The sequence below is a fragment of the Chroicocephalus ridibundus genome, chromosome 9 (genome assembly GCF_963924245.1).
Source record: "Chroicocephalus ridibundus chromosome 9, bChrRid1.1, whole genome shotgun sequence".
Classification (NCBI taxonomy): domain Eukaryota; kingdom Metazoa; phylum Chordata; class Aves; order Charadriiformes; family Laridae; genus Chroicocephalus; species Chroicocephalus ridibundus.
The window spans coordinates 38,507,454-38,579,542 of NC_086292.1; the positions used below are offsets into that span (position 1 = coordinate 38,507,454).

The 72,089-nt window shown below is 37.2% G+C and overlaps 1 protein-coding gene, 1 long non-coding RNA gene and 1 pseudogene across 4 annotated transcripts; 1 reads left to right on the plus strand and 2 right to left on the minus strand.

Moving 5' to 3' along the window:
• The first annotated feature begins 14,871 nt into the window (after positions 1-14,871).
• On the plus strand, positions 14,872-31,999 carry DTWD1 (DTW domain containing 1). 3 transcript variants are annotated; one of them, XM_063346327.1, is made up of 6 exons: positions 14,872-15,008; positions 17,139-17,420; positions 18,544-18,687; positions 19,952-20,228; positions 23,953-24,197; positions 31,784-31,999. In XM_063346327.1, the coding sequence occupies exons 2-5, from the start codon at positions 17,145-17,147 to the stop codon at positions 24,180-24,182; spliced, it is 927 nt and encodes a 308-aa protein (XP_063202397.1). In that variant the 5' UTR covers positions 14,872-15,008; positions 17,139-17,144; the 3' UTR covers positions 24,183-24,197; positions 31,784-31,999. The 3 variants fall into 3 exon arrangements, with proteins under 3 accessions (XP_063202397.1, XP_063202396.1, XP_063202394.1); XM_063346326.1 differs by lacking the exon at positions 31,784-31,999 and adding an exon at positions 25,656-31,773; XM_063346324.1 differs by lacking the exon at positions 31,784-31,999 and having other exon boundaries at positions 23,953-31,773.
• Positions 31,750-43,159, minus strand: LOC134520275 (NAD(P) transhydrogenase, mitochondrial-like; annotated as a pseudogene).
• Positions 43,160-52,507: 9,348 nt separating this feature from the next.
• LOC134520646 (uncharacterized) lies at positions 52,508-59,947 on the minus strand. The gene is made up of 3 exons (XR_010072489.1): positions 59,835-59,947; positions 53,715-53,802; positions 52,508-52,670 (listed from the first exon to the last, which is right to left on the minus strand). It is a non-coding gene; the product is annotated as an uncharacterized LOC134520646 (long non-coding RNA).
• Between the last annotated feature and the right edge of the window lie 12,142 nt (positions 59,948-72,089).

Genomic DNA, 72,089 nt, shown 5'->3' on the forward strand with positions numbered 1-72,089 from the left:
AACAGAGTCTGGGAAATTGGGAAGCATTTGTGTCACTTGGATGTTCAGAATTTTATAAGACTAAAACACAAAAAAAATATTTTTCTACATTTGCAAGCTAAACACTGAAAACAGCTCATTCTCCAGACCAGTCTTCATTGGTTTGCACCTCTGTTTTCTGACCATGTACCAACAATGTACTGATATATCTATAGCGTGATGTTAATTGAACAACTCATGCAAATCCTTATGTTGTGTCTTATTTATATATTTCTGGGTTTTATACAGCAGCAAAAGTAGTACTTCTAGCCTATATGCCTCTTCCTGAAGGGAAGAACCCCAACCAAAGATGTTTCATTGTCCCACATTTATTTATAAGAATCTCTGTCTCACTTTATTCACTGAATCACAGAATGGTTGAGGTTGGAAGGGACCTCTGGAGGTCATCTGCTCCAAACACCCTGCTCAAGGAGGGCCACCTGGGGCCAGTTGCCCAAAACCATGTCCAGATGTTTTTTAATATATCCAAGGACAGAGACTCTACCTCTCTGCGTAACCTGTGCCAGTGCTCAGTTACCCTCACAGTAAAAAAGTGCTTCCTGATGTTCAGATGCAACCTCCTGTCTTTCAGTTGGTGCCCATTGCCTCTTGTCCTATCACTGGGCACCACTGGAAAGAGCCTCAGTCCTCTTTGCACCCTCCCTTCAGGTACATTGATAAGTTCCCCCCTCAGCCTTCTCTTCTCGCTCCAGTATGACCATGTGTCTCTTGTACTAAGGAGCCCAGAACTGAACACAGTACTCCAGGTGTGGCGTCACCAGTTCTTCCAATTAATTCAGTAATACCTTTATTACTGCTAGAAATGTTGTTATAATGATAATGTTATGTGGTATAATTTTAGTCAGAATTCAGGACCAACTCCCTTTACAATTACAACTGGCTGTTTAAGCATAAATGCAATTTACTATTACCTTGGACAGCACCGGTTTTGATGGACAAGAATCAAGTTACCAGCTGGCGACCGCTGTTTTCATGGTTCATCTACTGGCCTTTGAAACCTGGTTCTGCTACAGATTTCTTATATAACCTTAAGCAAGCCACTTTCAATGTCCTATTCGATAAGTAAGAAAAAGACGTTCAAGTCTAGTACGTGCTGCTAAACATCAAACATACACCCACACTGGCTTTAAATTACCAGACTAATCACAACAGGGCACAGGTCAGCAGAGGAGATGTAGCTGTTACTACCCTCACTCATAGCTACTTCTGTTGCTACACAGGACACCACACCGGCACAGTTAGATTGTTATCTGTGTTCAAGCTAGCTAACAAGTTTAGCTTGTTTATGTCTACATGAGTTGCTGTGGTATTAGTGCACAGCACAGGAACACTGCATGAGCCCTTTAGAGGAATGGGAACATTTGGAAGTCATGGACATTCAGTTCTTCTGTAAGACATGACACATTAATATGACAGCTAACTTGCCTATACACCTTATTCCTATTGTTTCCAGTGAAAACTAGGCACCAAAGTGGATCTGGACAAGCAATTAACTTCTCAGTGATCATAAAAGAAAACAAGTGATTATTAAACAAAACTGTGAGCGTCCTGCCAGCCTAAAGCAATAAGGTAGATCACAGAACAGGATATTAACAGGAAGAGCTAAAATAGTAAGACTTCTCCCTTTTATTTTATTGCCATAGGAAAAACCAAGTCATTATATGTTGGAGAGAAACATCAAGATAACAATAACTTCAGTGACTTCAGAAATTACTGTCATTGAAACAGACTCACTTGGGTCAAAAGTGTTATTATAATCACATCTGAGGTGATTTACTGAACTTGCTTCACAAATAATCACTTTCTACTTGGTTTCATATTCTTGTTTTTATATACAAGTAAAGCACTACAATAACCAAGATCCAAAAGGAAATATGATTATACCAGAACAAAAACATTGGAATTTATAAAAATCACGAGAATGTTTCCACTGGGTTTAGGTTTTGTAAAAGCATATTATTTTTTAAACCCAAATGTTCCTCTGTTCAAAAACATGGATACATTTCTGTTTCTAAAAACTGAGCAACACACAAAAACCCCTCTGTATTCTGTAAACAAGAACTTCCTTTCACGACCGTAACTTGATGAGAGTAACACTGACTTTCAACTTTAAAGAAACCACATTTCATTTTTTTAATTGTAGTTGAAAAGAAATACTAGAGTATAAAAAGGAAAATTATTCAGGAAAGCTAACAGGCAATACATAATGACAGTAAGATAGTTCATTTTATTAAGCCACAGATGTGCATAGCCAATCCATACAAAGATTCTACAAAGCTGTATTCATTTGTAGAGACCAAATCCTTCAGATAGGTCTCAAGAGCAACTGTCCTCTTTGCTTAGATAGCCTGTTCCACTGGGAAAAACCCACGCAGTTCTCTGACATCTACGTTACAAGAGAAAGCTTTGTGGGAATCATGGCACATGCCAGAACACTTCCCTTCCTCCGACATGTCTGCAGTACTTCACTAATTCAGGATTTCCTGAGTACAGCACGTTCCAAACCTTCTCCCTTTAACATTAACAGATACAAGAGACAACTCTCTATCTTTTCCTAAGCATTTAACACAACCGCAGAGAAAAGTTGTCAGAGTGATATCATTAAAAATGGTGGCGGTTGGGGAGTGGGAGGGCCGTTATCAACAGAGCAGGGTCAGTAGCATTGAAAATTTGCACAGAGATATGTTTTCCTATTCAGGTAGATTCCATCACTAAAGGAGTTCTAAAAGAATTCTTCAGCTTATCTTTAAGACTGGCAATGAAAATCCTTATTTTCCATAGCCATTTATACTCTAGAAAATGGAAAATCAAAGAATCACAGACTTCACTGCCTTAAATGACACCTGTGATGCAAATTCATGAGTTTTCTCCCAAATATTTTCCTCTGAATTACTTTGCAACAAAAATAAGGTTTTCCCACCTTGGTGATTGGAAAATTGTCTAAATCCAGAAAAAGCATATGAGCCCATACAAAAAATGATGGGGGAAAAAAAGGCAAGGATAGGAAAACTTGTTTGGTTATGATTGGGGCAGAAAGAAGATTAAAAACCAGCAAGAGAAGATTGGTAGCATAAAATGATGGCTGTAGTTGTTAGGAAGAGAACAGTGATTTCAGGAAGACAGAAGCAGCTGGCTAGCTTGAAGAAACAAACATCGGATAACATTCTAGCAAGCCAGAAGCAACATCAGCACAAAAAGCTTGAGAAAAGATGTTAAAATAGCAGCAATGAGAAAGAACAGCAGGCTGGTATGGAAGAATAAACATCAAAGATCTGGTCCATCAGGACAGGGAAGACAAGAGGGGTAGAAGTTAGAGGCTAGAATGCAAGACATACCGAAAATGGCAGCCAGGTGCCAGAGACAGGAGTAGAAAAAAGTGTAGCTGGTATTAGAGGAATTGACAAACCAAAACCATCAGATTTTGCTAGATGGAGTATCAGCAGCATTTTAATTACCTTGTAATAACATTTACAGCTTAATCAAATGTAATTATCAGTGTATTGGGAGGATATATGTTTGGAGTCAATCAAAATCTACAATTCATTTTTAATTGCTATAACATTTTGATTTTGTGCAATACAAAATGAAACCCTTACTAATAATTTATGTTGACATTTAGATTTTGCAATGTACTATAAGTTTCATTCCAAAATGCATAAAGTAATGTGCATCATGTGTTTAAAAAATATTTGCAAGACTTACTGACTGCTGCAGGACTGGCAGATGTACTAGCTTGTATGTCAGCAGTACCATCTTTACCAGTATGATTTACTGTGGCAGCCTTAAAGATTTCAAGATTCCATTTTTTCCACACAAATTTAGATCTGAAAATAAAAAATTAATTTAGAAAAATATTTATTTCCATTTTGAAAATCACCCTGTTAATCTTTCCAAATTAAATTAAAATTGCTTTCTTTCCTGTCTCTAATGTGCAAAATTTTATGACCATGGGCCTTGGGATCCAAGCCTGTTAAATGAAATAATTACTTTCATACACTTAAAGTCAAGCAGGACAGTTTTTGCTATCTCTCTTCTGCTTTTGCTTGATTTTGCACATGGGCGAATATCCTTACTTTGTGGTTCTTCCAATTCTGGTAATTTAAGACATTTGCATATGTTTTGTTGAGGTTGTGAATTATTCTGGCAGCAATACGTAATTTACTTTATTCAGTGGTTTTCAATATTCATTCCACTAGAATTTTATGCAGCTCCCACACCGTAAGTTTCATGCAGATACAGAATCTATGCCATAGCAGTGGTCTCCTAGTTTCTTGGGATTTTTTTCCGGTCTGACTAAATTTCAGTTAATTTGATCCATTATCTATTTATAGTGGTTACACATTACAGAGTACGCTGTGGGTTTACCCAGCTCCTCCAAGTTAAAGGCCCATTTGGAGTTTGGTGCATATATAACTTTGAAGTATGTAAACCTTCTCTAAATTAAATTTTTCAGGGTTATCTTTTTCTACATACAATGTTCTCTGTAACTAAAAAGAAAATTCTGCCCAACAAACAGTGACTGACACAGAGAAAGGTTTTGAGAAAATATTTCTGTATTTTGTATCTACTTCAAAAACATATTTCTGTTGCTTTTGTCAAACAGCTTCAACATACAAGATAATGAAATCCACATTGTCATGAAATCTAAATAAATGAGCACTAAAGATAGAAATCTGCTCCAAATATAAGCTTTTGAATGGATATTAAATGACATATACAATCTAAAAATCATAAATTCTTACTGTTAATACATGCAGATATCTAATGGTATAACACTACTTCCAATAGAAGCTTCTAGGACACTTACAGTCTGAATCCTGTAAGAATATTTATACAAAGTGACCGTTTTTTATAGAGAGATACCTTCAAGGCCACCTACAAATAGTTACTGGGGAAGTCTACTAGTCTTCTCTTTTAACCAAAAAAAAAATAAATGCTCACTATGTTCAGCAGCTTTTCCAGGAATTAGTACGGCTTTGCTTAGGACTTGAATTTTAAGGCTTCCTTCCTGATTACATTTATGTGCTTATCATAGATTCTTCCAGAGTACCTCTCCTATACGGTATCGCAAAGAAAGCAGTGAAATGAAATCTGCATTCATCAGTTCAATTATAACTTATGTCTCTGGATATGATTATATCCTTGCTGGCTAATTCTGCAACAGTTAAGTACTTTTACAGCTAAAAGAGCTACTCCAGAACAGAGTCACTGCAGTAAGATAGTGATTGGACTGCATTAGAGCCTAGATATAACCTTAAAAAGACAATACTTTTTTTTCAGTATCATCCTGATGCCAACTCTAAAGAGTTTATCAGTTCGCATCTGCTCAAACTCTGAGGCACATATGCTTTTAAACACCAAGTACCACCAGAGTTTAATTAAGTGGGGGAAAATATTTAATTAAATACGACTGAAAAATGCCAATTTAGCTTCATCCTCAGTCATCTTACACAAGAACAGTTCCAAAACTGGATCTAACACGTATCATGACAGAAAGATAGAAATGCAAGCAGGTTGTCAGAAATGTCTAATATTTGCAATAAGACTTTAATACTATTGAACACTGGGAGGTACAGTCCAGCTAATGTTGCTACATTAATAATAATTAGAATGCAGTAGGTTTCCACTATGTCGGCTGTGGGATACTAAGCAGGTTTGTCAGGACAGATTTATACAGCATAGTTTAACAATTAAAGCAGGTTACATGCTTTTGCCTAAAACATTTTGAAATGTCAGATCCAGTTTTATTTTCCTTAAAGAGAAATAATGCGATGGATAGTCAGCTCAGATTCTTTGTCTCCTTTCCAGGCTAGTGTTTTAAACTATTTATCCATATCTATAAACCAATAATCAGAATTAAGATATCATCATCATTATTATTATTATTATACTTGAGCAGAGAAAGCCAGTTTTGACAAGAGTATTCCTAGTACTGAACTTTCTACGTATGTATGTGCATTATACATATATATATATATGTATAAAATTACTAGGGAAAAAAGCAATGGATTCTCACCGAAATGCAGAGCTTGTGATCTAGATAAAATTTGCCTCAAGGAGAAGGAAAAAAAATAACCTACCAGTACCTGATGTCCAGTGAAAAATTAAGCGTACTAATCCATCCTTAAAATCATCATCAAAATACTTAATGGATTCAGGAAAGGCTTCATAGAAAGCGACATAAATGACTTGAGACAAACAAGCAGGATATACCTGCCAAAAATAAGAACAACGCTGTATCTAAAAAGGCTACAAAAAAGATTTCATATTACAATTTTATTAGTTAATGTAAAAATATTCAAGCGAACTGTAGTAATTGCAAAGCCATTCTGCTAAAAACAACCCCAACAGTACAACCTTTTATTATTTTTGTGAAACATTAGGCAACTGTATCAACAACAGGGGAATTCACTTCTCAAAAATTTGCTAAATCAATGTATAAGTCAAAGCTCGCATTTAAGCCTGAACTGGAGGCTACTAATTTCAACAAAGTACATATTTTGAACAAGTTACTTAGGGTTAAAATTAGGATATAGAATAAAGTATTAATTTTTAATATTTAACTAATAATTATATTAAATGAAGAACAAGACTTTTTTTAAAAAAAAAAAATCCTGTAATATTATCACTCAACTTTACTACTCACATATTATATGAGCCAAAAAAACCCACTTTAGATCGCCCACGAAAATTTCTACCTTTTCCCCACCATTTCTGATTGTTCTCTCTCTGGTACTTATATGCACAGGCTTCCATCTCTCTTTTGGAGCCAAACGCTCTAAATTGGTTTATGTGACATGTTAATACTTTTATAAGCTGAAATGCAGCATCTATCAATGTATCACTGAAAATGCTAAGCAGTTGTACTATTACCTGAAAAAAGCATCTTTAGCATCCCTGGGAACAAGCAGAAAGTGACCTAAAATCTGCAGTTCTGTCAAAGAAGTGGTCTTGATCTTCTTGGTTAGGCTTCAAAGGGGAATAAAATCAGGAAAAAGCACAAATCAGGTATCAGCATCAATTCAGATATAGCAGTGTGCTAATATACTGATGCGTGACATTATTAAAGCTCACGTTTATCTATCTTATGATGTGAAGCACTGACAAAACAAAGGAATACCACTGAAACACACATTCTTAAATTAGTTACACCTCTTACTCCAGCATGATGTTGTTCTAAATGAATTAACAGATTATTTTTTTTAGTATATTGCAGTAGTTCCTGATTCAGAATAGCACTTTAAAACGTGCATTATTTGAAGCATATGTTCAGTCTATCAGCCAACAATTAAGATGGAATCTAAGTGCTGCACTGAATCAAAGCCAGTGTGCATAATCACAGCCTCCTGCCACATCAATATTTTCCTTCTCTTCCTAATAAAGAACATAGTGATCACCTGAGGTAAGAGAATCCATACAGTTTTGATTTATGTTCTTAACCTAAATATTCCAAGCTTCCTTTTATAAATCCTAGCACCATTACACAAAGTAAGCAAAGTAAAATAAAGTCAATTTGATCGAAAGGTTTATTTTAAGCTTCATAGTATAAATCTGCTAACTAAATTAGTTCTTCATATGTTCAACTACTGCTCTTTAAAGTTACATAAAAAGTCAGTCTCGGACCTACACTTGATGCAGTTGAGGCTTAATCAGTAAAACACTTGCATTTTCATACTTGCAGAATATACAGCTTATTTGTTTTATAATAACAGATCTAAGAATGCTTGAAATTAATTTATACCTTAAACTGATGGAGAAACCACCACCAAAAAGAATTCTGAAACACTGCAATAGATGATTTTCAGAGAAACAAACTTGCCCAAACTTTGAGAACATTTTTCTGTCAGAACAACAATAAAATATTCATTTTACTGAACACGAAGTTTTAAAAAATCCTAAAACCACAAAACAAACCAAAACTAGGAAAAGGTAAAAAGTATAAGGATTTTCGTTTGGAACACAATCCACAGCCAAACAGGAACTGGCAGGGGAAGTGCTTTGCTTTTACTGAGAAGAACAAAAGCAGCTTCTTTGGGTACTTCAACATTACATTGTCAAAATATAGGGACTGATCTGCATTTGCCAGATAACTGCAACTCTCTCAACTTTTTCCTGTGTTTGGTTTTGGTTGGTTGTTTGGTTTTGTTAATTTTTGGTAAACCTAAGACTAAAAGTCTATATATCTAAAGTTTAAAACACAAAAATGAAGGTATAATAAACTAGTAAGACAGCAAGTCACACTTGTTGCATTAAATTCATTAAATTTAAAGTTTTTTACATTAAAGAATATGTAAAAACTGAAATATTGTAAATAACCACCACAACAAAGCAGATTAAGACACTGCATTAACTTATTTCCTTTTACATTAGGAGGCAAGGATTGATTCTAAACTGTGACAAAACTGTCTGCAGAAGTGCTAATAGGATTTCCATATTCCTTGCATCTTGCTTATCCGGGTACAGTTCCACATATTTAAGCACTAATAAACAAAATTTTAAAATCAGTCCTCCAAATGTTTTTTTTTTTTTAAACACATATGTGCCATTTCAGAAAGATACATCAGGTTCTGGCAGTGTATTACAAACATGTCTAACAGCAATAGCTGTAGATTATAAATTCACATAAGTTTTTTATCCAGTGCAAGTAGTAAGGTCTACAGCCATTCTCTAAGTGCCAAGACACTAAGTTGTATGTTGAAAAAAAAAAAAAGACATTTTATAATTTGTAGGACTAGTGATTACTTCTGTATATTGATATTGCACCGTCAGTTTCAACACGCATGCTTCTGTTTGTATTTAAACACTTTTTTCAAAAAGTTTACATTCGTGCATGTGTATGTTTTGCAGCAAGTACTATTAACAGGTCACTATTTAGACAGAGTTTATCAAGGCTTCTCAACAATCTGAATTTTAAATCTATCCTCCTCTCTGCACAACTTGTTTTCATCACCTTGACAGTATTTGGACTTGGACAAATGACAGGAATTAACAGTTTCTTTCATTTATAAATCTGCAGCTGTCAAAATTCATTCAGAAAAACGCAGTATGTAAGTGACATAATATTTACAATACTCTTCAGTCTTACCAGTTAGAAAATATTATAACATAGATTGTGAAATTCAGTCTGTGTAATACTATTTCATGATAGGTTAATTTGCAAAACTGTCATAAAAATTATTTTAATTTTGATTAATAATAACAACTTCATATGCAAAATGGATCAAAAGTCAGGATTTCAGAGTATCTGATGCCAATAACAAATTAGTGATTGTTTTGTGTTGGTGATAACTATGTTCACATAGCCATCAGGAATCTGTTCCTCTTGTTTATATATATTTCTGTACCAATGCAATCCTAATGATCCTACAGCATAAAGGAAGTAATTTTGGATAGCTACTTAGCAATTTTTTAAAATGCTTCTATAGTGAGAATTCAAACTTCTTAGTAATATAAATTACTTCCTTCTTTATAGTCTAATTTATACTCTAAGTATGTATACTTATCTAATCTGTATCTTATTACATCAACCATTTACATTTTAAAGATAAGTATTAATGAAAGTTCACACACTTCCACTTTAAGTGGAAGTTATAAAAATATCTAACATACTGTATCTCGGAATTTCACCATGCCATGAATTCTGACTCTGCCCCAAACAGACTTTCCCGAGGAGAAACCTACCTTGACCTACCAGCCAACTAACTGGCCACAGGAAGAGACATCAATGCCCGAAGCAGATCACAAAGACAGGAGAGACATAGCTCTAAATCACCCCTGTTTAAATACTGAATTCACAAGGAAAGACTACGACTTCTAATTTGTCTGCTAGTGAAGTACCTAAGTATTTCAAGCCATAGCTAATTCCCCCTGAAGTGAGTGAAAAATCAAACCAGAAATGTTAGGGTTGCAATAACACTCTAAACTGTCATTTCAAATGGTTGGGGCTAATTCAGTCGAGGGGCAGGTGCAAAATCTTTATCTTTACGTATAATTAGCAATCCAACATTAGTCATGTAAAAGATGGGTGCATGCACACTGGGGAAATATGATCAAATAAATCTTGCCTGAGCTGAGAAAAAAAAAGCTGTTAACTAGCATTAATTAACAGTGCACATAGAAGCAGCTGGACACTGTAAGAGCTTCGTTTTGTTGCTGCTGGTCATATGAAAGAAATAAGGAACGTCTTCACTTTTCATGCCCTCAGGTGGGAGGCACGAGTATGTACTTGAGTACGTACATATTGCTGGTGACACTGCTGCTACAAGATCAGTTTCACAACCTTGAGGTTCATGACCACCAGCCGTGGACTAAAAGTGAGTGATCACCCACAGAAGAAGTTAATTTGAAATTAATCTGCGTAATAGCATTCAAGCGTTTTACATACTTGCTGCAAGCTCCTACTTTACTGATTCTATGATTCCTGCAGTGAATCAGATGTAGGTGTTACAGACCATCTTCTCACCGCATAATCTTAAATCACTCCCTGAGCATTGTCAGATTTGTGTACTCAATGATACATTAAAAAAAAAAATTGATCATGTAATTTAAGATGATGTGTAACATATACAGTCCCCCATATAGTCCGCCAAAGGGGACTGCGATAAAACTACATATTCTACATTCTAATTCTGGGTTTACCTTCCTTTTGAGATTATTTTCAAGTTTAATACTAGTTTAACATTATTTATCTCAGTACTTTAATTATTGGTCAACTCTGCGGCATAAGGTCAGGGTAGCAAGAAGAATCTTTCAACAATAATGACTCCTAACAATAAATGACTAATAGATTTCTGAATTTTGTAGCTTCATGAAATGATAAAAGTGATACTAAAAGGAGTGTGAAAATGGAATGCAAAGACAAATGTGTCAAAATATTTGTGATACCCCGTATCAGCAGATACTGAATACAGTATCCAGGATACTGGAAGAAAGAGTACTTACTTGGAAATGCTGAGCTTGAAGGAATAATCTTTTTGTAACTTATCCACCAAAGAATAAGGTGCATCGAGAGAGATACAACTTAACCACTCCTTCTGCAATCAGTACATAGAGAAAACAGTTATATCTGAAAATGATACAAATGCAAAGATTAAATCAGGTCATCTGTGAATTTTATTTCGCATAAAGAATTTTAATACCAGTATAAATGTATTTTACATATACCTTCTAAGAATCTCTAATTTTGGCAACATTGTTGTTAACGTAGACTGTGATTTCCTCCTCTCCCATGTACTGCATTCAGAGATGATTACATCATCTCAAAAAGACAGAAAAGCAGGCCAGGAAGGTCCATTAGAGCGTACACGGAGTAATTAAAAAGACTATAACTTTTTAGTTAGAAAGGAGATAACTCAAGAAAAAAAAAGGGTTATTATGTTTCTAAAGAGACAAATAAAATCATGTGCAATTTAAGTTCTCGGAAAGGACAGTAATGCCTTCCATCTGTTGAGGACAGCCTTGGAAGCATAGGAAGAAACTCTGTTCCTTGGTCTAGCAAAGAATTTAAACTAGCAGCTTAAACATTTGAGCAAATTGTTGAAACCAAGTGTAGTCATTTGAAGTTAATTATCAAATTGGTCACTTTCCTGAAATAATTAAGTAGGTGTTAATACAGAGTAATCAATGTGTTTTTAAATCCTCTAGTATAGCTGAAAGAAAATTACATGGTCTGTCTTAATAGTAGGACAGCAAGACAAATTTATTTGAAAAAACAATCAGATTAAATGTAAACTATTAATACACATATGTTCACTTTAGGGTAAAAAGGGAAAAGGTGAGTAGTACCAATTGGAAAATGAAGCCATATTAATATTTTGTTTTATTTTATGTCAGATTGCTCTCATTAAAGAAAAATTTATATTTTATAACTAAATGTTCCACCCATCAAAATACTTCTAAACATTTTTTGTTTCTTTGTTCCTGTGAGAGAAAAAGTTCTGGTTCAAAGCAAAAGAGCAATTTTTCTCATAGCTCTGTAGTTAAAGGCTTTGAGTGAATCAATACTTGCAAATAATGTAGGCAGGTCAGAAGGAATGTTCTGTTTCCTCCAAAAAGAATGCAATTTCAGCGAATCACTGGTAACCACATGATATTAAATTCTTTAACAAAATACAAAGGCATATTCAAAGATTTCCCTAGTTGTCTTATCAGTACAAGAAAAAGCAAAACTAGCTATTCCCCTTTTCATGCTCATCAGAACTTTTCGCCTCAGGGTTCAGGACTTTCTGTTATGTTAGTAAAGCTGTGGACTGACCAAATATTTTAAACAATGCTTGATTCAGTGTCATCACTCAAGCATGCTTCCAACAACAGAAAATTGCTGTACAGCAGGCAAAAAATTTCCTCCATGGTTTACCTTTGAGAAAAAGGGAAGTTAACAACAGAGAGGCTGCTCTCTTAAAGGTTCCCCATTTCTACGAACCTCTTAGTTTCCAGTGCCTGAGGGTCTTGGAAATACAATCTATGCTCAAACTCAGTTCTCAATATTTACATTCACATAGCTTTGCTCAGGACCTGACTCCTGCCTGTTCACTTCACCATACACATGAGTGGTTAAAATAATAAGCAGTCGGACTCACCAAATCTTGAGAACATCAAGAATTCTTCAAAAGAAAAAGGAGGTTTTTGCATTTTCTTCTGACATACAGTAAGGATTGTTCTCACCAGAATGCCTTAAATGACAACATATATCAGTAAATATTTAAACTTCAGATAACTAAAACTGACAAAGGTATTACTATAGCATACATAAAGCATGTTCACTGTAATTTCTTCCAATAAACAGAAGTATACTATACATTCTTAGATGTCGAGAAATATTCTAAAAATGTGAGACATACGTAAGGACACGTGATCGTAAAGGCAGAAGTTCTGTTTTCTTCTCAGTACCTCCGTAAAAAAAATGTATACTATTATTTTTTATGGACTCCTCAAATACATGCCGAAGAAAAAGTGAATGTCCAATCACTTGCAAATCTGCTCTGTTCTTACATACTCAGTTTTTGTTTAGAAGTTGAAAGAAATGTGAGGAGTGCAGATCAGCAGAAGTCTTACTGAAATCAATCAACTGGTATCTTCTGAGCTCAGTGTAATTAGAAACTCAGACTTTACACTGTTACATTCAAGCAGAAACCAAGTGTGAGAAATACTGGCTTGAAAAAAATTATATTTTTAGTAAATTGCGAAATCAAGAACTCCAAACAAAAATTATATAGCAACCATTCCTAAAAATGGTTTTGTTAATATCAGAGCTTTTGTGCAAATAACTGTAGAGAATAAAAGTACACAAAGGAGTAACTCAGATTTCAGAGCTTGCTTTTAAATGATGACCAGGCTCTGTTTGTTCCCAAACAAAAAGTTCTGGATTCAGTACCCAAAGAAATCATTCAAACAAAGTAAGAGATGGTACTTTTAGTAAAACCTACAATAATTAAGTTTGGCAAGAAAGAATTTTAGAAACTATTTTAAAAGTCTTCTTGGTGTCCAATAAACACTTTGTTATTCCGACAAAATTAACTACCTCAAGACGTATTGTCACAGTGTAAGGAAATAAAAAAATATGGATGGTAAAACATAGTAATTTTTATTAATACCGCAATGTATTACATACTGCTATCATGATAAACAGATCAAGTCAAAACAAAACAAGTAACACCAGTATGCTGGTAGAAAACCTCTGCCACTGAATGTAATACCACTGAAGTTAGTGAGGTTTTTGGGGTGTAACTGAGATCAAAGTTTGGTATAAAATCTGCCTACAATGTCAACTATTTCCCCTAAGGCTATTACAACTAATATATCACAGACTTCACTGACTCGAAAGAAATATTCTCTATACCAAAATTACTCTTTTAGGTTAGTCATTTCAACCTAAAAATGCAGTAACTGAACACTGAATATTGGGTAAATGCTACTGTAGAGCAGCATCCTCAACCAGGCCAAGGAATTCCACAGAAAAGATCCCATGTCCTACTTAGAGAGAGATGCAAAACAGCAAGAAAGGAATTTGGCAACAGAATTCTTCCAGCCCTTGGTGTCAACTGTAAGTATGCAGTAAGTATACTACTAGGTGGGGAAAAAAATGTAGGTGAAAAAACCTAAGTGACCTAGCTCTCCTGGAGTTAACAAGGGAGTGAAACAAAGCCTCCAACCCCAGATCACAAGCCACGGTGCCCAGGCACTTCTGCCCAGGGGACAGGCCCCATGGGGTGGCACCACCTCCCATGGAGGAACCGCCTCAGGAGAGGGAAGGGAAGGGGACATTTCACATGGGCTGGGGAGACCTGGGACAGAGACGGTCTGGAAAGGGCGGATTTCTCCTCTGTGGGTAACAGGACACGGTTTATGTTCAGGGTTTTTTTTTATTGCAGGGCCCTCAGGCTGTCCAGCAGCCAGTCAGTCTGTGAGTTAGTCTGTCAGTCAGGCAGAGAGTCAGTCAGTCTGTCAGTCAGTCTGTGAGTCAGTCAATCAGTCTGAGGCAGTCAGTCAGCCAGTCAGTCTGCCAGTCTGTGAGTCAGTCAGTCCGTCTGAGAGTCAGTCAGTCTGTCAGTCAGTCTGTCAGTCTGTCTGAGAGTCAGTCAGTCTGTCAGTCAGTCAGTCTGACAGTCCATCAGTCAGTCAGTCCGTCCGTCAGTCTGAGAAACAGTCAGTTTTTCAGTTAATCAATCTGCCAGTCTATGAGTCAGTCAGTCAGCCCAAGAGTCAGTCAGTCAGCCAGTCCAAGAGTCAGTCAATCCATCAGTCAGTCCGTCCGTCAGTCAGCCAGTCAGTCGTGTGCGGCCGCCACGAAGGTCCCCTAGCAACCGTTCCCCGCCGAAAACCACTCTCCAGCCCACACTCTTCCGGTCCCCTCCTCCCCGCGGCGGCCGAGCCCGACACTTTCGTTCCGGGACCTGTGAGGGCCGGGGAAGAAGCGGGCTACCTTCCGGGGCGAGCGCCGGCCCGCCGAGGGGCTGGAGCCGAGGGAGCGGGTGAGGACGGGTGCGGAGCGGTGCGGAGCTCCCCGCCCCACTGCGGGGAGAAGGAGCGCGGCCCTCCGGGCCGCGCTCGGGCGGTGTCGGGGCCTTGCGTGGGGGCAGCCCGGCAAAGCTCTCTCCGCGGTGTTGGGCATCTCCCCATCGCTGGAGGTTGAGGGCATCTGATGCCGCCTCAGCAGCTGGTCCCGCCGCCAGCTGAGGCCTGATATGGCTTAGTAGCCACGGGCGAGCACACGGCAGTGACCCAGAGGCAGACAGACCTGCCCTGACTGAGATTTTAAGTTGTCATAGAATTGTGGTTGGAATGTGGAGGTGACCCTCCAGCGGCAGTGATTTATCTGGGTTTTGGAGATCAGTTGTTGATGGAATTGTAATTTACAGTCTTAAAATTTTCAGTCTGAATCGGGATTTGGATCTTACAAAGCTGTATAAACTCTATTGCTATCTTTTTTTTGGAAAAGTATACCCTATTTTCACTGCTGTTATTATGAGACCACAAAGGTTTTCCTGTGCCATTAAAGCAGTATCTCACTTGCCAGTATCGATAATGGAAGTGCTTCAGGGTGTCAAAGTTGAACACCACATTCATTGTACTGAGAAATTATATTGAGAAACTATATTGAGAAAATCAGTTGGCAGGCCGGGAATTCACGTCAAATTACAGGGCCTCTCGCGCTCTTTGCTACTTGAGGAAACTTGATAGTAGTATGGGTTAATCTGAGATGCGCTATCTCAGAGATATTTAAAAGCCAATCGCGCTATAAAATTTGTATGCATATTAGCTTTTGTGTTTATTAGAATGGACATCCCTGACCTTTCAAAACTTAGAGATTGTTGGTGGGAGAGGGGAAGGTATCATAGCATGCATGAGTATTTAATTTTACTAGAAAATAACAACTAATTTTTCTGGGATTAATTTTAAATTTTTATTGGAAACTTAGCCAAGTATTTTGTTTTTGTTATTTTTCAATTAAATTACACTTGGTTTTATTTAAACACTTAATTTTGGATCACATCTCAGGAATTATTTTTTGTTTGGTTTTGTTAAACATGACTGGTTTATTACATTCATTTCACAAGTGTGATCCCTGACACGAAAAAGTAAACCTAAATTAGTTGAAAGTAAATAGTGAAGTGACTTTTTTCATTTTAAGTCATGCAGCACAGAGTGCAAAAGGCAGTTTATAACTACTGCAGGCTGTGCAGGCTCCTGACTGCGGGCTGCTTTGAAGTCCAGAGAGGACCCTGAGTGATCTAGTCAGAAGGGTTTCGCTAAAACTGTGACCGTGAACCTCTGCACACAGCAATACTAATTCTATCTGGATCGGCTATGGGTACACAGTCATGTTTCTGATACATAACTCACAGTACGCAGTGAAAACTTTATGCCAGCTGGAGAGGGTAAGACAACATCTGTCCTGAAGAAAGCCTGCAAAAAAAAAAATCAACGTTATTAAATAAATAGAAACTTGCAGAATGAGTCCAGACTGGGTCAGCTCTTACTACCTAGGATATGGAGCACCAAAGCCATGTTTTAGCTCTTGAGACTAATCTTTCAGTCTCAAGACTTGCTCCTGGAAGATTTCTTTTATCCCACAAAGTTCTGTCAACAGGGATTTCATTCAGGTAGTTTGGTTTGCCCACACACAATAAATTTCAGGATAGAGATCTAAATTTGTACAATTAACTTTTCTCTGTCATGTAGACATTTAATTCATTGTCAATAGTCATGCTGAAGACTAATGGGACTACTCATCCAGGTAAATAGTGTCTATCAGTGTTTTCACAAGCTTTTAGGCACTGATCCTACTAAGAGAAAAAAAGATAATTTTGCATGAGTTAGGTGAGTGGGGTAACTTATCTTAGAAAAATTATTCTTAATGTACATTCATACAGATCTCAAGTTCCTTCTAGCTGTTTATATCATGCTCTCCCAAAATCTGTTTGGAGTTCTTGGTGCTATATCAACTAAATCAGATGATTTTATTATTCTTTCTGCTATAGTAAATACCTTCTTTGATGAGCATTTTTTGCTAAATGGGATCATACAGAATCATTTCCAATAAATTAGTTCATAGTATATTGGATTTTTATTTAACAGCTACAACATATTATCTGTTTCAGCTAACCATGTCTTTGAATTCATCTACACTTTTAAATGAAGAAAAGTCTCAAGGACCAAAAAGAACTAGTGAATGTTTGGAAAGTCTAGAATTGCAGACTCCATCATCGTTTCAAGATAACCCACTTCAACAATTGCAGTTAGCATCGCAGGAAGTACTTGAAAAGGCAAAAAAGAGTGGGAGATCAAAATGCCCTCAATGCAGTAGTTCAAGGATGTTTTATTGTTATACATGCTTTGTTCCTGTTGAAACTGTACCAACCAAAGAAATTCCAACTGTGAAGGTTAGTATTTCTTATGGATTTTTCATAATATTCTTGTGCCTTTTAGTTACTGAGGACGCAGAACAGACAGTCTGTCTGTGACTGTTTCTTTTCTGACTCATTCTTTATGGACATTCATCTTCAACACAGCTATAAGTATGAATAAACTACAGTTAGATAAAATTAGTGTTCTTATCTGAGGAATTACATGTACAAACAGTGACAATATTCCAGTCTTCACGTAAACATGTATCTACTAGATGAAAAGATAAGCTGATCACTCAGCTTCTCATGCAAATGACTGTTTTCACTTAGTTCTTAGAAGTTTCTTGACAGTGCTCTTACCTTCATTCTTCAGTTTCTAAGAACTCTGTCTAGAACAGAGCATATCGTGAATGAAAAATATGATTTGTCCATAACCAAGAGTGAATTTTACATAATATGTGAGTTTAAAGCCATTCTAAATATCATGGTTGTATAATTCAGGTAACGACTCTTAAAATATAAGTAAAGAATAAAAAATCATAGAATGCGTTGGGTTGGAAGGGACCTGTAAAGGTCATTTAGTCCAAATGTAATGCCCTTCAGCTAAAATACGTGGAGAAACCATCAAAGAGGACTGAGAGACAGTTTGCAAAATCACTCATGAACTAAAATGCATTTTGAAGATACTCTGTACTTTGAAAGCATTGTAAAAATACTTTAGAAATACTTTGAAAAACTGACCTAGTGGATTTAGGTATATTTTCATTGAAATGGCTATTTTTGCAATAGGGTGAATACCTGCTACAGGTAAGTATTCATATTTAGGACTATTATATTGCTCAAATTAAGACCATGTCTTATTTACCTTATTGATACTATTTCTTGAGATTTTACCACACTACTATTGCAGCATTCCAGATTGCATTTATTGCATGCGTAGGTATTTACATGAACTGACAGAATGTAACAGGTGCTTCTTATCACTTGTCTCTAGCTTAGTTCTAAACCTATTAAAACAAAAACATTGCCAGAAATTGTCAAATATGTCTTAATTACATGCTCATAGGGATTTCTCCTGGATTTTGCCTGATTTTTTGTAGAAAATTTTTTCCTGTATATATGATCATACATATTGCTTTTTTTTTCTTTTTTACTGTAGTTGCCTTTGAAGATTGACATTATTAAACACCCAAATGAAACAGATGGCAAAAGCACTGCTGTGCATGCTAAGCTCCTGGCACCTGATGACGTTACAATTTATAAATATCCTTGCATTCCAGAATACAAAGAAAAAAGACACGAAGTAAGAAATTCTGTATAGATAGCAGGGCTTTGTGCTGGGGAGATGCAGAGGTATCTTCTGTACTTCCTCCTGCAGTGGTACTGCACTCTGCTGGGAGGGAGCGGGAGGAAAGCACTGTTTTATTAATCTAGTCCGCTCCATCTTGAGCGCTCTCAAAACTTGGGCCTACAACTGGACAGTGGTTATGGTCTGTCCTCCAAAGCCTGGAAACACTGTAGCACTATGTAACCCCCGTGGATTTCCTATGCTTACCACCTTAGATAATGGCTAATTTGATTCATTGTGTACCGTAAGTATTTTGCCCAAACATATGAAAGTATTCAACTTACAGCAAGTTAAACAGCAGTTAGATGTTGTGCTCATCATATTCAGCAGCTCCGGTGTTTAAGCTTCCTTAAAATTTTTAACATTCACTATTACAGAGAAAACCTACTTAAATGCAACTGTTGTCTGTAACAGTCAGCACAGAGCCTGAAAAAAGTGAGCTATGAACTTGGATTTATATGCTCATTTAAATGGTGTGATTAATCTGAAATCTAGTATTTACACATTTGATTAATTAACACTTTTGTTATTGTTTGACTACATGAAGAACAGGATAATATACCTATTTCAGAGAGATGTTATTTTCTTCAAGGAATGAGCCATCAAGGAAAGCATAAGTGGCAGAGAAGCAGGAAGCTGAAAAAAAAAAGCAGAAAGAGCAACGGGGAAGGCAGGCAAAAGTGGGAAGAGATTGCAGTGACTTTGTATTGTCCAGGCTTTCCAAGTCACAGATTCTGAATGCTGCAGTAAGCTACTGAAAAAATACTAAGTGAGGCCATCACTGGTTTTCCTCATGTAAGATATTTGTGGGACCTGCAATAGACACAAGGACAGAAGAAATTATTCCTTCTGTTCTTAAATTTGTGAATCAAATTAAGAAACTATTCTTTATGGGCTTCCTGCCCCATATATTGCAATGACAAGTATAATTTGGAGTTCCTCAGGGCTGACACCATTGTCTTGGCTGAAAAAAACCTTTTTACAAAAGTATTAGAATTGGTAGTGGAGGCATGGAGGCAACATTTAATTAAGATCTCTAATAAGTATCTTTATTACTTATTTTAACATAGCCTTTTGTAATTTTAGACAATAGAATATTTTTAAGAGATACTCTTTCGTCTTAAATGTTTATATGACTTACATGTTTGTGTTCTTTAATGAAACAATTCCTGGTATTACATTTTGTTGACACTCAGATTTCTTTCTTTTCTTCATTTAGATAGCCCTTGTATTTCCTGGCCCCAATTCAGTTTCGGTAAAAGATATTGCTTTCCATCTCCAAAAATACAGTAAGAAAGGTGTTTGTGATAAGGACGATGACTGTTGCAGAGAGCCACTTCTTAAGCAAGCAAAAATAGAACCTAAAGAAGAAGAAGAAAATCTAAATGAATGCATCTCAAACAACAGGGGTGAAGGCACTAGACTGAAGAAAATAATATTCATTGACAGTACCTGGAATCAAACTAACAAAATAATAACTGATGAACGACTTCAAGGTAAAAAAAAAGTTGATATTGAGATGTTATTGCTACAGAAATGATTGAGGGAAATATATATCTATATGACAGACCTGACCATGACGTAAGCGTATACCTAACCCTATATCTGAGTACATATGAAAGATTCAACATCCTCTTTCAGTGCTATAGAAGACTTCTTGAGCCAAAGATTCCGTATAATTTGTTTTGCAAAATGATAAGACTAGTATTAAGAGAGCATTTACATTTATTTCCCCCACTTCTCTATTGGAAGGAATTTCCTCAGTCTCACAGAATGGAAGCTCTCATGTTGGACAATAGAAGAACAGTAGTTTGAATGACCTCTGAAGGAAGCCAGAAAGGTTTCCTATGCAGGTGCCTATGTGCTTTTCCAGGAGACCCCGGGGAGAATTTTTGTACACTCTAGCGGCAGACAGGCCATGAGAAGGTGTAAAGAGGGATCTAGGAGATACAGCACAAGAATGTCACGGCTTCGTTTCTTTTTCTAGTAAAGTTCTTTGTTTCATGGTCATTCCAATGACCTTGCTACTTTCCAGAGAAAAGGGGAATGCCTGCTGCCCTCCACGCCCACCCATCTCTGAAAGCAAAAACTTGTAATTCTGCAAAGGTTTTTTTGTCTGAGGTTCATTACAAGAAGTTTACAGTTAAGTATTCTAAATAAAACCACAAAAGATAAAACATTTCAGCAATAGCATTCCACTTCCTTTGAGATAAAATAGGAGTTTGAAAATACTTTCATTAGTGAAAAAGGTGCACTTATCTGGGAGGCAGGCTATCAAGGCTATATATGTAATATATATATATAACTGCTTATTAGTGTCTGCTTTGCAGTGGGCCCTACAAGGAATTTCACAGGCTTCTTGCATGCAAGATGACTGTTGCCTTGCTGTCTAGTCAGTTCATTAAAGAATTCCACGTTAGTATAACGTATTGGCTAATTAAAATCCTGTTACTAAGCATTTAGTCTAACACAAAACATACTCTAGCAAATAAATTGAAGAATTACTGTAAAGATTAATTGCATGTTGCAAGTTACTGTAAAGCATTTGGAACTTATTTTAAAAGGATGAATGTAAGAAAAGAAACAAGCAGCCAGAGGAGCTGAAGATTTCCATGGGTGCTTATGCAGTATATTAGTCAAAAATTTGTGATTGTTGTTACTTTGGAGCTCTTAAAGACTGGTTTGCAGTTACCCCATGTAAATCCTGATCTGGTGGACTCTTCCCTCCTTTCTACAACTTCATCTCTGTTCCAGCTGTATTCCAGACGTCTACTTTCTTGAGCACCTTTCAGGATTGCTGTAAGGTGTGACTAGTGTCATGCACATCAGTCTTTTATCCACACCCAGAGCAGAATTTTGCCCTCCATACAGCAAGTACAAGAGTGAGCATAACCCGCGCATTCATTGCTTTGCTTAGTGCCTGTTAGAAAGGACATAAGTTGCATTAATACTCCTTTTAGAGCTTGCAATTTTGCCTTCCAAGACGAATGGGGCAGAGTTTCCTTAGGCATAAACTGATGAAAGTTTTATGTTATACACACATGAAAAATAGAGATGTCATTTTTCAGTTCAACTACAAATGAAGTCATCATCCAACAAAACATTTCTCATATATTAAAGTTCAAAAATGAGTGTTCATAATACCAAATGAAAAGTAATTGCCATACTTTTTCAGAACGATGCACTTACAAGAATACTGGAAACATTAATGAAGCAAAAAAAATGTAAAGAAAAGCCTTCTGTTTTGTAAGCCTGCATTTATATAGAGAGTAAATATAGCTAATTGTACTGCAAGAGAAAGCAAATGAGTACATCGATCTTAAAAAAAAAAAAAAAAAGAAAATTTGGACAAAAAAATACTTCTGTATCTTTTTGGAAAAGTGGTGTAATATATCTTTAGAGAGCAAAACTCAATCAGTTGTGTTAAAGACAGGAAATATTTTAAAGTTGGTAATGTCTAGGATTGATTACTTCATTAAAAGTGATCACTAGATCAGAAAGGAAACAGTTGCATCAATGTTAATGATTACTTTCTTATGAGTGATGGAGCTTATTGGCAACATCAACGTGGTTGTTAGAGGAACAGCTTGCTTTAGTATTTTTTCCTGTAAGTTTGATCCACTTTGTATTAGTCAAATGTTTTATTTTAATGACTTATGCATTCTTTTGTACAAGGCTGAATGATACATCTGCTTTAGTTCTTTGGGGGTTTTTAAGTTTCTGTGCTTGCTTTCATTTTTGCAAGAAAATGGGAGCCTTTGCCTATGCACAGCTGGGATATTTGACAGCAGTAAGTTAATGTTCTCTGAGGTAAACTCCACTCATCCTCTTTTTCTGACAAATCTCTTGTCCTCTTCTCACATTTTCATCTTTCTTCTTCCCTCAAAAATTACACTCGGGGGTATGATGCAAAGAAATGTGGGATTTCTGTCATGAGTTTCCACATTCTTTCTAAAATAACATATGAAGGGGGCCATAGCAGAGGCAAGGTGAGTCCAAGGTATGTAAACCCTGGGAATCTAAAAAATTAGGAAAGGAGCAGAATTCCTGCCTGAAATACCATTTCCAAGCTCCTACCTCTTTAGGAAATTAACAGTATAATTAAAATAACAATAGGCCCACTTAGTAAGAGCTTAGACTCTTAGTAGCCACCATAGGTACCACCATCTTGCAATCACACTAGAAAGAATTAAACCTAGTTTGAAGGTAAAAAGCGTAGAATTACAAGTGCTGGGCTATAGGCCAGTTTGCACTCCTGACTTTGGACCTTACTGAAACAACTTCTCTGTCCATAGCTTCCAAGCAAGTCTTAACCGTATTATTTATACTATTACTTTTTTTATTATTATTTTTACTAAACCATGCCATGACACACTCTTAGTACCTGATCTTAACATTTAGGGAAAGATAATTTTACAACCTGATCCTGGTATTGACAGGTGTATACACTATTTGCAATCCAGCTGTCCATCCTGTTTACAAAGGTGTTACCCATTAAGATATTTTTAATTTTGAGTAGTTTGTGCATCTTAAGGAAGATACATGTTTAAAATTCATCTGAATAATAAAACAGTTACAGAGACTATAGTAGACAGAAGATTTTCATATGCCATACAGAGACCAAATTCCTTTCTTTCGTCTCAAGGTGGGAATGCTTTTAGTTTCTAAAAATTAACGACCAGATTCTGTCATGCTTACTCCTGAGTAATCCCAGTAAGATTTCAGTTACTTAACAAGCATAAGTGAAAAGTGTCTGGCTCTTAGCAAATGTTCCTCAGTTTAGCAAAACTAACAGTCTGAGAGATTCTGTTTTACACTTGAAAGGTATTAGCTTTGCAAAAGATGAAATTTATTAATCATTTTAATGAACATTGATAAGCCTTTAGAAGGTGTGGGTTTCACTCTTCCCATCTGAAGAGACCCTGCAATTTCCTGAGGGCTGTGAGGCTGTTATAAATGAAAGGATAACCTGTAAGTTTTAATTGAAAATATGAGGATGAGAACCTAGAACCTAACAGCACTTTTTTATCAAATTTCAAAGTGGTCCACAAAGGAGGATAAAATTATTGCCTCTGTTTTACAGATGAAATATGGAGGTAAAGGAAGAGAAATTATTTGTACACAGGCTAGTAGTAAAGTCAGAAAACAAAACTAAAGACTTGTTTGGCATTCCATCCACCAATCCACAGAATCTAATCCATTATATTTTTTTCTTGACAGGGTTGCTGCAAATTGAGTTGAAGACAAGGAAAACTTGCTTTTGGCGTCATCAGAAGGGAAAGCCAGATACATACCTTTCCACAATAGAAGCAATTTATTATTTCCTTGTGGACTATCATCAGGAGATTTTGAAAGAGAACTACAAAGGACAATATGATAATCTGCTTTTTTTCTTTTCATTTATGTACACATTGATTAAAAATGCCAAGTGTTGTGCAGGAAAAGAGTAAGATGTCTGTCTATAGGTAAGTAACACTGCATTTTATTTTGTTTCTTTTGTAATGATAAACTGCACAAATGTAACTATTTTTATCTAACTGAAACCTGTAAATAGATTGTATTCTTAATGGCTACAGTGTTTGTCCAAAAGTAAGCTGCAGACCTCATGTCCTGCACACGAGTTTGTAGAACTCTGCCGATGAGCAGTCTGATTTGAAAATGGTTATGCTTTGCTAAATATTGTTGTGTTTGAAGCGCCAGACCCAATAGACTCCTCACAGTCAAGAGTATTTCCTGAGGGGGGGATAGGAGGACTTGGCCCCTCTTGCCAGACGGAGTGATCTCTCTAACTGTAAAAAGGAATTAGCATGCTAGCTTTTTATTATTAATAATACTTTGTTTCAGGTGTTTTCTTTGTGTTTTACCCAGTAATACTGATTTCACTTTTATGACATCAAAAGCTTACTAAAATTATTGGGATGGTATTTAATTTGCGGCAGGGGGCGGGGCACCAATACGAAATGAAAGACCACATTAAGTTAATACAATGTAAGTTACGTACTTTCAAGATTCATTCTGGAAAATTGTCCTAGTAATACAAAATAGCGATCTCTAAACATCATTAGACAATGCATGATTTCTGTAGCGCCAATCACATACTGTTATATTAAGATTATTCCCAACTTCTTGGATAATTTTAGAGTACTTCAAAGAAATTAATTTAGTTAAGTGCTTATTATTATTATTTTGGGTAACACTAACTTAACAAGTGTCACTATGGCATATCGTAGACAGTAAAATTTTATCAATGCCACATACTTCTATTCTAAGAAGCAGAAAGGGCTCATTGCACTGTAGGAGTTGTCTGAAAACTTAGATCTCTTTGCATGACCTAAGACAACATAATTTGCAGAGACAAGAAATAGGGAAGAAAGTGGTTCCAACCACAGCATTTCTGACAAGACTTCCTTAAATAAGGCAGACTACGAATCTGCTGTGGTTTTTTTCCTACAGTAATAGTGCAAATTTGAACAGTATAAATAAGACTTTGTCTATGCTGATGAAATTTTGGCTGGTATGTCTAGCACTGCTGGCAGAGTCATCACATGTGAATGTAATTATACAAGTGTGTCTTTGCCAAGCTATACCAGTACAGCTAATGCTGCCAGAGGGTAATAGACCTAAGCTATATATTTACAGGCAGAGTTATACAACTATATTGTTATCATACTAGGATATTCTGCTAGTAAAATACACGGTAGAAATTAAAGTCTTAAGGTAGAAAAAAAATGCTTCATTAGAGGCATGATATAAGATGGATAAATATTTCTGAATATTCTCAGAAGTGTGTTACTTAAGAAAAAAATAAATCTTGTCAAAGTGACCCAGTTGAAAAATTGTAATAGATTATTTTTTAAACAAAAATTCTGATTTTTTTTCTTGCATATTTTCCTCAACAAATCTGGCTAAATTATCACCTGTAGCCTACTCTCCAGGAGGGCACCCTCGCACCTTGGTGAACACAGAAACAGTGCTTTGAAAAACACTTCAAGAAAATCTTTCTATGCTTACACAGCAATCCATACAACTGATCTGTACTATGTTTTTTAATGCTTCAAGATATTGAAATCAAAGTTAATACTGCTTAAAACACAAGATACAAATACACTCTCTCTGCGGGTCATGCTTATCTTCAGATCTGTATGCTTACCTGCACAAGTGAATGCATATAAAAATGCATTTCAGTGGACAACACCTCCTGCATTTGCAAAAAGAGATGCTAGTTAAGGTACGACTGTAATGAAATGTGCATGAACTATAACAGCACCATGAGAAACCCAGGCTTGAAGTCAGAATGAGAAAGATTGATTTTAAATATACATATACAATGGCACAGCTGTTCAGTATATTGTGAGTTCATGTGCCAGGCAATGAGGGAAATCAGCAGTCATGTCTCAGTGCTATTGAAACAACACATTTCTTTTTCATTTGGTTCTTATTGCTATTGAGAGGTTATTTTGGCTTTTTACAATGATTAATGCTATTTCCTTTGGTATGAATTTTGATAGTCTTTTGACATTTCCATCTGTTCTTGTATTTCTTAAACAAAGATTGCTGTAATATTTAAAAAAAAAATAAATCACACAAGTATAATAGTTTGAGAAGGAAACTTTCACCCACTTTAAACAAACAAAAATAAAATGAACCCACTGACCTAATGTTTTACAAGAACCAGAGAGAAAAATCGGGGCAGGGGGGCGGGGGAGTTACTTCCAAGACACATTTCCCTGAAAACATGTTTTTTTATTTAAGAAGCAGAGGTCAGATAAAAGCTTATATAAGCTGTTCTTTGTTACTTTTGGAAAATAGTTTCATAAGGTTAAAAATGGTTTCCAAATTTAAGTTTTGTGTACCTCACTTTATTTGAACAATGGGAATTAAGAATCTATTCCAAAAGTAAGTTAATTTTAATTCTCAGGTGAAATGAATGTACAGAAAAGATTTTAAATCTGGAACACTGTGTCCAGGAATTGGGTTCAGATTCTTTTTCTTCCAGTGCAACCTCAGTGTAATGCAAGAGTCGTTCTTATACCAAGTGACAGAGGCACATCTTATATCCGTAATTAATTATTGTCTGTTGATATTCCTGTGATAACCTTTTATGAGGGCAGGAAAAAGGTTATTGTTACTTCTGCTGCAAATCTGTTCTGTCTGAGCAGCAGATGTAGTTCCCCCTTCTCTCCCATCTCCTCCTCTCTCCCCTCTGTAAAAATACTTAAATCCTCTGTTTAATTTCAGTACTGGTTTAAGAAGCCAAACCAACCAAGTCATCCGCCTTGCACTGACAGTGTCTCAATACTGCTGATACATTTTTCCAGCTTTGAGACTAAAGAATAGTTTTGTTCCACCAAATGAAAGCGATCAAGTGGTTAATCCTTTCAAGTGCAATTAGCAGCACTGACCTCCCTATTCTTTAAAATGAGGGTCATGGGGAGGTAAAGGCCAGTTCTGGTCCTCTTCTTTCATATCAGAATACCCCTTCACTAACTATCTCTTCTGTTTCCAAAAACATCAGAGAGCAAAGGGGAAAACAGACTTCCACTTCCATTAGCAGTAACTTAAACAGCCATAAGTTAAAGGGGGAGGAAAAGGAAGAGCGTCTCTATCTATCTCCTTTCACAACAGAAGACATCTGGCCTCCTGTGGGGAGGCCCCAGATAACAAAGAACCTGTCATTACAAACCTCCGCAATGTGTTCAGAGAACCATTTTACCTGCAGTCTGGCTCATTCATTTCCTGCCACTGAAGCCATCTGCTTTTGCTTATTGTGGGTATTTTTGTTCTTTGTTTGGCCAGGAGCGTGAAGTGGCTTCACTTTAGCATGCCTGTAGGCTTGGTCAGAAGGAGGATTTAATCCTTTTCTCAAAATGAATACGAGAGGGAGCTGCAAAAAACAATTCCTTTCCTGGAAGGTAGCACAAAAGTCATCCAAGCCTAGGTTGAATAAAGGGTCATGTCAGTCCATGGGGTAAAGATACAATGAGATTGAAAAGAGATGGCAACTTGGAATCCACAGCAGAAACTTCCAAAGCACTTGTAATCTCACCTGATTTAAATCCTTTGCTACTGCTTCTTGCAAATTTTTTTCAGTTTGAGTCCATCTGGTTTTCCACACAGACTTCTTCAGGCCCAATTGCAGAGTAATGCAGCGATCTGTTCTCACTTTCCTCTTGCACTGAGTTTCAGTATTTTGCCTGAATGCTTTAAAAATCAGTCTGTCTTCATAAATGATGGTCATAGTGTATTTATATAGAACGTAATGCGATGTGAAAATCCAGTCCAGCTATCCCTATCTTTGAAAATACCAAAATACGGAGGGGGGGAAACTTCCTATTGGTTTCCCATCATTTACTATAATGCAGTTAATACACTCCCAGGTACCATTAACTTGTGTCTCAAAGTATTCCAAAAAGCTGCGCATCAGCTGAATTCATCAAACCTGTTTTGTGACACAAAACTTAACAGTGACTGCAGCAACATTAAAACAGGAAAGCTTTCCCACTAAGATGAAAAGATCATTGGCAGTAAGACACTCATCTGTCGATACCAAAATAAGAGGTTACCCATTAAAGTACTGAATAACTCAACATAATTCCTGAACTGTTATCCCTTGTCTTAAGAGACATTATTTTAGTAAAATTCCAATCCTGTCATTAGTAAGAACATTGATTTTGACTGGTGACACTTAGGAATACCAACAATTCAGAGTAAGTGTTTATATGAAAAATTTACAACATTCTTCCTGTTCACTTGTTAGGAAAGGTAACACATTGCTGCCATTTTATGGATTCTGAAGAGAAATCAGATGCTGTAGAATTTTGAAAGTAGTGTATAACATTAAACTTTAAAAACACTCATAGCGGTGTGGTTTCTTTACCACTACCTGCCAGAAGAAAAATAACCAAATAGTTCTTGAGTCCCACAGCAAGAGGTAGGAACTACTTCTCTAATGCAAACCAGACTTTGTATTTTCATCTCACTGAAAATGGAAATTTTTGTCTAAGTTTAGCAATATCGGTGTTGTTGTCACATTCAAATCAACTATGATTTTACTGCTGACTTTTCAGACCACTGGTGTCGTAATAGGGTGTTTAGAAACATACCACAGAAGAGTGAACAGAAGAGAATGTTCCACACCAGTATACTCAAGATTGAGTCCTACTCGACCTGTGATCTGTGTGCTTCACTTACCTTTACCTGTAGTTCATTTCTGCCTCTGAATAACGTGTCTCTACATAGGAAGCTGGGCCCATAAGTCAGTAGAACTCAGCATGTAATCTAAAGGCTGAGTAGTACTGCTTCAAAGGTTCTGATGGTAAAATTTCTGCTTTCCAACAACAGGGATAGAAGAGCTATACAGAAGTATGTGTATATGTGTAAATATGAATAAATATATACCTCGCCCCTAGTGATAAATGCATTAGGACACAAGGCAAAGATTTTCTTCTATGCTGTTTCTGTCTTAGGGAACAAAGAAAATCAAAGTGTGGTATCAGAGTTTACAAAATTAAAGAATAAACTGCTATACATACAGAGCAAATGTATACTTTAATTAGATGCAAAGATATAGCTGAGCTTGTTAATGTACACAGATGAGTAGTTTCACTAGGAATTCATTTGTTAAGTTTGGATGCACTACCCAGCACAACCTGCACTATCCCTCCAAACAATACACTGGAAAAACAAGTAATATTTCATACCTTTTCATCATTCTGAACATCACTGCTGAGGAGTCTAGTGTAGTTCCCTACTCTTGTCTCGTAAAGTATCACATTGTCTTTGTATCTCTAAGCAGCACTGAAGTATTAGATTTGAAGGAAAAAAAAGTTAAGCACATCCATCCAGGCTTAACATGGCATGGCAAAAGAGACCAAAGGAGTAAACGGGTTATTCCAAACCAATTAAAAGAGTAAAACTGCAAAGAAAAATTTAGAGAGTGTTGAACTACACAGAAATTCTGACTCACCCGCACAGACGAAATGCCATGGTTCATGCTCCACCATTTGTTTAGCAGAGAAGAGGAGAAAGGAGCCAGAGCACACCCCCCTGGTACTAACAAAAATGCATTTGCCTCAAGCAATTGTGTGCATGAACACCCACAGTGAACATGCACATATATGGCCCTTGATGGATAATTCACATTACATATAATGCATCGTGATGTTTTCTTTGCTGTCTTGATTACTTACTGGAGAATAAAATAATCAAGCCGGAGTTAGTGTTTCTCTGATGTTTTGGTTTTTTATTAGTAATATACAATTAGTTTATAAAGTCCTTGGTTTATGCTAGTTTTTATTCTATTTCAAGGTAATTTTATTACCAACAACAGCAGGTAAGCCTATTAATATAACTGTAAATTTTATAATACACCTTCTGTCCTACAAAACTGAGGTAAGACCTGGCCTTTACTCTGTGAGAATACACTTTTGTGCATATGATCTGGAATAACACATAACTTTAATAAAACAAGTTGTCTGTGAGGTAAATAACATGGACACTTCATTTTTTGCGACATTTTATGTCTCAGTATCATCTTCAACAGACATGCTATCAACAATGATTGGCTATAATCTCTAGTCATATTAACGTCTATATCTGTTAATGTCTACAATTCCTGGTTTTAAACATACTTTAGGACTCTTGAGGCTTTCATCATAATGACTTAGGTTGGTTTCCATATGGAAAACCTTATTTCTACTCAATTAAAATCTGAATTATAAAAAACATTCCTAGGATGCACTCCATTTTGAAGTGTCTCATATAATCAGTGAGTCTTTTTTTTTTTAATCATACTTGAATGCTACCCTCTCAGCTTAAAGGTCTGCTTTAGTACAATTTCTGAAACGATTTGCTTTAGAGACAGATGCTAATGAATTGAACAGAATCAGACTCTTTGTAAGTCTAAAAAAAAAGCATCCTTAGCATCTTTTCTACAGAAGAACAATACTTTGGGTTCCAGCAAAAAAATTTGCTCAAGCTGAAACTACAGGCTTAATTTCAAATGTTTCTGCTAATGCTAAATAAAAATTCTGTATTTCAGGAACATCATAAATGTTTTATTTCTTTCAAAAACTATTTTTGGAACTTCAATTTCATGACTAAATTGTCTGCCAAATGCAGCATGAATTCCAGCTGACCTGAACCTGCATTTTATAGTCATTAGTATTGAAACATTCTATGTAGCTTTCTCTGATCACAGACGTCCTTTGGGCCAAATCAGTGCTGCAGAGTCAGGGTTTTTTTTTCATATTTACAGCAGACAAGGAAGCAACTTGATACAACTTCAGTTTTCAGAAACATCGCATAAAGCACCTCAGTCTACTTGAAGCAGTTGGATCAAGCTACTTCCTCTTATAACCTCACACATGTCTAAGTGTGGTTAGAATATTGGCTTCAATCTGCATACCTATGTCAGTTAAGAGTACAAAAAATGCTTGCATTCTTTTCTATCATGACTGTGTTGGCAAAAAATATAACATAGAAGCCTTTACATTGCCAAAAGCTTCCTCGTTTCCTTCAATATGGCTTGCTTTATCTGGGGAACTGGTTTAAAATCCGTGCCTGAAGCAGCTGCCAGGGAATTTGCCAACAAAGCTACACTGCCAAACTCTCAAATGCAGTATAATCTCTAACATAGGCATAGCCTATCTGATTTTGCTCATTTTAAAAGGAGAATCCATTGAAAAAAATATAACAGGGTAAGAAACAAGAAGTCTTGAATCTTTTAAAGTCCATGAAAACTAACACATTAGATTCAAGCCAGCAAGGTAACGTGCAATACTGTAGCTGTTCCAACATATGGATGGTCTTATGGAAATGGCCAGCAATTCTTTTTCTAGGCTCCTGCAAAGGTCTGCCTTGTCTGTATAGGCAGTGGCCATTTTCAGTTAAACATGTGCCTGTGTATATTCATCTTGTGAGGCATCAATTTAGAAACGACATTTCTTGTTTTTCTCTTTGTTGTCACTTTTCTTGTGAGAAATTAATGTATCATAACTAAGACTGTACTGAACTCTGTCATTGGTTTGTAGTACCTTTTATTGCTTTCCAGAGTTCCAGCATTGGCATGCCAGTGAGAATAGAATTGGGATCTTCCTGTGCTGCTGAGTTTACTCTATCATTTGCGTCAATGACCAGAGCCAAGTCTGTATCTGAGACAAAAAGGAAATATATTACAAAATGTGTTATTATGAAAGGAAAAGCCACTACTTCAAGTTATCAAGACAACACCAAAGCACATTAATCAAGCATACAATAAATGATGACAGTTTGTTGTTTCATCTGAATGAAAAAATTAGGTCCATCTGTTGGTGTTCAAACCTAGAATCGAATCTTGGCAGTTACATGTGCTAATGAAAACTATTAAAAAAAAATTTGTGCATTCTCTGTGTAAGATATCATGAAAATAAATACTCCTAAGATTTAAGAGCCAGTCTTACTCAAGGCCCTTGTGAGGCCGCTAAATAGAGCGCATATGTGGAATCTGAGGATTAAATCCATTATATTATAGCATCTAGTTTGTTTCAATGCTGCTCACTTACAATCCAAATCTAAAAATTCTCGGTTCTGTTCAGTTCCTCAGTTCCACAGCTCTGCATGCAAGAACAACTCTATTTACACACAATCCATTGTAGGTCCAGGAATTAACATTTTAGCAGTCCAAGAGATTCCACAGCTTGGGTTAAGATGGTAGAACACAACTCTAAAAATTGCTAATAATTCCTAAAACCTCTAGCCACAGTGCTCATGAATGGTGTATTTCTAGAGTAACTTCACGGGTAAAGAAATGGGGCTTAGTTTAGAGCTGTAGCACCAGCAACATCAACTACATCACCTTTATCCTCAAGCTCATTGCATCCTCCAAGGAACTCTTAATGGGTTTGCGAAATGTGATGTCTGCAAAAGCAGCAATGATTTCTCTACCAAACATGCTTACCCATGTGCCTACCAATTCTTTTCTTTTTTTTAAAGTTGTTCACAGTTTGCCCAGTAAAGTCAAGCTTAATGGTCTGTACATCTGTTCAGTCTCCTAGAGTCCTTATTAAAATCAGCATCACGTTCCAGCTTCCATTCCTCTTAACCTTTTTAAGCACAGGGCTGGCTATGCCTCCCAGGAGCCTGCCAACCAGAGAAGGCAAGGATGTTCTGGCTGTTACCACTTTTATATCTTCTGCAACAGCCCTCCAAGTGACTGAGATGCATGAGCCAAAGGAATTTAGTGTACTGTTACATGGAGAACAGCCTCCAGGTGTAAGGCAACCATAGGTCTACTTTGAGCAGAGAGGGGAATAAAAACAGTCTAATACAAAAATGTCTGTTTTCCCTCCTGTTTCTAAGTTCCTAAAATGCATGCAAATATAATGTCGACAAACTTAAAACATCAGATACAACAATGCAATCAAATTAGCCTCATTTACAGCAATGAAGCTACGCCTATTTCAGACATTTATGAAAAGTAGATACATCATCTTGCCTTTCCAGACTGAGTTTATAGGATGGACAGTGAGTCAGAAACATTTTAAGATTGTCAGCTGAAAAGATTTGATATGGCGTCTTCTCAGAGGCAGTAAATTCAAGATCCCTATGTACTAAATTTAGCTCGTAAACCTTCCTTTATGAGCTATCACCTCCATATTTGCTTGGAACAAAATCATATAGTTTGAGTCCCATCCATTAAGCTGGGTTCAGTGACACAAAGCAGCTCTAAAACAGATAAAGCAGTGAAGAATTCCTATGTGAAGGAAATATGGCCAGTGCAAGGTGATACAAAGATCTGAAAAGGTGCTGTTGAAATTACCAGATCCCCACCTGTCAGTGGCCTCTGGTCCATAGTCTCTGGTTTAATAGTTGTCAGGCTCAGGAGGAGGTGAGGGCCTAGAGGCAGTATAGAGCTGTTTTGGCCTTTCTTCCTGATGCTACAGATCATATGCATCTCCACAGAAATGATCAGAGCTGTTATGGCCTTCCTTACTTATGTAGTGTGGAATAGATTAGGAAAGATTTGCCATCCTCACAAATCTAGGATTTATACAGGGGAAAAAAAATCCAAAAGAGACAATTAAGTGGGTGAAAATTAAAACCACAAATCATTAACACCCTGAACATTGATTTTGTGAATGTGTGTTTTTAACACTGCAGTATTCTATTTGGAATTCATTATTTTATTGCAAATAAAGCCTCTGACCCTTTTAAAAATAATTTCTTTAATCTTCAGGGGAAGAGTGTATAAACATCTTGACTAGGTCTTTGAGTGTTTTCCATTGGATTTTTTAGTGTGGCTATACAAAAAACAACAGCACTTAATATTACTCTCTACAGCAGCCTGCTTTGCTGGGGGAGGCACTTTGGCAGTTCTCTTGCCTTTTTTCCATATCCCTCTCCTTTCAGAGGCCCCTCATCATGATGACCCATCCATTTGGCTAAGGGCTGCACGCAGCTGCATCTGAAAGAAGCCAACTGTATTCTTGGGTCAGCTGGAGAAACTGCTTGATTACAGCTGTAGGTATATACAGTGCTTCTAACGCCTGTAACTTAAGGGAGAGAAGACCTAGGTCTCACCTCAAGTTTCAGCAGAGGTGCAAACCAGATCAGCCGGCTACACAGCAAGCACTCAATAGCTTCAGGCAATCCAGTGCATAAAAACTATTTTATTTAAGGATTTTCTTCTACGTGTTTGGAACCATAGTCTCTTGTTCACATGCATTCATGAAATACTATAACTTTCTGCAATTTGTTATAATGAGAGAAGAATGATTAGCTGGCACTCAGTGCTTAACTGGCTTAACTCAGTGGCGAAGCTGTCCTGTAGACACGATGTGTGAAAACTGCATGTTTACTGACCTCCTTTAATATTTTCCACATATAGTTATCCTACAGAAATTAAACTCCCCTAAAATATCATGACATAAACTTTTTTGTTATTGTTGCAAATTGAAAATGAATATTGGCCAAAGCTTGTAATTCTTAGAGAAATCTCAGACTGAATAGCTGATTACCCTGCATAAATCTTGGCAGTGCTGGGTTACCCATTTTTAGGAAAAGCAAGAGATTTTTCATTTTATGAGAATTAACACGAAGAGGGAGGTGCAATGAAGTAACTTCAGTAACTTCATCTCATATTTCTTTGCTATAAACCAGTACCATTCGCAGGGTAAAAAAAAAAAGAATAATTCATTTAAGGTTTTTGCCCAAATTCTTTGTATTTCCACTACCCCCAGCTCTACACTAGAGGCGTTCATTATTTTTTAGGATGAGAAAAACTTCCATTAGATTTCACAGATATAAAGTGAGGCATTGGTCATTAAGGTCTAATCATAAAGAGCAGGTCTGACTTACATCATAGCTGGAATATATAATAGTAAAACCTCAAAATTCCAGGATATGACAAATGGTGTAAACCGGATGAAATTAAGATTAGTGTAGTCTTAGGTCTAGGACCTTGATGAACCCTTTTGCCTTATGCTGTATCATTACAAAAGGCTCAGGACTGTAGTACTACCAAGATGTATTATCAAGTGCGATACTTCTAGTTAACCAAAGTTTCTCATTAGAACTTAACATTAATTATGGTTGAAATTCACTACATCAGGAAGCATTCAGCTTTCACTAATGTCACGTATATCTGCGACACTATATTAAATGGGTTTACTGGTGACAAGTAGGCATCAAGCCCCCAAAATTTTGTACTTTCTGAACACATCTGAACAAAAGGTTTTACTGCAAACACAGGAAAGAAGAAATACAGCCTTGCCATTTGTGACCAAACATTTGTTATAACCTCATTCTTAGCTTATATTGTATTTTTAATGCCTATAATGCAAATTTTCAAATCTCTTGTACATTTGTACATCACTAAAATAATAGTAATACTTAGCACCAGTCTGCAACAGACAAGAAAGCAAAATCTGTGCCCTGGAACACTTACAATCAAGGATAAAAGTTAGCAGCAAGGACAGAAGAGTAGGCTTGTCAAGATGAAGCTGGACAATGCTCTAATAATGTGCACTTAATAATGTGCGCTCAGGTAGTCTACAAGTACATGACTCTGCAGCTTAGGTTTTCAAAACAGATTTCAAGGTAAAGAAAAATAGTACTCTGCTGGAACGCTCAGGACACTCCAGCTTCTGAGGAAGCATAGCATATCTATAGGAACAGAGATAATTAGGCATGATGTTGACTAATGGTTGTAGAGGCCTCTATTTGAGGGCAAAGCCCAGGCAGGAATGACTGCTAACATCACACGAGACACAGGTGGCATATAAGGAGAGAAGAAGTATTTAACAACTTTAATATTTGGATAACAAGCATAAATTGGATAGTTTCAAAGGAAGTTGAAACCAGAGTTTGACATGATGTGACAGTGAACACTCAAATATGCAGAATGTTACACAAGACCTGAGGTAGCTTGAAATTGAGTAATTGAACAAATATCTGAACTTTCCCTCAGGCTAATGATAGAATTAGACTCCTTTATTGTTTCAATAGCTTGGTCTAATCCAGCTTCAGTATAAATTCCAACAATTTCCTTAGGTTTCCTTCCTGCTGCAGATGCTGTGCCACATCTACCCAAAAATGACATTTGGCAAAGATCTGATCATGGCCTAAATGTGAACATATTAAATGAGCATATTGGTCAAAAAACAACTATAAGTCCATTAAAAGAATCCCAAAATAAATAGTTCATTTGCTGTAAATTCCCATGTAGTTTGTTTGGTAAGGGAGACTGCATTATTCTTCAGCTCATTAAAGTTTACTTTAACAAGCTGTGAAGCTGATACAGCAACGGTTCAACAGTTCAGTATTCCGTTGGTTTGTTTTGTTGTTTTGTTTTGGTTTTTTTTTAAAAAAAAAAACTTCAGCATCCCACTTGGCGTAATAATCACACATTTCAAACAGATTTTCAGAAAACCTTGTTTTTCAGCCATTTTAAAAAAACTTTTCTTCTTCTCCCTAAACTACCTTAACATTTTTCTGTAGCAAAACAAAGATGTTCTTTCTTTAAATAACATCACCCCTCTTACTTCTTATGAAACAGTACATTTCCCATTTCCTCAAAGTCAGTTGCTGGGTGAGATCCTTCAGAGAAGATCATTTAGCATTTTATAAAATATTAACTTACATTGTTGGTTTTATGAGTAAATCACGTTGCTGTTATTGCTTTTCCTAGTAGTTTTTAAAGTTCAATTGCCAGATTTAATGTACTAGGAACTGTTTATATACAGAATGGCTAGAACTTGGGCAAAGCTACGCAAGTTCTCTTATGGTATAAGACCACCACTCCAATCTGAAGGAATCGACTCTTTCAAGGCCAGTAGTATAAGCTCCATGCTGACATGTGAGTGCCAGTCAATACCCCGTCCATCATACCTGTGACGAGCAGGAATAGAATCGTTAGCATGTTTACACTGTTCAGTGAAGTGCCAGGTGGAAGTGCCTGTGCTATGGGTAAAGGAGCTATTAAAAAGCAGGGTAAAAATGAGGAAGGGCTCTCCTAGCACACATATACTGCTGGCAATCCTTGAGTTGGCTGGATATGTATATACAGCTACGCATCACGCAACACAGACATATTCTGATTTCTACACTGTCCTTGGCATTTAAGGAGTTCATTTGCCAAATCCTAATTCTAGAAAACCCACCAGACGTCTATCCAGTTGTCATAATTTCATTATTTACTATTATGAGCAAAATTCTGTCAGGGAGCCAGTCCCTGCAACATCTTATTTCTAACGTTTCCAAAGTAGATGCCCTAGTCTTACTTCACACAGAAAAGGGGACAAACTAGTGGTATTTCCATACCACATACACAATGCATGACAGGATAGCTCCATCCAGAGGACTGATGAACCAATCAAAGTACCCACAATTGCAAGACTGTTTGTTCTCAAGAAGAAATCCTTCTGCACACAAAGCTCAGCCAGACTAACTGTTTGGTATTTTAGTAACAGGCATATCTGCTCCACCTATGGCTGTCAGTCCCTGCAATTTAGTAAACACCACAGAAGGGAAAGAAAAATTAAATTCACATTTCAAGAAATGATATCATTTCTAAAATATTAAATAAGTGAAACAAAAGCAAATAAAAGTTTATACAAGCACCCAGTTAGCAGAAGATTGTTAGCTATCATCATTATTGGGTTTGGTCACGTAAGCAGATACGCTTTAGAATTTTTACTGAAAGACCATACAGGCATAATAGGAGCTGAAATCATTTGTTATTTTGCAGAACAAGACTCTTAGTCTCTTATTTCTTTTGAAAACTAGTCCACAGTTACAGCAATGGCTAGTATTACATACACATCTGACTAGATAAACATCCCCAGCTTATTTTACAGCACTGCTGCTGGCTAAAAAGTTTTGGATCTCTGCAGTGTGGTTTGTGGGATCCTGCAGGGTCTTGCAGACTTTCTACAGAATTTCTATAGGGCTAGATAAACATTCTGCAGAGTGCTTTGTTGATTCTTCATAATTCATGCCAAATTTTTCAGCTAACATTCAAGACTGTATTGTGGGTAGCCTTTAGCAAGTGCTGGATGTCTGTGGAAAAAGTTTACATTTATTTGCAATGAAGAGGTTCAAGAATTGCTTTCTTGATACTATCACCATAGTTGAGGGGAGTCCTGCAATACCAAGACTGCACAGTAACCCAGTGGTGTGCCTTGGATCCAATGCAAAAATTACCATACTAGCCACAGATGCTGTCAGCAGGACAGCATTCCACTAGTGGTGCCCAAGTAGGAACGGTGCCGAGTTTGGCAAACCTGGAAGGAAGCAAGCAAGCTCTAACACTGTATTGACTTTAGCACTAAAATATTCTTATTGCTAAAGCACTAGAAATTAAGACAGGCTACAGATACAGAATTAAAATACCAAAGACACTGGTCTCCTTGGAAACTGGTTGAGCTGGAAGAAAGATCCACCTATTGCAGATACAAGACAAAAAACTTAGGAATTTTTTTGGAAGGAATTCTCAGAAATGGAAGTGCTCCAGCTCCCATCATACTCAGTATTTCAGCCTTATTAATTATGGGAAAACAAAAGCAATTTCATATACAATTGCTTTGTAGTAGGAAATAGGACACAGTAATTATTCAGAACATAAAGCTTCAATAGCTGTAGGAAATAATTGATACATAGGGACCTAAAACATCTCTTACTACAATTCCTCTAGCCACTAGTTGTTCACATCAGACTGTTAGGAGTAAGGCTCTATGGAATCTAAGTCAGACTCTTAGTTAAACAAACACTCTCTAGCAAACCCAGCAAAAGAAATCCTTGAGACCAACATCAGCTTCTCTCCTAATCAACACAAAAGCCAAAGTCACTAACCTCCTCCTCCTCGTGTTCCCAGTCCTACCAAATTTGTTAAGCTAAGCTGTATAAGGCTACTTCCCTCCCCTCGCAAAGGAGCTAAGAGAATTAGCCCCCAGTTCCTCCTAGGATTCAACTGTATTTTGATGAAAAGAGAAACTAGTGAACTTCATCCTAAATTTCATATGACAGCCTGAAGTAAAGAGTACCCAGCAGTATTCCATAAGCCACTAAAGAAGCACTGAAAGCTACACCCCAATATGAGTGCCCAGGTATGCCGCAATTTTGAGAACCTTGGCAGATGGGTGGAGATCAAGGTGTGGCTATTCAATGACGTACTCAGCAATACATGAGAGCTGCCAAAACAACCAGACTGTGAAATGCAGTTACAAGCTGAGGAAGGTCAGAGATTTCAGTTCCTTTTGTAATGGTAAAACCTGCAAAATTAAATTATTTGTATTCAAAAATAAAATATTACATTGTGTTTCATACCCAAAGCATAAACAGACCATTGAGCAAGAAAGAACTGTTTACTTTTTAATGTTGTTTTCCTTTTTGTACAATGAAATAGAAATACAATAGTTACAGGAAATTTTAACCTAATTTAAGTCTTTTCCAAAAATACATTGCTAGAACATTTTGGGATGATGGCTTGTAAGAAACAGACCCAGAACAGCTCTTTTGAAGCCACTGTTTCTTATGTATGGGAGAGAGTTGGGTGAATGCACCCGCCAGAGTTTCCACACACATTTTGCCTACAGGCCAATTGCCTCTGGACACATTAGAAGACTGCCACAATCTGAGTGGCAAACTGACAGAGAAATAGTACCTTCCCCTCTTCTCTCTTGCCAAGTCTCAACCTCAACCTTTGAGAATTTCTACTGGCCTCCACAGTACCAGATACAAAATCCTCAGAGAATCAGCATTAAAACTAAATTAAATTTTTCAAATATTTCTTTCCCCACAAATTAATAAATTCTAATTCAGATCAACGGAGGCAGTTGGTAGATTCATAACAAGAAAATTGTTTCAGTTGAGAAAAATAAACGGGAAGTTCCAAAGACATCTAATGATTTCAGTGCTTTTTGAAGCATTAATTTTTTTTATTTCAGAACATTCTACTTCAACAAAACTTAAGCTTTTTATCAGCAATTAAGATCTTTCACCCCAATTTATACTCCTCCCTTAGTTAAGAATGCCACCTTTAGGAATTCAAGTACTTTCATAATACATTTCCCTAGCTTCTCAAAGAATAGTAAATTAATTAATAACACTTAACAAGGATGCTGTGAATCAGGCTCACGTACTATATAAGAAGCATACATACCCACTGTGCCACCCAGAGCAGTGGCTATAGACATCTGCACAAGTACTTCTGGTGAGGATTTCAGTGCTCCCACTGCTGCTTGCTCCTAAATCTCTGACACCCCAATCACACCAAGGGCATTCCCAAATCCAGATGTGTTCTGACCAGGCAACCCTGCCAGCACTCCTACACCACACACAACTGAGCTGAAATACATCATCTGAAAAACAAAGAAAAAAATAACATGTAGCATTGCTGTACTTCAAGTTTTACTCTTCATAAAGGAATACAGAAGCACTGAAAGGCTTTTAAAATTTTGAGAAGGACTGAGAACCAATAGTTTATCTTTAAAGATGAGAAAGATTTCTTCTTTGTTCATTAACACAAGTGATTATCCATTTCGAACTGTAAGACTTCTGCACATTCCTCCCTTCACAATTTCTGGTTTCTCTATTTCTTTATGACACCAATCCATCAAGCAACCGTGAAACTAATTAGCATCCCAGCAACTCAGTTCCAGGATCCATTGACATATATTTGAGTACATGTTTTCAATTATCATCAACACTGACATATTGTTTTCTAATATTAGTCTACAATGCCTCAGTTACTGCCTTATTCTTTATTGTTTTCAGGCTTATTCCTTAACACTCTGTCCCAAGAGAAAAACATTTATCACATTAGTTCAAGCTGAAAAATGTTACACCTTTGGTAGATTTGCCCTGCACTGGACAAATTTAAAACTGTTTTAGCAATTATATTCTTAGATGGGTAAAAGCGGTGTATTTTATCAAGCTAAATATGAAGTTATGATTCTCTCATATTTTGATTTTAGATGTTTTGATATAAGAAGTGCTCTCAAATTCCTACATGACCTCATTTAGTAAACATGTGGTCTTCCTTCTCATATTTAAAGAGCACATGGTGACTTAATTTTAAATAATAGTCTTTTAACCTGCATTACTGAATGAGTTGAAAGCATGATCCAAAATACTATAGTCAGAAAAATCCATGATGCTCAAATCATAATTAACAGACAAATATTCAACAACATTCTTAGAACATTCAGAAAGGCCTAAGACTATGTGTTGGCTGGTATCTTCAAGGAACATTTATGGGCTTTTCAGAAGTCTAAGTCCAGAGACTTAAATCTGACAGAGGGGCAACTCTCATACTAAAAATACTGAGATGGAGCTAGTTTATAGATACTGTATCCTGAGGAGATTTGAGGTTGAACAGAGTAGCTGTATGACTGTATTGATGCAGCTTGTACTATAGCCTGTGGAAAAAATGCAACATAACAAACTTCCCAGAACAAATCCCAAGTACTCAAGCGTTCATTGTAAGACAACTATGAAAAAAATATTAGCTGCAGTGATTTTACACTTTATCTTTAAGAAGCAACAATGCAGCATATAATTTTGATCCAGTGTTTACCTAATTATTAACCTCACAATGAATCAGGTCAAAATTCAGCTGTAAGAATTAGTCTCCTTTATTTGTATGCAGAATACAAACTGAAAATATCTCCTACTGCTTCCAGTTCAGTCTGAACTTCTCAGTCTTTGAGGCATTTATTACTTTTAAGATTTTATTGATGCATTCCTTCTGTGTATTATAGCACAGAGGGAGATGTTTTACTTTATTCTTTTAATACAGATATGAGCTATTCTAGTAAGGTAATACAATATCATTTCAAAGAATGGAGTTCCAATGTAAAACTAACTGTGAAACAACCATTTGGAAAATAAGCTTTGTTACTATGTGTGTTGATTGCCATGTGACCTTCTGATAAGTTCCAGGACATCCATCAGACTTCTCTCCAGTAATGGTATTATTTAAAAACAAAACAAAACAAAACAAAACAAAACACCTTTAAAGAATTAATGAAATCCAACACCTCATTTCTTCCAGATTTAGTGCTGAATGCTTTTCTAGGATGTAGGAAACCTTAAGGGCAGGTAAGAGAACCTTTTCAGGTCTGATTACTATCAGATTATTTTCTTCCCAAAATAATTCCTTTCTCTGGCTTTAGTAAAGATAATTGCCAATTAGATTCTACCTCTAATAAGAAATAGCTCAGTTTTAATAAGTTTTGAACGCTACGTGCATCTGGAGATGGATTTAAAAATAGCAAATAAAAGTAAATGTGGTCTCTCTCTTGATGTACTTACACTCTAAACTAGATACAGGTTGGTACTTCTGCAAATGAATTAAGTTCTTTGATGAATGTTACTGCTTTGTAACTGACTGAATATTATGGAACTGGAAATGCAAAGCTGTTTTTCTTGAATGAAACATAGCACAGTCAAAGGAATATGCTCAAATAAGGACAGTAGAGAAAAGGCATAAAATTGTTTCCCTGGCCCTAGGGATAACAGATTCCATGATCTAATGAAGAGGGGTGGCACATATTTGCCCATATAAGTGAATAGTTTTCTGTGAGGGTCTGATTTGGTACATACCCCTCGTTCCTTTCTGCTTGTAGCATTAATATTTCAGGCAGAATCAGGCTCCAGTTTTGTTAGCCAAGACCACCCTCCTAGTTTTTGATTACTTAACTATTGAACAGAAGAAAACACAGCGTTGAATAACCTGTTCAATGTTATGTCCAAGGCATAGAGAGGTACCATATCCTCCTATAAACACTGCTTTAGGGAGAAGGCAGAGATAATCATATTCTGGAGTAGGTCATTTGAACATATCCAGCATTTTGTGTCATTAAGAAACTACCCATTCAGAAACATTAATTTTACCTGTAAGAATTAGCAAGTAAGATCTCCCAGGCATACGCTTTCTTTCTCTGCCCATCCCTTTATATTAAAACTGGTGTAACTTATTTTGTATTCTGCAGCTTATTCTAGTTGCAAATTCAGTTCCCATACGGTGTCTGACTTTTCCTTCCTTTCCTTTTAGCAGGAGCATTTTCAATTGTATTAACTATTTGAGCTCTTTTTAAATAGATTGCTTGTTCTCGCTCAAAGTCAGGCCTTCCTTACCCATCTTATTTCCTAAACTAGCATGGCTATGGTACTATATATGGTATGTTTGCTTAGTTTTTTCATTTGCTACTTAGATGGAACTTTTTGTTGACTGTTTATGCTATTTTTTAAAAATAATTTTATCAAATTCTACCTTTGTTTTTCCTTGAGAATTACAAAACATGATTCTAGATTAAGTTATCTAATTTATCTGCTTTTCCAGTCTTTAGTTTTAAGAACTACCCTATAATCTTTTTAATTAGTGCAAATAGCCTTTCATTTTCCATTAGGTAGAACCCATCCTTCTGTTGCAAACTCTATTTATTCCATAGGTTTCCTAGTTTCTAAAAAATTCTAAACACATCTTTCTTTCCTATTGATGCAGACTTTGTCTCTATACATGGGTTTGGGGAGCATTTTAGAAAAATACTAGCATGAAGGTTCTCGTCTTTAATCACTGAAAAAATTGAGTTGTGATCCTAGCATCTGTTTTCCACCTTTATCACATCACCGGTTGACCAGAGATTACTATTCAGAACTCAGAAACTGACTGGATAGCTTATGAAATCTGCTATATCTGCACCCACAGACAAATTAGTATGAGGTTCTAATAAGCACGACAAACCCACTGATTGAAATAACTGGAGAGACAACAGGTAAGCATAAAGCCAATGCTTATATTGGTATTCCTATATTTACAAGTAACAATTATTATAAAAGCCTTTGCCCATAAAATCTCTTTGCATGAATATGCATCATGGATCTAAGTAAAGATGAAAACAGCACTGTTTAGTGCCTGGAGTAAAAGTTTTGAGGCAGGAACTCATAAATTCTAATCTCATTTGTAATTCACTTTGGGTAAGTCATTAACCTTGTTTTGGCTTCCTGTAGGTCCCTCCTAATGAAATTGAACTCAAATCTGTCATAACGAAGCATATGAGAGAAGAAAGCAGCAGATAGAAAGTACACTTAGCAATAATAAATACAATTTCTGGTATGAGAGGCAAATGGAGGCCAGGTGTGACTCCCTGGGTAGTGTGATAACCACTATTCCAAGCAAGAACAAATCTGGTCACCATTTGAGTAAAACAAGGATTAGGAGAAACAACCATCAGTCCTAAAATACCTGCCAAACCTATAAAGAAAAAAATATGCACTCAGAAGAATAAAAATCCCACTTTTCTTTATTAACCATAAAATAAAAACAGGCGTAGAACCCAAACCCTACTTCCGCTGAAGCTGTGTCACTGACACCAACGGTGGCAGAAGGCATTTCCTGCACCTAACTTCTATACATTGTTTTTGCCAGAAATCTAGTTTTGGAATTCTAGAATCTTTGTCAACCTGAGGATGAAGTGAACCCCAGGATCCTGAACCCCAGGATCCAGCAGATGCACAGGGGACTGCCAAACTAAATTTCTTAAATAAAAAATATTCTACTTGGGCAAATAAGGAGAAATAGTTCATCAAAAAAGCAAAATCAAATATGTCATAAATTCCCCAGTGACTTCTCAAAACCTTTACTGCTTTAGTAGGAATACAGACCACAGTGTAGCATCTGAACATTGTTAAAAGATGCAGACCACACAAAGAGTTCAACAATACTTCCTTGGGAGAAAATATTATTGCTCCCAGTACTAGTCTCTTTGACCATATGTGTTGGTGGTTTAAGGAAACGTTTTTCCCTCTTTAGGAAAAGACTAGATCATTTCATTAATCCAAGATAATATGATATTTTACTTGGAGACATATTTTGTCATCACTTGCACAATGTTTTGTTAAATATACCCAAGTAAGCTCTGAGCAAATCAATGTACAGTATGAATTTCTCCAATCAAGACAAAGCCCAATGCAGAAAGATATCACAATCTCACTCTTAGAGATCACGGGAGTTTAAATTACAGATGGACTATCATTTTAGGAGGTTTTTAATAAAAACCTTTATACTTGTATACAAATTGCCTGACATTAATCAAAGAAAATAGATCTTCAAACAAGGATGATACTTTGAACAAAACATTTTAAGTCAGTGACCCTGGGACGAGGCAGTAAGGAAGGCAGTAAGTCTTTCAGATGCTGTACAAAGCTTGGTTATGGAACAGTTCACTAAGTGAAACAGACTTCCTTCTCTGTTTTCATCCTTTAAAAATCGACTTTCTTACCAACAAAAATTGCTTCCCTTGGACTAATAGATAGTTCTACTGTTACTCATTTACCTTGAACAGGAGCTCTGAAGGCAGTGAACCTTTTGAAAGGTGTGCTATATGTATCCTTTTCTGTTATCATTTGCATTATTCTTTTTTCATTCTATCATTATTTTTAAAGGCAGTTAATGCAAAGAGCGTAACAATCTTGTTTATGAGGAAAATATTATTCAACATAATAAAAACCTTGCTATATGATCCATTTTCCATTTCATACATATATTTCACCACAGATAATGACATCTGGAGCTATGAAGTATATACAGGCCCTGATCCAAAAGCTTTTGAGAACAGCCTACGTTAATTTCAATTGGCCCTGGACTGGGTCCCTAACCTATACCATATTGGCTCTTTATTTCATACATAATTAATATCAGAAGAAGTTTCTTGGTAACAAAAGGTATACAATGATTCACCAAGGATCCTGAAAAGTTCAATTTTTAGCCTTTTATTCAATTGGAAAACAACATGATATGTGAGCAACCCTGATTTACCACTGCTTTTCAATGTTAATTCACTCTACCTTTCAGGAGCTCATTTTATTTTTACATAACTATTCCTAGCATGTCCCATCATTTAAATGCCAAACTAGCAACAAGAAATACAGACAAATTAATTCCCTTGTACCTTTTATATAAATTCCAGCTGTGGTCATCATTTTCTTAGCTTATAAGAGAATGTCTCTTCCTGTTCTTGTGCCTTTTTTTTTTTAATAGTAATGGGTGCTGTACTTGAGAACGGTTATTGAAAAAACACTTTACACCTTCCTGTTGTAGAACAAAGCAATCATTATTATGGAATCATAGAATAGTTTGGGTTGGAATGGACCTTTAAAGGCCATCTACTTCAATCCCCTGCAATGAGCAGGGACATCTTCAACTAGATCAGGTTGCTCAGAGCCCCGTCCAACCTGACTTTGAACGTTTCCAGGGACGGGGCATCCATCACCTCTCTGGGCAACATAAGCCAGTGTTTTGCCACCCTTATTGTAGAAAATTTTGATTCTTATTGTATCTTGCCTTTCATCATATTATGGACTGACCCTTCAGGCAAAGTTCTCTTACAGTTACTCACTTGTCCTTCTGACATTAGTGGGATTACTCACATGAATAAACAGAATGGGATTTAGCCTTTGCCTTATACTGATTATGATAACCCTTGGTCTGTAACATAGAACTGACCATTGAATTCAGTCAGTTGTAAAAACCACCTTTGTGTTTTTACTGCACCAAATCTGGCCCAATGTATTTCAGGTATAATACACTTGACACTGGAGGGAAAAAATAACAAACAAAAAACTCAAAACACACACAAACATGAAAAAGCCCAGAAAACAAACACTGAATAAGAAAAACTACCTAAATCCTAGACTACATTCCTTAAAAGCTGAACATGAATATGCTTCTTTTTACAAACACTTTGTTAGCCAAACAGTAATTCCAGTCTGCCAATATTTAAATGTTTAGCATGACTGTACTTTGATTTAATGCTACCTGTAGGCAAATATGGATTCTTGTCAATCTTCAACTCACCATGACTACATAAATTAAGCCTTCCTCTTTACTACATCCAAAATAAACTTAACTGAAAAAGCACCAGTCTATCTCAAGAAACATCTTGCATACAGAAAATTTCAGCCAGCATACAAGTAATACCAGTTTTCGCAGATCTTAAGACTGCCTCCTGATTTAACTGTATATCTAGGTCCTTTTTTCCTCCCAGAATAAGGGGCCAAAGGATATAGGAAGGTATGAGGGCTACTGCTATTACAACAGAGACTACGCAGGATATAGCCTAATGATGTCATGTCAGGGATGGAATAGATTTCATATTCTGAGGCTAAAACCCTGCTTGTTTCAATAGAAAACCACTGTACCTTTATAAGCAACAATGCTCTACCTCTCCTGACCTTGGCAAAAGATGTAGTAAGTGTCATCAAACCATTTGGCCTTTGAAGTACTTGCACTACGTGAAGTCCTTTTGAGCGTACAGCTCACCTATTCATACTTGTCAGCACCTTTGTTCAATACATACTGATTTGAGTCCATAAACTATCTAGCGCTTGAAGTCATATTGCTTAAGGCACAGTTCAGTAGCTCAGGAGACCGGCCGATTCTCAGTAAGGCATTCTTTAAAATCAAAAGTGTAAAATACAACAGTAGTTTTAAAGTATTAAAATTTTTATGAATTTCTTTTTGCACCATATTTTAGTCCTTGAAACATGCAAGAAATTCCCTTCATCACATTATCATGTAGACATTGAATGATAATGTTTCCTTGGAATGACTAAACTCACTAACAAAATCACTGCTTTCATACAACACATTTTATACTTTTTTATCAAAAAATGTTTAAGTGGTGTTGAAACTCACCTTCATTACCAAAATTCTTCTAATGACATGATCAATAGCCCCACAATCTAAATCGTTCTGTTGTTCAAAGAGAAAAATATTCTTTCTCAGGAGAAACAGCTTTAATAATTTCAAGATGTTATTGGAATAAAGGCTACTGGCTTGAGTAGCCATTCTACTTGGCAAGTCCTTGTAACCAGTGTTCACCACACCCTGATGAGAAAGAAAAATAAATAGTTGTCAAAGCTTTCATGTACTGGAAACTTTTCACATGTTCTCCACAGATCTGATGCCTGTTTTATACATGCTAGTAAATCAAATTTGCATATTACTGCAGACACGAGTTGCTAAAGCTTTCTTTTACAAGTTGAGGATTCTGTTTAAAACTAATAGCTTACTCTGATGCATGACCAGAGAAAGTCAGCAATTTTGTCAGGAAGCCAGAGACTAAATGAGCTGGGAGGCCAGTTGGGGAACTGGTTACAAAACCATATGGTGCTTATTTTTGAGAATAAGAAATAACTACTTCTTCAAATTCGAAAACACCTCATGATTGTCTGATAAGAATCACATTGCACAATGTGTTTCACAGATTAACTGCACTCCAGTCAATCCCAAGGAAGAAGATAGAGATACCTTCAAAACTTAAATTCTTTGCAAGTACATCTGGATTAAGATCATGTTTCTTTAACATCCCTTCACATTATTATGAATGCAGAACATCAAAAACCCACAAAAGAATTCTAATGCCATGCTCTGAAAACAACTTATATTGAATTCTGATCTTGAACGCTGTACCCTAAATTATTGTTTCTTCTTTCATTGTATCATTCCAGGATAGCCATCTGGGCATTACAGTTGCCAGTTCATCCCATATGCAGCCACACATTTTAGCTTCAATACACATCCTGGAGTAAGTCATGACATGATGTCAAGTATGGCAGCCACAGAAGTCAATACAAGGTAAAAATGAAATATTTTTAGCTGGAATGTTCTTTTCACCTAGTTTTCCAGAATAGGCCAATGCATGTATCTAATACTTGGAGGACAGTGAAGACTGCAAGCATTCTGCTATTGCTTTATATTTCACTTCCCAAGTTGGTTCCTGATGAGAGACTTAGGTAAATTCCCACACACTGAAATAACAACATTTTTAATTGCTTCAAGTAATGGGTCTTTACAAAGGAAAACTAATAACACAGAACTAGAAAGAGGGCAAAATTGCAGCATTATAGTTACTACTGAAGAGGAACAGAATAGCAGGTGCATAGAGGATATTTCTCAGGCACAATTTGTATTTGTTTTCACACTACGAGACTCTCACAACTTGGGTAAGTTTTTCACTATGTAAGCTGGGCATTTAAATTAATAGATTTAACAAACCTGTGAGCCCTACGGCATATATGCAGGCCTTCTGTGTACCTAAAGCCCACAGCTCCACCAACACAAACACAGTGCAAGATGGGACACGCAGTCTAGGTAGCCCACATGGAGAGGAGAGGCAACCAATACCCAAACTGTTGATTATATGTTACATTAGATCAGTTCAGGCACATACAACCTGACTCAGAACAAAATACTTGGAAATGGTTCAATAACAGGAGTCTTTAAATTTGCAAGATCTACATAAAATCTAAGTATTTCAATTCAAAATTTCAACAGAAAACTAGCAGAAAAATTTCTCCCCGCCAGAGAAAAAGGTCTAACTAGGCTTTTCCAGTTAAGAGAAGATGATGATAGCAAATTTATTCTCAGCTCTGCTAAACAGAATTATGCAGACTTGACTATCCTTAATCAGGCCCCAATATTACAAATTTAAAACAGTTTTGGCAACCAATTTAGCAGAAAGCTGGAGATGCAAAACAAAAAATAAAAAATCAAGAGACAAAGCTAGGCCCTCCTAGAAGAACAGTGTAGGCTAACAAGTCTATGAACATTTGATATCATCAGTTTTATGATGCTTGTCTTACAATTCTTCAAGTTTTAACTGCTAGAACCAGATCACTACAGAAAAATAATCTTCCATTGAAAAAGAAAAATATGACTAAAGAAATAAGTTGGAAATGTGCCCCCTGAAGAGATAAATAAAAGAAAAAGTCTAAGATTGATTACAACTTCACACATTTTGAAAATGGTCTCCCATCTTCTTAAGTATATCATGACTTCAGACTGCGCTGTTCTGAAAAAAACCCCAACTGGTAAAGCTTGAATTGTCTAGACAATACTCTAATATATGCTCTGGCAGCAGACTTTTATATCATCTTACCAGTATAAAATGCATGATTTTTCTTTCCCAGATCACACCTGAACTTAGTCTTCATCTAAAAACAATATTCCTCTGAATGGTAATCCGTTAAAGTTTACCATTCATATTGTAAAATAGTGACACAGAACTTTTTTTCATATTGAAATTAAACAAATCTCTAAATTGATCTTTCTCCTTTTCTATATTTGGAAGTAGACATTCAAAATTCTTGTTAATAAAGCTCTAGGGATTAATTAATAAGGGCATTTATGGATATAATTGTTAAAAATGATGTTACCATGCTTATAAAAGTCACAACACATAAAACATTCAAAGATGGAACGGTGTCTGGATAATATTCCAATTTGTGGTTTCATTACTTATGAAAGACTCTGCTTTGTTATCCTAGAACACATTGGTAAGGATTCCATGACAAACTTCAGCAGTGTCTTCAAAGACAGTCAAGTCTTTATTACTATAACATCTATTACTTTTTCATTTGTTAGAGCAACACTGACATTATTTGTACTTTCTCTGGACATCAATTATTTCTAAATGCTGATGTATAATCAACACACCTTACAAATGTAAAGTTCTACAGGATGAGTAATTTCTACTTTACCTCCAGCCTCAGCTCCATAATTACTGATCATTCTCTCAGTAACTCCACCATACTCGTAGTGATTAGACTCTTAGTGATTAGAATTGGACCTTTCTTCACCAATTTCATGTTTAAGAAAGCAAACCAAGCAAGCTTAATAATTCTTACTAGAAATATAGAGGGTACGTGGGGAGATACATAATACACACTGGGTGCTTTCAGAAGTGTAAAATATTAATCACATTTAATATGAATTGAAAATTACTAGGAAATAATGAGCAAAGAAGGAAATACTCTAAACCATTGCATAAGAATGAAATCAAACCTAATCCTGAAGCCTTTACTCATTAATAGTTTTAACTACATATCTAGATACACACATATTAATTAACAACATATGTTTAGAATTGCAGTACAAACCATCACTGCTACAATACCAAGGTCCCAACTCAATCTCATAAATGCAGAGGAACAGCTGTTTTTGTGCAGATATCCATTTTATTTTTATGAGGGCCAGGTGACACAGTCCCCTGACATCGATATAGCATCAGAGCCCAATCACATCTACACAACTGTCTCAATAAAATGCAAAAAAAAAAAGGCATTTCCTGATGACAAGTAAACAGATTCCCAAAGGATGTGAGAAGAACCACAGAAGTTCAGTTGCTTGGGACACAAACTTGACTATTCAAATAAAAAGGGACTGTAGTTAATGGATTACACTGGCAGAGGAATGGACTAAATGACGTAACAGGGTTTTCTATCCTAAATAATTATGATTTGTTTTCTAGTTTTTGAAAGTTTGAATATGAAGCAGTTTGACAGGCAGGAAGATGGAATCTATAGCAGAATGCCAGCTAGAAGCCTTAGGAGGAATAACACCATGTACCAGTATAGGCTTGGGACCAATGACTGGAAAGCAGCTTTGTAGAAAAAGACCTGGGGTCTTTGTGCACACCACATTGACCATGAACCAGCAATGTGCCCTTGTGGAAAAGGTGGCCACCAGCACCCTGGACATAAATTGCAGTGTTAACACGTGAGCACACAATTAATGCACCCATGAACACCCAATTATTACATGCATGAGTGCCTAATTAGTTCATGTGTGAGCACTGTAGTGAGCATAAATTGCAAGGTTTGGTGGCAGGGGCTGCAGAGGTGACCTGAGCAGAAGGCCATGAACCGCCCTGTGCCATCCAGTTCCAGCTGGCTCTGAAACCCATGTAAACACCATCTCACACCCCAAAAGCTGCCAGAGCAGCACATGGCACCCCTACTCACATGTGAGCAGGAGCTACTAAGGTGGGAGATGTGAAGACGTATAAAGAGACACATGGGGTGCTGAGGAGACAGGCACCCAGTGAGACACTCTTGGAAGCAGGCATTCCATAGCAAAGGGAATTCCATACCTGAAGGAATCATGGCCCAAGGATGACCCATGCTGGGGCAGGGGCAGCTGTGAGGGACGGGTCAGAAACAGTTGCACAGAACCCCACGCTCAAAGGAATTGGGACGGCCTTAGAGAAAATGAGGAAAGTTGAGACTAGGAAGAAGGGAGGAGGATGATTATGTTTGTCTTAAGTTGGGCCTGGGAAGCAGGGAAGAAGCATACTTAAGGTTTTTTTAATTATGTTCTCTTTCTGAATACTCAAATCACTAATTTGAAGTTTGTGTTAACTAGCAATAAATTAAGTAAAAATTCTGCAAGTTATTGCCGGTGACAGAGAAAACTGGCAGATTTTTTTCTATGAGCATCCTTCAGGGCAAAGGACAGCAGAACTTTGACCAGAATATTTTATAAAGTGTTAAGCAGTGTTCTAGATTCTAAGCCATATTTTCTTACTTTATCTGGTATCAAATCCCCTGACAGCAACTCCCATTGCTTTGGCAGCTCCTGCTGCAGCCAGTCCAGCAACGCCACCACCAATTATCAGCATCTAGAGAGATCAAACAGATAGTAAAGTGCATTCTATGTTCACTTATTCCATCACATGCTGTGTCTGCAGTATGCCTTATCTTCAAAAGCACTTGAACTTTAAAGAGCATCAGAGGCTAAAAACTATAAGTACTTCAGGGAAGTAAAAAAAAAAAAATCTTATCTCAACAATGGAACATAGTTAAACAGCTGGTTTAGGCTATAAAAGCAGGTGTCATCTGTAAAAAAGGTGCCATATGTAGGAAATAAGATTGAAATAAGTTTGAAAAACATAAAGTTAAACAAAACCTGACTAGGGCCACTTTTTCTGTTCCACAGGACACAGACCTTAACTCAAACTTTAATAACAAAGGATTTAACCCTATTTGTTCAGCTATGCAAATATATTCCTTCACTATAGCTTTTCTCAGATATGAATTCTAACGGGTATGCTGAAATGGGTATCAGAAGCCAGAGTTCAGTCTCAGAATGACAAAATACACTGCGTTAAGATCCTTAGAAAAAACAACCAACAACGAGTATCCTTCTGAGGTATAACATGATTTAAGATATTTTTACACTTAAAATAATTGCGATTGATTGAGCATTTACCAAAAATAAATGAAAAACCTAAGACAGGACTAAAACATACATTCACCTACAAACTTCAGTTGCCCCTGGCTGTACTGCATTAAGGTGGGTGAGAACAGACAGAAGTCCTTCGTGTTAGTTTCCCACCAAGCAGAAGCAGATCTAGTACAGCGTCCTTTTTGGGACGATCCTGTGAACAATCTGATCCTGACCCTTTGGGGAAGTCTTAAAAGGTTCTAATCAGGAAAATTCTGCATTCAGAAATGCTCAAATGAAGTTAAATCAACTTTTACAGGATGGCTCAAACATCTAAAGCCAGTACCATCCAGCAAACCCAAATAATATCACAAGAAATCAAACACTATTAGCTATCTTTTAGAAGGGTGACATGGGAGAGCTGAACTGCTTTGTTACACTAGTAATCTAGCTTTCCAAGGCAAAATTTTACTGTCATTATCAGTTGTAGCAACTGTACCTTCACAGGAGAAACTTGTCCTGCTGCCGTTATCTGACCAGTAAAATCCCTGCCCAAAGAATTAGATGCCAGCACTACTGATTTGTACCTGTAACATGTAAACAGATAACATTGTTGATAGGTAGTGATAAGATCAGAAAACATTCAAGTATCCACACCAAAAATATGCCATGAAATATCACACTCCCTTAGAGTTCCAATCTCAGTATACAAATTACAGAAGCAGAGCCAAAACCTCTTGAGAAAAATACACAAACCAAATCAATTAGATAATTAATAGAAGCCTCATAACTACAATAGCATAATGGACATCTTAAAACAATAGATTTTGAAACAGTATATTCAAGTGTTATTCCAATTTATACCAGTGGCTTGAAAATGAAATGCTTGATGGAGGACAAATACTGGGAAAAGAATGCATACCAAAGGTGGTGACTCATAGTATAAAGTGCTTCTTGCAAATGCAATATTTGAATTATTTATTTTTAATTCTGTGGATCAGCTGACATGCCTATACTTGACTGTCATCCCACTTGCACAGAATGTGGACAGTGCACAGGGCTGCTCATAACTATTCCAGGAATTTACAGCACTGATTCCCTTGCTAAATTAACAATAAACTTTACATGAACTGGAAAACAGGACAAACCTTCCAGTTACCTTCAAAATGAAGCATGTTTGAAACACAAGCTGCATTCATAGTTATGTGCTGCTTAAGCGTTCCTGTACAACTTATCTCTCCCAATAAAGCTATTGCTCAAAAATCTCTTCAATTTATTGTTCTTTGTTCAGAGAACAGGAGGTGGCCCAGAAAATATTCACTAAAATGCTGTCTTGTATCAATATTTTGTAGCTATATGGACCACACTAGAACAAAGAATATATCTTTGTTACAGCAGGCCTTTTTGTTAGCAACATTCAATACTCATGGAGGTTTTGGTGGGTGGGTTTTGAGGGTTTTTTTGGTTGTTGGGGTTTTTTTGGGGGGGTGTGTTTGTTTGGTTTTGATTTTGTTGTTTTGTTGGGGTTTTTTTTACTTATTGGGGAATTAAGGAAAGAATCACTGATTTCTTCAAAAGTGCTGCAGGTATCCCGTAATTTGAAGGCATAATTTGGAGGGAAGTTGCTGTTGTTTTGGGCTTGTTTTGTTAAAGAAAGATTTTCAGGCCAGTTAACTATGTGTTTCTTAATGCTTTATAGTATTTGGCCAAAAGGCCAAGCAACTTCAAGATTTTGCTTAGAAAAACTGAACACTGGGAGAACTCTTTTTCCATTTTTATTGTTGGGGTGTGTTTTTTTACTTAAAAATTTTTCTTCTTTTTTCAATGTTTAAAATAAAACTAAGCTGGGCATGGAGTAAAATCCTCGTTATCCTAAAAGGTAACAGATCTAAAACCAGATTAAGATCAGTGATCTAAATGCTGTAGCAGGGTGCATCCAGTGCAACTCTCCCAATTCCTTGGATAAAGATGCCAGAGAAGTTGGTCCATTGTCAGTAATGCAGGGTAAGATAGGCAGTCAATTCTGTGAATTCTTATACAACTCTACAAAATTAGTATTTTATAGCTAACAGTGAGTGATAATTATTCCTCCTGAAGTTAATGGCAGAATTTCTACTGGCTTCACTAAAGTGAAATTTCACCCAGTGGAAGGAAATAAAAGACTGGCAAAGATTAGAATTGCTAATACCCAAGTTGAGCCAAGACAAGACAGTCATTGTATACACATGCTTTCTATATTAGTCAAAAAACTGTTTTTCTTCTGTGGGTACCATCTGCTTCACTGTCACAGCCATACAATCCTGAGGTAATAAGTTATTTTGGTCTACAGGCAAATAAAAGGATAAATGTTAAAAACAAATATTTTAAGAGAAGTTGGTATAAATAAATAAAAAAATGAACATTTAGGGCCCTGTGTTAGAACACTGGACAGAAATCAGAGAGCTTGACACTAGGTTAATTAAATTTAAATAGCTTCAGAAAAAGAGAGAGAATGTGCAACAGGAAAATACCATTCATCTTTGTAGCCAGATTGCTTAAGTTTACCAGAGCTGTCATCGAGACCTTTTAGAGACTAGTTTCATGATTTTGTTTATGGTTCTGTAACGAGAAACAATATTGACTGCTGACATTATCATGGCTTGTAATTTTTCCCACCCTTAACTTCACTGTGGCTGACTACATGAAAAGTTATTTGTTTACCTTCATGTCCTGCAACAAAAGAGAAAAATACCCCTTTTAATAAGATAAGAAGGTGCAACTAAAGGGCACAATCTAAGTCACGAGGTCCAGTCTCCTTCAATTGCAAACACCACACATAATCCCTATCATAAACATAATTTGGCTTTGGAAATAGGTAAGTAGGAAATGTTTCTTAGTAAAGGTAATTTAAAGTGTGAGGTCACAGCCATAATTTCCTTACAGAGATACAAATGAAGGAGCAAATCTACTGAACCAAACTGTTATGCTGTGGGTGAAGGTCTTTCTTCATATCTGATCCAATTCAAACCTTACTGAAGTCAGGTGAAAGCTGCACAAAGTTGGAAAGATAAGTAGATTTTTATTTTTTTTTCCACATGTACAGGACAAAGTCTTGTTTTGTGTCTCTAGAGATGTAGGAATGCTATATATATATATTCATCACATGAAAGCCTGTCATTTAGATTATTATTCTACTGGGTCAATCTTATTCCAAGAGGGAAAAATTACTGGTAGATGATTCTCGATGATTTCCTGAAAGCATGGAGGGCCAAACCAGGTAGGATGCACACAATAAAGCAACTTCTTTCCATCCACCTGCAAGTAGGCATGGGTCACAGAAAAATGCTTTGCATCATTGTGCTGAGCCTGCCAACCAGAGTCAGGGTTAGTACTTACACAAAAGTCTCACTGTCACCTCTGTCTAGAGCTAGTTCCATCAGAATTAGAGTGAGGTTTCTTATTGGGATGATGTAAGAAACCTTGACATTAGAAAACTTAAATCGCAAGATATTAACCATGTCTCTTCTTCGCTGACACATTCTTAAACCAGCATCCCAATATAGTTCCAGCTCCCTCAAGTGTAGGATGTGAGGCTGAGGATCGAGATAAATACTGGCAACTGAACTTCATTGGAAACCAGTGGTGACAGCACTGTGGCAGTAAAGTGGGAATAGAAGAATATGATGAAGATTTAATTTCTCTTAACTCTTTTCTCCTTGGCAAGTCTAAGCCCGCATACACATGGCATATAGCATAAACATGCACATGATGACACAGAGTTATAATGGAATTGAGACAGGGTTAGTGTGAAAGCTGATGAGATCTCAAGCATTTACAGGGTACTCCAAAGAGTAATAGCATGAGAATACAGGTATCCGAGAAAATGAACCAATTCTCTCCTTTGATAGTAGCTTAGTGTTCACCTCTAGTGAGGAAGAGAAGGGAGGACAAATTGCTGCTGTACAGACTGCAGTAAGTGCCAAAACTTTTTGATAAATGGCTCTCCTCTAAAGCAACATGAGATCTTGGTTTGAATTGTTGTTCAGATTTAAAGAAAGCAAACTACTTACGGTTTGATTGATCTTCAGTCCCTACATGTCCCTTTGCTAGACGTACTATGATAAAGGCATTAGCCTCCGAGTACATCAGGCCAGCTGTACCTTATTCTTAAATTTAGTCAAGATTTTAAAAACTCTTGCATAAAAATATAGGTTTGGGGTTTTTTTACAATTTAACACAAAAAGTCAAGTCTATTGTTTACTGATTCTCAAGACACTTAGATATCCAAGTCCTGAACAGGTTTTGCAGAAACAAAATCCCAGGGAAGAGTTGTTTCTCTTTTCCATAGAGGATGTTAACAGCTAAGCAGGAGTGGCCCAAGGATCCTTCTTGCTATGAAAGGGCACTTAACTTTTTCGGATATATATAGAGCAGAAAAGAAATGCATAAAATTACTTTGCTACAGCATGTTAGGCTTGATGTGGAAAACAGAGGACTACATTCACTCTGTACCTCCACAGTGGAATGCTATGATATCATAAGCAGTGATATGAAAAACTGCTTTCAGATGATTTCTGAATAAAACATCAGTGGTAAGGCAGCAAGTGGCAGGGAAAATGCCTTGTTCAATGAAGCACTTATGCGTCTGATATCTTTAGCAAATTGATTCTGCTTGAGATGAACTGGTTCAAGTTTTAAACCATTTCAATATGTAGCCTATGTAAGTAAATAATTGGTTCAGTATTTAAACTAGTTGTTTGTGTTTTGGTTTTGTTGGGGTTTTTTTAACGAGTTCCTTATAGAAAGCTAAATGGCTTTGCAATCAGTTCCAAATCTGAATTGTTTCAAAATGTGTCTTATACTGAATGACAACGCGTCTTGACTGTTTGGTCAGTAATGCAATGTGATACTATGTGGGGAGGCAGAGTTCAAAACTAGCAGGGAGAATTTTGCACCTTTAGTTGTCAGAGGCTGCAAGTTTAGGAAGGGTGAGATTATTTTAACCAGTTCATACTGTCCCCAGGGCCAGGCCTCAAAATAAATGCAGCAACTTCAAAGACAGTATTACAGGTTCCACTCCAAGCTGAAGACAATCCTGTTTGCATGTTGTGATGAGTTCACACTTTCCTTTGCAAACAATCTTATATTGCACTCGTGCTTATGTGAGAGAATATCATGGAAAAATAATAAAAAGTGGTATGTTAAAGCTATGCCAAATATAAGACACATTTATTGTGCTGTCGATGGAATTTCTTACCATATGTCTCAATGGATTTACTAAAGTGAGTTTAGTTTTATACCTATAATAGCTATAATTCTTAGAAAGGGTATGTATAGCCTATTTTAGAAAAAGAAAGAGTGATGCTTAAGCATCAGAAAAAAAGAAAACAAGATACATGAGCCCTAAAAAAAAAGTTCAACCTTTTTGGTAAAGTGGTTGAAAACATTTCTTTAGGACCACTTGTGTAAAGCAGAAGCCAAAAAGCAGGGGAGTATTCCTAAAGCTCAAATTGTTATAGTTTCTAAACTGACGCTCACATTTACCTGACACAGATTAGGTTAATTCAGTTCCTTTTTCACTCTCTCCTTTGGGTTGTGCTGGGTGCCCCAACTCGTAAGGAAAACAATCCTTTGCTAGCTCTGTTTTTACTTCATGTAGACAGTATTTCAGCTGGTTCTTCCTCTTGCAATGACCGTCTGGAAAGCAGGCTCTAGAAACTGCCAGCATTGCTCTAGTCTCCCTTCTGAGATAATTCTACCTGTCTGGTAAAAAAGGACAAACAATAGCCCAGTATGATTTGGTACGCAAGAATAATAGTAGTGCACTGTCATTGTCTGGTAGTACTCTGCAGACGTCATGCTAAGAGCATCATATCCTTGAGCGACTTAGTCCATTGCTAGAACTGTAGCTTTGCATTCAGTAAGTTTGTCAGGAGGACTTGGTTCTAATCCTCGTTTTGATCCTTCCTAGATCCTCATTTAAGCTTGGACAGAAAACATATCATGATTGTTTAATTAAACATAGTAATAATAATTTAAGCTAGTATTAAGTCCAATTTAAGATTCAGCTTTAAATAATAATATAGAATCTTTTCCTTTGTGCTGACATCTACTATGTTCTCAATATTACTAAGTATAGATGTAACAGACCCTGGCACAGGATTGAGGCTGTAGGACCAGCAATAGTAAACAAAAGTGGATCAAATTAGTCTGCATTAAGTGACCAGAATTCCACCAGTCGTGCAGGTGACTTATCTGGCTAAACAATACACAAGCTAAGAGATTACTAAGAGAATGGTCTGGGACATACATAAAACAAGATCTCCAACACGAAAGAAATTTAATAGAAGTCTACAGCATTGGCATACATAATATCCGTTCTTTACTGCAAATATATGAAGCTACATCTTCTTGCTGAATGATTTCATACTATAGGTAATTCAACTAATGGTACAATTATGAAAAGAAACTTTGGATCTTCAGAATAAATATGGTTACATTATTCACATCAAGTGACAAACTTACCTTTAAAACAATACCTGAACCAAATATAGTTTTCACAACATTAATTACTGCTCCAGTTTCTTTGTATTGCTCAGTAGAGAACTTTGCTTCTTTGTCAGCGTTATGTTCCACTTACACTTTTATTTCTTGTTGTATTAAGGACTGGACACCCGTAAGAGAGTCTGCAACCCACTTCTCACCTCTGCATCTCTTTGGTAACTCCCACAACCAGGTCCTTATAGTAAACGCCTATAAAATAAAAGATATATCCAAATACAGACTTTACCCCCTAGTTCATATCAACCTAGTTTTTACTTAATTCCAAAGGCACAGATTGCATTTGAATACCCAATGGATGTCAGCAGACAAGTTTATCTAATTCCTTTATGAAGTTTGAAAGTTCCATCCATATACGAAATGCAGTAAATTTTTATGCGCATAAGTCATACTTAAAGATTATACTTAAAGTGCTATCACTGGCTGACCTTAGTGGGTTGGTTAGCGTGAGAGAAGGTGGCAGGATTGGGCCCCAAGTTTTCATAAATAACACAGAACATCTCCAGATGAACATTCCACTGTTAGTTTTTATAGTGCGCCTTCCACAGCCAGCCCACATGGTCTCACACACACATTCATAGATGCCAAAACAATAACAAATTAAAGTTTGGTTTATAAAAGGGCCTTGGCTCAGATGCTGCTTATACAAGTTTGCATGCCATTTACTCTGAAAAAGGTGTGGAACTGACCACAATGAGGTGACAACCTCAATTCCACTCACACATGAGGTGGGAAAACCAATAACAAAACTGCAGGATTAGGAAAGGACACTTTGTTTTTCCTGGCTTGTGTGTGAATAAACTGTGTTTTGTTAATAAAGAAATGAAGTCATTTTGTGAAGCAGACTAAGGAACATCTCTCTTTCCCCTTAGCCCATATATGCATATAAACATTTTTATATAAATATATAAAAGAAATATATAAATATGTATGCCTGATTGTACACACATATCCATGCTTAACATGATGACCCACAGAAGGATGACGTCCTTGATTGTTATTCTCCTCCCTTACTATCCCTTACAGGCAGTGGAAGATTTTCATTGACTTCACGTAAGCTGGTTTTCTAAGTCCTGGTTCAAGGACTACGTATCACACAAATCCCGCCTGTGCTTTCAAAACAGAGTTTAAGTGATAGAAGGGCTGCGTATTGCTTTCCTGAACTATTTAGATTTACCTTTATGGCTTGATCCTCCAGAATATCATCAAAACCCAATGCTGTCTGTTAAAGTAGTACGCACGGAAAAACAGGGACATGCCTTGAAAGATGAATCCATTTCATCCAAGAACTGCTCCTGTCCAATTCAACAGGAATGTTCTCACAAACGTCAGGTAGACCTGATATTTGGCCCCAAAATAGACTAATTAAATGAAGGAATCAAGTGTTTCACCACATCCATACCCACATCATTTCACAAAAGTTTTTTTCCACAAATAATGTTTTTCTTAAATACTATACACAATCAAATGCCTGATTGCATACATCTCATTAAAACTTGGTTGTCCCATAATTAACTCAGGATACCCCAAGCTATACCTTAATTTCTAGCACAGATGCAAATACTAAAGCAGGCTTGCTTAAACATGCACCGTTAGTTCAATGCCAGAAAACATTCTACAAGAGATTACACAGACCAAGCAGATACATGCAGCAGGGACATTTCTATTAGAAACACACTAAACAAAGCCATTTAGTACAGAGCATATTTTGCTCAAGACATATACACATGGTATTAGAGCAAAGCTGGGAACAACTCTAAGAACTCTAAGTGACACTAAGGAAGTAACTGCCAGTATTTATAATTCTACTAAGTATCATAATAAGTTCGTTGGAAAAATCTCAGTTCTATCCTGCATGTTTGTGCATGCTATTTTCAAGCCATTAAGATAAAACTAAAAGAAAATACTTTTTTTTTCATTAAAAAGGAAAACCTTTATACATGAAGTGCTACAGAAAATAGAAGCTTTTTGTTACAATCCTGGGAAGATACATAACCAACTGTTAAAGAAAGAAAATATGCTTCAAATACACTCCTCAAATTAATAGCTCTTCCCTGTCCTTCGGGAGGAAGGCAGTAATTCATCACTATCAGCAATTACTATACACAGTGCACTTGCAGTATCTCAGTTGCTTGGTTAATGAGTAGCAGGTAAAGTAAGGCAAAACTTCCCTCTAATCCCTGCCCATTTACTCTAGGAAGGAATGAAATAAGCACAGAATACCTCCGATGCAAGATCTAAGTAATCCAAAGGAGAAGCAAACGCAGTTTCTGGAAGTGCTTAACCTATATCCTGTTCTACCCCATATGGTTAACGGAATTATACAAATATAAGAAACAAAAGATATAACCCACAGTAATTTTTGTATCCTAGATTCTTTTAAGATCAAACAGAAAACCACTGTTCTCATTTTCATTTATTTTTTTTTATCCATAAGAACATTCTTAGTACTTTGCAAACTGGTTGCACAATATAGGGGGAACTGGTTTTCAGCACTAGCCTTCGATCTGTTGTCAATTCTACAGGCCATCTATATTGACTTCATTCTTTGATGTTATGACAGCACTACAGACTAGCAGCTGGTCTTCAAGAATCAGATTTGAGTTTTATATTGGAAACGGTATTTTCATTTATATAACAAATTTGAAAAGGCTGAATCCTCAAACCTCTTGCATGACCTATCACTGATTCAGAGTCATACAAGCAACTATGCTTATTACCTTAGAGTGAAATATTATTCTGAAAGTTTGTGCAGTATAGACCACATTGATAAAAAGCATTCTAAACCTGCTATTTTTGTCAATACAATTCTTCCCATAGCTGCTTTTGGGGGAAAGAAAACCTCGTCTCGAAACCGAGAAAACCTTTAGTGAAGACAAGGCTCGTGACCACCTAAGGAACCTGAATATACACAAGTCTATGGAACCTGATGAGATGCACCCCAGAGTCCTGAGGGAACTGGCTGATGTAGTTGCCAAGCCACTCTCCATGATATTTGAAAAGTCACGGCAGTCAGGTGAAGTCCCTGGCGACTGGAAAAAGGGAAACATCGCACGCATTTTTAAAAAGGGTAGAAAGGAGGACCCTGGGAACTACCGCCCTGTCAGATTCACCTCTGTGCCTGGGAAGATCATGGAACAGATCCTCCTAGCAGCTGTGCTAAGGCACATGGAAGACAGGGAGGTGATTCGAGACAGCCAGCATGGCCTCACCAGGGGCAAGTCCTGCCTGACCAACCTAGTGGCTTTCTACAATGGAGTGACTGCATCAGTGGACAAGTGGAGAGCTACGGATATGATCTATCTGGACTTCTGCAAGGCCTTTGACATGGTCCCCCACAACATCCTTCTCTCTAAGTTGGAGAGCTATGGATTTGATGGGTGGATTGTTCAGTGGATAAGGAACTGGCTGGATGGTCGCACCCAGAGGGTGGTGGTCAATGGCTCGATGTCCAGATGGAGAGGGGTCACAAGCGGTGTCCCTCAGGGATCCGTACTGGGACCGGTGCTGTTCAACATCTTCATCAGTGACATAGACAGTGGGATCAAGTGCACCCTCAGCAAGTTTGCCAGAGACACTAAGCTGAGTGGTGCAGTCGACGTGCCAGAGGGATTGGATGTCATCCAGAGGGACCTGGACAAGCTAGAGAGGTGGGCCCGAGCAAACCTTATGAAGTTCAACAAGGCCAAGTACAAGGTCCTACACTTGGGTCGGGACAGTCCTCGTTGTTAATACAGGCTGGGGGATGATGCGATAGCGAGCAGCCTTGCGGAAAAGGACTTGGGGGTACTGGTTGGTGGATGAAAAGCTGGACATGAGCCAACAATGTGCGTTTGCAGCCCAGAAGGCAAATCGCATCCTCGGCTGCATCAAAAGAACCGTGGCCAGCAGATCCAGAGAGGTGATTCTCCCCCTCTACTCTGCTCTCGTGAGATGCCACCCGGAGTACTGTGCCCAGCTCTGGAGCCCTCAGCACAAGGAGGACATGGACCTGTTGGAGCAGGTCCAGAGGAAGGCCACAAAGATGATCTGAGGGCTGGAGCACCTCTCCTATGAAGAGAGGCTGAGAGAGCTGGAGTTGTTCAGCCTGTAGAAGAGAAGGCTCCAGGGAGACCTTATAGCAGCCTTCCAGTACCTGAGGGGGGCCTACAGGAAAGCTGGGGAGGGGCTGTTTGCAAGGGCATGTAGCGACAGGACGAGGGACAATTGTTTTAAACTAGAGCAGGGTGGGCTTAGATTAGACATTAGGAAGAAATTCTTTACAATGAGGGTGGTGAGACACTGGCACAGGTTGCCCAGAGAGGTGGTGGAGGCCCCATCCCCGGAGACATTCAAGGCCAGGCTGGATGAGGCTCTGAGTGACCTGATCTAGTTGAAGATGTCCCTGCTTACAGCAGGGGGGTTGGACTAGATGAGCTTTAAAGGTCCCTTCCAACCCAACACATTCTATGATTCTATTCTATGATCTTTTTATTATCTATATATGCAGAAAGCAGTTCTGGCAGCCCTAGAATCATCAGGATTCAAATCTGCATAAGATAAATTGTCAGAGTGTAGCTTGAGAGCAATCCTGTGTAGCAGATCCATTCCGGCTCTAACTTCTCCCCACTGGTAAACTGGTCATTGGAACACCTGCATTTTCAGCCTAAGTTCATAATCATTTCAAAGCTCACTACTGTAACTGCCTCCCAAAGGGAAAAAAAAGTTTCTTCAGCACCATGAAGTCACTGTCCCACACAACATCCTTATCTCTAAACTGGAGAGAAATGGATTTGACCGATGGACCACTCGGTGGATAAGGAATTGGCTGGATGGCCACATTGAAAGAGTTGTGGTCAACAGCTTGATGTCAAAGTGTCAACTAGTGATGAGTGGCGTTCCTCAGGGGTCAGTACTGGGACCAGTGCTGTTTAACATCTTTGTCAGTGATGTGGACAGTGGGATCAAGTGAACCCTCAGCAAGTTTGCCAACCACACCAAGCTGCGTGGAGTGATTGACACACTGGAGAGAAGGGATGCCATTCAGAGGGACCTGGACAGGCTTGAGAAGTGGGCCCATGCCAACCTTATGAAATTCAACAAGGCCAAGTGCAAGGTCCTGCTCGTGGGCTGGTGCAATCACAAGCACAAATACAGGCTGGTCAGAAAATGGGTTGAGAGCAGCCCTGACAAGACAGGGATGTTGGTGGATGAGAAGCTCAACATGAGATGGAAATGTGCGCTCACAGCCCAGAAAGCCAACTGCATCCTGGGCTGCATCAAAAGCAGTGTGGCCAGCAGGTCAAGGGAGGTGATTCTGCCCCTCTACTCCACTCTCATGAGATCCCACCTTGAGTAGTGCATCCAGCTCCGGGGTCCCCAACATAAGAAGGACATGGGCCTGTTGGAACAAGTCCAGAGGAGGGCCACAATGATGATCAGAGGGCTGAAGCACTTCTCCTATGAGGACAGGCTGAGAGAGTTGGGGTTGTTCAGCCTGGAGAAAAGGCGGCTCTGGGGAGACCTTATGGCAGCCTTCCAGTACTTAAAGGGGGCCTACAGGAAAGATGGGGAGGGATTCTTTATCAGGGAGTGTAGTGACAGAACAAGGGATGACAGATTTAACCTAAAGGGGATAGATTTAAATTAGATATTAGGAATAAATTCTTTATTGTGAGGGTGGTGAAACACTGGAACAGGTTGTCCAGGGAAGCTGTGGATGCCCCATCCCTGGAGGTGTTCAAAGCCAGGTTTGACGGGGTTTGGAGCAACCTGGTCTAGTGCGAGGTGTCCCTGCAGGGAGTTGGAACTAGGTGATCTTTAAGGTCACTTCCAACTCTAACTATTCTGTGATTCTATGAAGCAACAACAAAAAAACCAAACAACATTGCTCTAATCCTAAAGAATCAAGCTAGAATGGAATCTGGAGCTGAGTGTTATTCCTTTTCCCTTATAGACCTCTTCATTTCATTTGCCAAGCTGATGATTCATTTCATGAAACACAGCACTGTCACTGCATGAGCTCCCATGAGCTTGCAAACCATACCTATTTCAGGCGTGACCCTCCTTTGAGCACATTTCGCTAAATGGTCCAAAGTACACTGGGTATTACTATGTACAATACAACAGACTACAGACAGGAAATCACTGAATGACCTTATAGAAAATAACACACTCAAATGTGGAATGCTTGCCTAAGAATAATTAACATTAGCAGAGGGTAACTTTAAGTCCTTCACTTGTACAGCAGAAAGACTAATTACAGGAAACTTTACCACTGCATTTGAAGAATTTGGATAATTGCCTTTATTTTTTGGTTTTAACTACGATGCATATGAAGTAGGTTAATAATTAAATTTTTTTAGGTACCATCAGCAAAACCACAGGAATATTTCTGAATTTCATGCTCCTGGGACTTTCTAGTAACATAAATAGTTTTGAATAATCATGCATCATGCCCTAAAGCAAATCTACAACCTCATTAAGACTATGAGCCAGTGTACATGTACAAGATTAGTTACAATCATGCTCTTTTCTGCAGGTCAGTAAATTCATTAGTTACGTATCTTTGCTGTACACACAAGTCTTATGTCCTTCCATTAGGAAAGAAAAGATAGATAATTGTAAATTACTGAAAGTCATTTGTACAATTCTTTTGTTTTAAAAATCTTCTTTAGCTGCATCGTATGTAGTAGGCCTCCCACATAGTTCAACATACTGTTGAAATTGGACATTTGTTTGTAGTAGATTTTGCTTTCTACATTTACATGCATTCTCCTTGTAATAATAGTTTTATTATTTCATTCCACATAGATCTCAGATCATGCACTTATTCTAATAATTTAGAGTTCTTCCTTGCTGACATAATCCGTCTGTCATACCCTTAAAGGTTTAAAATCCCTTTACAACAAGCATTTGGTGCACCCAAGTCAAACCTCCTCCAGAAAATTAAAATTTTCTAGAGCTCTTCTCAGTCTGGATATAGTTGGCAGCAACCTAAACCACATCCCTATGTCATCTTATATTCTAAAGGAACTCCAACAGATTAGTTTGGGGAAAAATATAAAAAAATTATATGATATACATTGGGTAAAGCAATATTTTTTGCAATATGCCTTAAGATCTAATAAAAAAAATAGTGGCTATTCAGGGTTAGCCACTTATTGTTATTTGCCCATAGCTGTTCACAGAATATACTAACAGTTTTCTAGGAATTCATGAAAAGATAGCCCTTCATTGAGAAGTTCACAGTTAAAAAACAGGAAAGTCAATTAAAGATTTGTGAAGAAAAAAATATAGGCATTTTAAAAACATATTTCCATTCTAGCTGAACAATGACATCCAACAATACATCAACGTAGTCTTTGGGGTTTTGCCATTGCTTTCAGTGGGAAAGCAAATATATTGGAGGTATATAGAGCAAGGCACTGAATATTTATAATTCATTTACATACAGGTAGAGTATCCAGCAAAAGAAAGCACCATCTTCTCAACCATGACTTAATCTATGAAGCCTATTCTAAACACAGAAGCATTAAGAGTATGAAATGCCTTTTCCAGTATGCTTTAGAGAAGAGTTAGCATATCTCTTGCTGTTGGAGTTTTTTTTAATTTGGTTTGGGGGAAAGTTGTCATTATTTGTATAGAGGTTTAAAGGCCTCATTTAGGAACAGAAAGTAATGCAATAGACACTATGAAAAAAAGTTTAGAAATCTGATTTTCAGCTACTCACACAATTAGCTTTAAAGCAGCTACCTCAAGATCATCTAGGAGTATCTGTGGCAGTGAGCCTTATTGCAGCCATATTGTTTGTCTATTTACTCTGCCTTTCAAAAGTCTACCACTGATTAGAGTAAAAAAATGCGGCTGTTACACTGCAGCACATTTGCTGGGTTAATCTAGTTTAATTATGTCTTCAGTAGACTGAATAAAAAAGTTGCATACACACACGCGTACACAAAAGCACACACCCTTAATAACAACAATTTTGTAAAGGTCTAGCTCATTTGATTTTAGAAACAGGAACTGAACTTGAGCAATATTCCTCACATGATTCATTAAACTTTTGCTTTAAAGGCTTCCTGCCATAGGAAATCTTTTAGTTTTTATATTTTATTTAACTCTTTAACATTCTCTAAGCATTTTGAATGAAATACACTGTTAGAATACTCGTTTATGGCAACATGATTTCCATATTCTATTGATTTCTCTTCATGTCTTCTCTCAACTTTTTCATTGAAATGTTTGAAGAATGTCCCTAAGGAAACAATGGCATATTAATTATTGTTTGGTTTATTCTTACAAGAACAGTAGTTTAGATTATTTCATTATGTTCCAGACAATGATTGCCTAACCAGATAATGTAAGCAAAGTAAAGTAAACTGGAAACAGAGTTTAATTACAAAAAACATTGCTTGGAACTTTGTAGTGATGCATTTGTAGTTGAGAAATACCCAATAATTCAGTTCACAGTGCAGAGAAGATTATCACAATATCACAGCGATAACCAAGTAATGCAGAAAAAAGCTTTAGCCAAGGAATAGATAATGAAATTGAAAAAAGGATGTAAAAAAGTGGTGTAATGTCACTGTAGAGGATTCCTAATCTTGGTCGTCTTATGCACAAGATTGTTTCCCAGATATAACTATTAGAGTGGCCAAATGGCTGTTTTAACTTATACCAGATACATTGCTCCTCAGGAGGTAGTCTGACATTTGTGAAACAGACAGATATACGTGCTTTTATTCTCTCTTTATTGGCGTCTCAGTGATAAAATGCTGTCAGAATCATTATTTTAGCCCAACAAAACTTAAGATGATCTTCTGGAATCACATACAGTCTTAAAAGTCTTAAAGGCAGCCTACCTACATCACTATTAGCGTACAAAGTAGGCTCTAGTCACTTTAGAATTCAGACCCCTATGTTCATAGAATTAGATGCAGATAAATCAGTCTCAGACCAGCGGAAAAATGCAGCCCAGGAGCTATAAGTTGTTCAGCATCACAAAGTAAATCCTTGCTATCACAGGTAGATTTGGGGGAGAGATTGTGGGGTTTTTGTTTCCTTAAGAAATGTCAAGAACAGTACATCTATTAGCATTCCTATTTATAGATACTGAAAGACTCAACATGAAACCAAAAGGAAGGCAAGAAAATGGGCCTGATGAAGACAAGCTGAGAAGGGTTATCCTCTAAAACTTTTGTTTTATATACAACTGCATGAATGACCATGCATCTCAATTCATGCAATTGGCAGTTTCATTACATAAACAAGTCTATGGGACCTAACAAGATGCACCCCCGGGTCCTGAGGGAATTGGCTGATGTAGTTATCAAGCCATTCTCCATCATACTTGAAAAGTCATGGCAGTCAGGTGAAGTCCCCAGTGACTGGAAAAATGGGACTATCACACCCATTTTTAAGTAGTATAATGATGACCCTGGGAATTACCGACTAGTCAGCCTCACCTCAATGCCCAGTAAGACCACAGAACAAATCCTCCTGGAAGTTATGTCAAAGCACATGGAACACAGAGAGATGATTAGAGACAGCCAACATGGCTTCACTAAGGGCCAGTCATGCCTGACTAATCTAGTGGCCTTCTATGATACAGTGACTACATCAGTGGACACGGGAAGAGCAACTGATGTCATCTCCCTGGATTTCTTTGACAGTTCCCCACAACATTCTTGCCTCTAAGTTGCAGATATGGACTTGATGGATGGACTGTTAGATAAGGAGTTGGCTAAATGGCCACATGCAAAGAGTTATATGCAACAGGCCAATGTCCAAATGGAAACCACTAATGAGTGCTGTCCCAAGGGTCCATACTGGGACCAATACTATTTAATATCTTCGTCAGTCACAGACAATGGTATTGAGTGCACCCTCAACTAGTTTGTTGAATGGTGTAGTTGATACCTTGAAAGAACGGATGCCAACCAGAGCAACCCTGATAGGCTTGAGGAGTGGGCCTATGTGAACCTCATGAGATTCAACAAGGCCAAGCACAAGGTCCTGCACCAGGTTGGTGCAAACCCCAATATCATTACAGGCTGGGAGATGAATTGATTGAGAGCACCCCTGTGGAAGACGACTTGGGGATACTGGTGGATGAAAAACTGGATATGAGCTGGCAATGGTTTTTTGCAGCCTGAACTGTATCTTGGGCTGCATCAAAAGAATTGTGGACAGCAGATTGAGGGAGGTAATTCTACCCTCTCTACTCTGCTCTTGTGAAGACCCCCACCTGGAGTACCGTATCCATCTCTGGAACTGTCAGCACAGGAAAGACAGGGACTTGTTAGAACACATCTAGAGGGCCACAAAAATGATCAGGGCTGGAACACCTCTCCTATGAAGACAGACTATGAAGTTTAGCCTGGAGAAGAGAAGGCCCTGAGGAGACCTTTCATACTTAAAGGGTCTTCTAGCAAAAGATGTCCTTGCCCATAGCAGGGGGTTGGACTAGAGGTCCCTTCCAATCCATACCATTCTATGATTCTAGTCAAGAAAAAAGGCTTTGTAGATCAGCAGTGTTCCTCAAAGCATACGTATATACTCATGTTTATCAGGGAGATTCATGACCTAATCTTGTCCTTATTAGGAGTTGAAATACAATAAGCATCCAATCCAACTGGGCTTTAAGTAAACAAACAAGCTCTTATAAATGCTTACAGAATAGCACACTTAGCGTGTTCATCTATGTTTGTCACAGAACACCAACTCCTCTGTGACACCAAGATCCTACAGCTCTGCTTGCTGTCTACACTTCCCTGGAGATTTAGCAGAATTTATTTACTCTGACATTTCATCTTTCTGTTCCTTCATGTAGTTTCCTTAACCACCACCAGTGTATACACTGATGGGGGGGGGGGGGGGGGGGGGGGGGGCGGAAATCGAGCACAAATTTCCTATACTCATTAATTTTTCCTTTGATGTCCGTTTTGCAATTTATATTGTGTGTTCCATTGCACACCATGCCATCTGAATGAGCTTCAGGGCTGACAACCTACAGAAATCATAAGAGTGGCCTCTGTCAAAAATACAATTAATTGTTTTCTTTTCCTTTGGACTGAGCTCCCTAATACTAAAAGCCTCTAACTAATTCTCTGTATACAAAATTCTATTATATTTTGAATAAGCTTACATAACCCTTTTTTTTCTGAAAACTGCGATCACACGTTGTAAGCCAAGTTCTCTCCTAACTGGTCTAGCGAGACAAGCAGCAGCTTTCATCTAAACCCTACCCACATTTTCTTTCTGAAGAGATGCACAAGCAGCCTGAGTTCTTTCAGCACACTTGTGAATTTAATTTGTATCACAGCCAAACACTACCACACTTTTATATAGGCAGCATCCTTCAAATAAAGCTAAAAAGCAAAAGGCCTTTACAGACTGATTACAAAATATGTAATGATTTCCTCCTTCAGTGTAAAGCATTCAGATTTTAGGCCGCAAATAAGACAACCTAGGCAAACAAACTTCAGCCAGTATCCTTAACTACTCACCCCAAGACTTGGTTGGATCCTCATACTGGAAGAATTATTTTTACACTATTATTGTAAGTTACATGAATGTTATAGACAAAGTTAAGTAAAGAAACTTTTCTGCATTGCTGGTACCATTTCCTTTCTAATATTGGTGCTATCCTTGCCCTTCCACACACACTCTCCGAGTGTCCTATTTCTTGGAGCAGAAGTGTCATGTCAAATTGCCCTGTCCTACTTGTCTCGGTAGGAATGTCCTGTCAAATTGCCTTACCATCATGTTACTGCTATTGCTGTGGCTCTTGGGCCTGTTTGTAAGTCTGCACCATTAGCAAGGATGCAAATGATCTCCCTATTTTTTTAATATTAAATTATTTATTTACATTAAAGACTGAAAAAAATTACCTTCTCACAGTGTACAAGTTTCTCATTATCTAGGTGCCCAGCTTGAGGTACTCATGAGTGGAAGTAATTTTGACTAATTCTAGATACCTAAATTTTTAGACATGTAGCCTGAACCAATTCAATTACTTCCTTCAGAGTCAGAAAAACATTTTCACAAGGTATTACAGTTGCCCTTGTCTCAGACTTTTTTTTTTAGGAAGAGGTCAATTATCACCTGGAGGGACACCGTGAGAAAAAATGTCTGCAAAAGAGGGAACCACACACTAAGCAATAACAGAATAAAAAACAGTATTCTATAAGCATTGCTCATTTGAAAGAACAATACGTAAATACAATACTGTTATAATACAAATATCCAGACATTAAAGATGTCATATCATAATGTTTTGAAATGTTAACACGGCATCCTTAATGCACCTTTGCTTCTCCAAAAAATAATCTATGAGCACATCAACAGTACT

Coding starts and splice junctions, on each gene's coding strand:
- DTWD1 (XM_063346327.1), top strand. CDS start 17,145: ATGTCTTTGAATTCATCTACACTTTTAAATGAAGAAAAGTCTCAAGGA. Junction 18,688..19,951: donor ACAAAGAAAAAAGACACGAA/GTAAGAAATTCT, acceptor TTCTTCATTTAG/ATAGCCCTTGTATTTCCTGG. Junction 20,229..23,952: donor AACTGATGAACGACTTCAAG/GTAAAAAAAAAG, acceptor TTTTCTTGACAG/GGTTGCTGCAAATTGAGTTG.